The sequence below is a fragment of the Simochromis diagramma genome, unplaced genomic scaffold (assembly GCF_900408965.1).
Source record: "Simochromis diagramma unplaced genomic scaffold, fSimDia1.1 OVJJ01000603.1, whole genome shotgun sequence".
Classification (NCBI taxonomy): domain Eukaryota; kingdom Metazoa; phylum Chordata; class Actinopteri; order Cichliformes; family Cichlidae; genus Simochromis; species Simochromis diagramma.
This window is the reverse complement of record NW_024387414.1, coordinates 7,533,101-7,605,189: the sequence shown is the minus strand read 5'-3', so window position 1 is coordinate 7,605,189 and position 72,089 is coordinate 7,533,101. Positions and strand designations below refer to the sequence as shown.

The 72,089-nt window shown below is 38.8% G+C and overlaps 2 protein-coding genes and 2 long non-coding RNA genes across 7 annotated transcripts; 3 read left to right on the top strand and 1 right to left on the bottom strand.

Moving 5' to 3' along the window:
• Positions 1–21,332: 21,332 nt before the first annotated feature.
• LOC120721270 (protein regulator of cytokinesis 1-like) lies at positions 21,333–26,045 on the top strand. Its single transcript, XM_040011486.1, has 3 exons — positions 21,333–21,342; positions 21,448–21,854; positions 24,219–26,045. Exons 1-3 carry the CDS (start codon positions 21,333–21,335, stop codon positions 25,413–25,415), a joined length of 1,614 nt encoding a protein of 537 aa, XP_039867420.1. The 3' UTR covers positions 25,416–26,045.
• A 2,447-nt stretch (positions 26,046–28,492) lies between these two features.
• Positions 28,493–47,330, top strand: pepd (peptidase D). Of its 2 annotated transcripts, XM_040011591.1 has the most exons (16): positions 28,493–28,601; positions 30,641–30,824; positions 32,661–32,788; positions 33,457–33,520; positions 36,664–36,711; positions 37,053–37,114; positions 37,472–37,516; positions 39,602–39,677; positions 40,868–40,914; positions 41,769–41,837; positions 42,536–42,613; positions 42,937–43,085; positions 43,462–43,646; positions 44,417–44,608; positions 45,377–45,527; positions 47,169–47,330. In XM_040011591.1, the coding sequence occupies exons 1-15, from the start codon at positions 28,585–28,587 to the stop codon at positions 45,503–45,505; spliced, it is 1,473 nt and encodes a 490-aa protein (XP_039867525.1). In that variant the 5' UTR covers positions 28,493–28,584; the 3' UTR covers positions 45,506–45,527; positions 47,169–47,330. The 2 variants fall into 2 exon arrangements, with proteins under 2 accessions (XP_039867525.1, XP_039867524.1); XM_040011590.1 differs by lacking the exon at positions 47,169–47,330 and having other exon boundaries at positions 45,377–45,747.
• Positions 47,331–49,785: 2,455 nt separating this feature from the next.
• LOC120721496 lies at positions 49,786–63,865 on the bottom strand. The gene is made up of 4 exons (XR_005693176.1): positions 63,753–63,865; positions 63,434–63,675; positions 61,373–61,377; positions 49,786–49,797 (listed from the first exon to the last, which is right to left on the bottom strand). It is a non-coding gene; the product is annotated as an uncharacterized LOC120721496 (long non-coding RNA).
• LOC120721494 lies at positions 54,189–71,804 on the top strand. Of its 3 annotated transcripts, none has more exons than XR_005693174.1 (3): positions 54,189–58,283; positions 58,669–59,569; positions 66,771–71,804. It is a non-coding gene; the product is annotated as an uncharacterized LOC120721494 (long non-coding RNA). The 3 variants fall into 3 exon arrangements; XR_005693175.1 differs by lacking the exon at positions 66,771–71,804 and having other exon boundaries at positions 58,669–58,787; positions 59,445–60,340; XR_005693173.1 differs by lacking the exon at positions 66,771–71,804 and having other exon boundaries at positions 58,669–60,340.
• The last annotated feature ends 285 nt before the right edge of the window (positions 71,805–72,089 follow it).

Sequence of the window (72,089 nt, the reverse complement as noted above, 5' to 3'; positions counted from 1 at the left end):
AATTTTTTCCTGCTTCCCCATTCTTTCTGTCTTTGCATACAAGTACAGTAGCTACATGTTTATACACGGTGATATGAATAACATTCTCAACTAAATATTTTTTTAACCCAGCTACAAAAACCTATATGTATATGAGTTCACATTAGCTCTTGTATCTATATGCTGTGGAAATTAAATGTGTCTATTTAACCATTCAGAGAGGACAGAAAGTTTCACATGTGGATAACAATAAAATATATTATGTATGTTTATATTCTCTTCTGTTGGTCAAAGTAAGCCTTTTCCTGACAATGTCTGTTGAGTATCCTGATCTGTTTTGGAGATAAATATAGAAGGTGTACAAGTGGACTTCCAAGAAATTAGCCTCTTTTTTTTTCTTATTTTTTGTTAAATTTTTGTGCTTCTAAAATACTTAAGTGCTTTTCCCAGGCATCATTTAAATCCTTGTTTCTCTGTACCTGATGAAGGTCACACAGACTGAAACGTTATAATTGAATAAAAATAATGGTAGGTGAGGCAGTACGCGGAGCTTATTATATTTTTCTCCACATCAGGTAAATCCCTGAATCCTTTTTCTATGAAAACACTCCGATAAATCCTTAAAATGTCTCTCACTAAATACGCCCAGGAATTCAAATTTTACTAATGAGTTGTTCATTTGATGTCAATATTCAACATAGTGAATACCATTTTTATTAGTTATTGATATTTTTCACTGATTAATATAACTGGTCTATTTGCTGTTTTAGCTTTATATCCGAGATATGTAATTGACAAAATGGTTATGAGGGTATAAACTCACTATATAATACTTCTGATTATATTTCTTCTATTTATTAATATGAATCACTTCCTGGATATTTTAAATGTATAAAGACCTAGTATTTCTATTACTACACTGATTTCTCTTGATAGATGGAGGAAGATAAAGTGCCACTTTACCCTGCTGTTCAACAGGAGAATAAAACCCAGACCTTAATTTGTAAATCTGGGGATCCAGAACTGAGGGAGCACACTGGGCTATAGGAAGGTCTTAATTATAGCAGTGTGCTAATTGTTAAAACTTAACAATACTTTGTTTTGAACACAACTGGCATTCCAAATAAAATGTTTAGACAGAGAAACGATTTCCTTTGTTGAAGATGGTTATGAGTTTTGCAAACAGGAATAAATTATTTTCATTTTGCATGTTACATTTTTCCTCCGATCTGTTTTTGAGCCAGTCTGAGTGCATCTACATCAGCATGGCATGTACATTAGGGAACAGAGAAAATATTATGCAAGGGTTAACATGCCAATTATTTGATTTGTACATACTCTTGCAAATAATTAATGTACCAAGTTCTACAGAATTGTACTACCAGACTTTGACTTATGTTCTGAAGTGCAGTTGGTTTTGTATCCTATAAAGAACTACAAGTCAGCAAAGCTGGAGCTGCAACCAAAGATTAATGGTTTGCCCAAGTACGTTTGGGTTTTTTGTTTTGTTTTGTTTCATTGTTTGTTTTAACTTATTTCTAACTTCTTAAGCATCTGTTCTCCCTGTGAGGCTTCTGACTCATTTGTGCAGCAAACTATCTAGCACATGAAACCAATGACTAATCAACTTACGATCTTGCTTGATCATTTGTGTCATGCACTAACAGTCATAAAATATGTATTTACAAATCTGATTTCAGAACCAAACCAGATGCATTTCTTTAATTTTCTATATATGCTATTAGCTTTCCTTTGCACAACTAAAAATATTTTATCCTGGACTCTACATTGTGAAATACAAAAGATAAATAAAAGTTTAGCTTGCATTAGCATGCTACATTTTGTTATTATTACAATCTGACAGGAGAGGCAATTATTTTTGTGATAAAGTGTTAATGTCAAATGAATTAAACAGTTGTCTCAAAACCACCGAGGACAAGGTGAATATAAAGACCAATATATCCACAATTAACCTCTACCCTCTATTCCCCTCTAAACTGTAAATAACAACAGTTTCCTTCATCTGAACTTGTTCTGCAGAGCTGTGCATATTATCAATCCATTACAATGGCACAGACGCCTTTATCATCATTATTCTGGCCATCTCTCACTATCTTCTACTAATGGGTATTTATAACTGTTGTGGAAGTTTTCCATTTAAATAAAGCCTGCAGACGAGCGGTGAGTGGTAGCTAACATTCTTTAATCCAAACACACAAAGAACAGAAAACCAAGCTTGTGGAGAGCCTACATGACCGCGGGGCAGGTCAGCAGAGTCTCCCTGAGCCTAGCATGGCTCTCAGTTAAATACCTTCTTCAGGAACAAAAGGCAGTACACAGCTGTTTCACACCTTAAGGTTCACACTCCCTTGCTACCTCCCAGAGTCCTCGAAGAGACAAAAGACTCTTCCTGTGGAGTGGTCTGCTTCCCCCAACTTCCTTACTACACTCTCACCATTTGTCTTAATGTATGAGTGTCAGACATGTTAAAATCCAGTGGCACCAAGGCATTATACAATAAAATAATGTGATTAATACATAAGTAAAAGAAATTCCTATACACAACTTAGAACTATCCATTGTGAAATAAGAAACTGTAGTACATTTAGTATTTTGAGTCTGGTGCTAACATCAACTATAGTAGAAAAATAAAAGAAAGTAATGGACAAAACATCATATTAATAAACTGAAGAGACAGATTTACAGACTAGAAATAATTTACTTTATGTAAAAATGTGTAAAGCGTTAGTGGGTACCTGCTTGTTAAGTGTTTTTCAGTTTTTGTCAGCATTCATCATTCATGTCTCACCACACTTTGGATGTTCTCAGTTATTATGTATCAGCTTATTACAGTTCATTGGTAGCATTTCGCAAACTAGCCCTCTCTCATGAAATGATATTTCATCTCCCAGGTGGAAGAGTTTCCTATTTAGCTTTTTAAATTTAATTTCAGTTTTGACAATTTGTTCACCAATCAGTTTAAATTAGCCCGAATTTCTCTGCAGTGTCTCACATATTTTTTCTTTTATCTTGTGCATTGCCACAGCATTTCCACTTTAAAGGTAAATAATTGATGATGGTGCATTTCAAAACATACTTTTAATGCCATAATGTTATATCACATTATAACGTGATATAGCTCTATTTTTTTATTTTTTTATTTTTGCCTGGGTGGCAGCTCTACACTTCTGTAACAAGCAAAGACTGCAACAATAACAATTTCCTTCCTTTATGTCATTATATGATTTAACAGTTTAGAGCAAGATTAGGGGAGCATTTTACTTCACTTTCAACTATCATGCTTTAGTCATTACAGCAAAATACATCTATAAATAAATAAATCTATCAAAATAAATCTTCCTCGTATTAAACATACACCGCTCGTCTCAAGAAATATATCACACACCTCAATAAAAACTATAAAGATGCACGAAATGACAATTACCAAAATAAACCACTCACATCAAAAGAGACAAATCACAAAAAATTACTGTGTAAAGTTTTTGTTTTGTTTTTTAAACACATTTTTCCTATGTGAACCTCATTGATTTGCTGGCTACTTAAACTGGCACTGGCACTCTCCAAGATTTTGATATAAATAAAATGTGGATGTTTTAAAATACTGATGCTACAATACACAACAAGAAAGAGAAAACCATCCCCAGCTCACCTAATTGATAGTAGTGAAGTTTTTGGGGATTTGCAATTTTCCTTTGTGATATTTATACTCGCAGAGGAGCACAAATTTGTTTTTTTGTTAAATATTTTACCATTTTTCAGTGTGCCATAATATGAGCATTAAATAAACCGTGACCACTCTTTTTTTTTTTTACAGTTATTTCTGTGAGCCTAATTAAATGTCTCCAAAAATACAGACAGCTGTGGACAATGTAAGGGACTGCGTATCCTGCAGACCCAGGGTCAATGTTTTCTTTTTCTTTCCTACAGCTTACCTCTAAGTCCTGTTGAGTTTGATTGACTGTACAGCCAAAAGAAGCATTTGTGTCATTCTGTAATGAAAACAGATGGTCTCCATTTTTTCTACCCTTGCACCGTTAAACCTGAAGGACATTTGAGGGTAATAATGACTGATCTGCCAAATGCCTAGGACACTGGCACAACTGACCTCCACTGGAAAGAAGTTGCATAATAACTGAAATTATTTACCAGCTACACTGAGCGGTTTTAGAGCAATCCAGTTTTAGAATTTGATGAGAATAAATCCTGATGAAATATGTGTGTTGCCCCTAATCCTTTTCAATCATAAACAGCTGTCCCGGGTCATAAATGTGAGTGTTGCTTAACCTGCTGAGAGAGCGGCCTTTGATCTGGATTTGGCTTTGCTCACCCTAACCTGATCCCCTTTTCTACCATCTGTCATAGTTTTATTATTGGTATTTTTAAATTACATTCAAAAAGATAAATAGCATCAATAAGTGCTATTCCCTTTTCATCCTTTCTTTGATTCTTAAACTCTGATTTAAACACATTGAGAATGTACATGTGACCTGGTTATGCTCACTTACATCCACTGAAATCTGAGAGCTGTTGGGTTCAGCTGTGGCCACCACTTCTTTAAGTCAGTTGCAGAATGGTGTAATGTATCTCAATGTTTCTTACCTGCTGGGAAGCATGTTTACTGTTTTAGTTATTATTTTGGTTTGGCATTATTTAAATGCATCAAGGTCAAGGCTGGAATTTACCTTCAAGACCCTCTGGTTTCAAATTCCATGCAGGAGTATATGAATATTATCCTGCTGTATTTATTTCCAGCTCAGGCAGTAACAGATGTCTCATAATGCATTTTATAGGTGGTTCCCAATATTATACATTCAGGTCAAATAATTCTGCTATTACACTAAAAGCTTCTCACTGGCATTGTGCAATTTCCAATTTCAATCCCAAATCATTACCTACAATGGTCCTATATATTCTCCTGCATTATTTTAAAAGTCTTCATACTGTAGTAATACTGGTAAGATGCGGTCACTGATACTAAAGTATCAAAACTGAGCTTGCAAGGGAGCTCATATGTGAATATATGTGTGGATTATCACTGTAATTATTATTAAAGAAATGACTTTCAGAATGATAGACGTTAGATGGTATATTACAAAAAAGAATCTGCATGATTAATCTCTTTACACTGTGGTGCATGATAAATTTTGTAATGGAATATAACGTGGTTCAGGTCACAGAAAAGAAAAGTGGCATTGTATGGTTTCCCTTTTGAATTTATAAAGAATGTTGCAAAAGATCCTAAGAAAGACTAAAGTAGAGTATTTCTAAGCAAGTATAATATGAAAAACAGAATATGTGTCATTTAGCAGGAAAAGTTAAACCAGCTTTATGACTAAAATTAGGTTAGGCAGAAGCCTGATGTAGATTGCAATTAAGCACCCAGTTTAAAAACCTTTATTCTTAGTTACCTCCCTAAGTGGTTTCATGACTAATATACTTAATTCACATATATTTAAATATAATTTTAAAGACATCTCCAATAAATTAGAGTGATTGTGCAAAGACAGGTGTGAAGAAACTCTTCACTTAATGCATATAAACAAATTCCATTTATAGATAAATTTCAATCATCTGGCACTAGCAATTCAGCAAAATCTCTCCTGCTTATAGTTGATTGATTCATATATTCATCAGTCACAGTTCATAATAATTGATTTCAGTGAGTGTCCGTCTGTGTTTTTCAATATATTATATATAGTAACACAGTTAAGGTATAATGAGAGGTTCTGTTCCGAAGATTGTTTCATTTTTCCAGGATTCACACAGACATCCTAAATGCTAAGAAGGAAATTTGTCAGCCTTACATCAGTAATGAGGGAGTGTGGCCAAAGAAAATAGGTTAATATAATGGGTTTAAGAGATAACTTTAAAGATAATTTGAACACATTAAACTCCAAATATATTGGATTACAATACAGGTAACAAAATCTTAACTTAGGCAAAATAGGGCTTTGGAGTTGGCCACTTCCACAGGAATGAAACCTGCCTCCCACCACATTCATATTCCAGCACATGATATTCTGTAGTTTCTGCAGCTTATATAGCTGGATCAGATTAAACTAAAAATTCACTGAGCAATATTTTTTTGACCAAATTACACAGTCTAATGTGAGGCTGTTAGGTGTTGCCAGCTCATAAGCATCCAGTGTGCACACCCATGCAGCTCACAGCCAGCTCTCAGCCTTGTTATCTTCGTCCAGTAAACCACAAATGCTGGTTAACAGGACACTGTGGGCAGCAGCTCTCACCCACAACTTGTCACTGACCAATTATTATCTACTTTCAATCACAACAAAAGCAGACCTCGAACAGCAATGAAAATTCTACTTTTCACATTGATAGAATAGAATAGAATAGAATAGCATAAGATGGTCCTTTACATGTACAACAAAATTATGGGTGCTCCACACCAACTGCGCATAAACAGTTGGCATGGAGCAGCAGGCATAAATAGAATACAGAAATAATATATCCAATCAAGAGGAATAAATACAAACTAGAGAAATATATGTAAAAAAACAAAAACAAAACAACAACAACAACAAAGGAAAGACACATATTGGAGAACAAAGTGCTTGGCAGCAGTGCAAAAGGACCTGGTCTGAGGCCTGAGTTTAGAGTCTGTGTGTGAGTGGACTGAGTGATGAAGGTTGGCTCAGATTGATGAGGTGGGTGGGCAGGGGTGGGTTGTGTGTGTGTGTGTGGGGGGGGGGGGGGGGGGGATAGTGAGAGATTAGCTACTGGTGCCTTTCATAGATCTTTAAGATCGTTGTATAGCAGTGGCGGCTCCTGAAAAAAATCTCAGGGGGGGCAATTTTTATGATATCGACTAAAATGACCCATTTAATGAGTACATCAAACAACACAATTTTAATTTGTTGCTAGGTGATTAACTCATACAGTGATACCTCATGCCCACTAGATGGCAACACACAACAGAAAGCTTTCCTCTAGCTACATAAGTTACAGGTAGAAAGCGAAAGAAATTAGCATCCAGTAGCCTTTAAGCAAAAATGAATGTGTCCACTTACTCATTACTTAGGCTACATCAATCCAATGTTGTGTGGTGTAATCAAGCAACAATATAAAGCCGGCTGCATCATATAAATCAATATGCACAGCCTGTCAGCCACGACTTGCGCTGGAACCAACTCCGACAAAAAGTCCTGTTGTATGCTTTTGACTTCTCCTTCGTTGCCTGGGTTAGTTGAATTTCGGGCTTGTCAGGTCCCAACTCTTTAACTTGCAGTTTTTCTGCCATTGTCCTTCTGGCAAAAGGGTAGGTTAGAAGCGATCTAACCGAATTTGGGGGAGGCTGTGCCTCAACCGTTAACAATACCGCTGCCATCGTCTCTCTCTGACCTTATAGCTCACTTAGGCTACTGACTGAGGTAAAATTCTAGAACAGCAAATCTTCGCGCGTTTTCTGCAGGGGCGCAATTTTAAGCGCCCCCAAACCATTTAATTCAGCGACGCTGATAGGTCAAATATTTATTATTTTCCCCTGGCAACCATTTAATGATAGGCTATTTCGCTGCATATCAAGGGCGCTTTGACGAGCGCCCCAGAAGAAGAAAAACACCGTTTGTTGGTTGAACTTTAATGAGTCAGCTGGTGAAAATGTTAAAATACGCCTGGCTGTATATGGGCACACACATAGTAAAACTATCATTGATGAATTTTTTAAAAATATATATTTTTACTCCTCCACATTTGGGGGGGCGGAGCCCGAGCGCCCCCTATGGGCCAGCCGCCACTGTTGTATAGAACTGAAGATTTTCTTATTTGAACCTTTGTTTACATGCAGCTTAAGGAAACTCTCATAATTTTCCTCTGTACAAAAATATGAAGTGATGTTTATCTTGTTTGGTTCTCTGCTGTTCTCTCATCAGCATATTAACAAGATGGAAACAAGCAGATCCGACTCTACTGGACCACATGTAAGGGCACATGCATGTAGATGGTCATAGCAGCCATATAGTGCCTCAAGTGGCCTGTCTGGGTAAGGCGAGAGGAAATCAAATAGAAGTCAGAGAACCGGTGCGCGCGCTCTGGTGAGTATGTGTGGAGCCGAGGAGAGGAGAAGTAGCTGTCTCGCACGTGTTGTCGCGGCCAGTCACATTAAGAAAGCCTCACGGTTTGACTGAGGTCAGTGAAACAGAAGTCGCGACTGTGGCAATTTTAGACGGAGTTTCGCTCCGTGCGTGAAGCTTGGCTTGTGTAGCCGCGAGCTGCAACTGGTGGTGTTGCAGGCCACCGTCGAGGTAGATAGCGTGGGGACAGGGAGTTGGAGCGAGAGCTAACTCCAGCTGCGCTTTTCTTTAAGACCTTCCAGCGTTTCCAGTTGGGTTAGGCTGAGTTTGGCCGTTAAGTGAACGTTCGGAGCGAGGGAGCACATTTAGCCGTCTCGCTGGGAGCTGACGAGTCTATGGGAGGACTTTAGCCACGTCACGTAATGTTGCCCGTTGCTAGGCCGAGGTTGGATGCATTCTACGGACCCGACGTCGAGGACAAAGTGGGTCATCAAGGAATAGGTTACCCTGCCATCTAGACGACGTCCTGGTTGTTCATCCTCCTTGTTCCGCTGTATGTGAAAGTGTTGCCTTTTCGTAGCCCAGTGCTTTTCCCACGCACTGTCGCTGAGAGACAAAGGTACGGTTTCTATTTTCCTTGCTTTTGTGAACCTGAGACTGGATTGCTCACTCCGGCTGCTGTAACTTGGGCACAGAAAATCAGAGGGAAGGCAGGCTAGGCTGTATTAATGTCTGATAGTATAGTACACTCTAGGCAGGCATCGTTTCTCAAGATTGAATTCTGTAGCCCATCTTCTGTGCCCGCAGCAGCCAGACAGGTGACAACATTCCTACAGTAGTATGTACTATGGGGGTCACGGACACAGATCCCAGCACCCCTTGGTCATTCAGGGCAACTTGTATAATCCTGCACCCCTACATAGCGGGGGCTGGTAGCCACCTTACAAGTGGCATCACAAACAGGATCAACTCATTGGCTTGGGGTTGTTACACTGTGATAAAGAATAGAGCTGAGGAAGGCTAAGGTAAACATGTCTGAACTAGAAGATTTGAAAAAGAGCTTTGATGAATACAAGTAGGAAAACTTGTAGTGGGCAGAGCTGGGATCAGGTGGAAGCAGCACAGAGAAACGACCCCATTGTTAGGCCGGTCTACCAAGTGGTTGAGAAGGGCACTGGAATGAGCCATGCTGAACTGTGCATGTCAACACCTGGTACAAGGCGACTTTACCATCAGCTTGACCACCTTAGGCTTTATAAAGGTGTGCTGTATGGGCATGTTAGAGACCCCCGTGATGGGGAAGAGATCAGGCAGCTCATTGTCCCAGCGACCTTGCAACGTAAGGTATATGAAAGCCAACATGAGCATGGGGGACATTTCAGTGCAAAGAGTACCCTCAGAGTGATGAGGAGGAGCTATTACTGGCCCACAATGAGTAAAGATGTTCGGGGCTGGGTCAGGGATCATCACAAGAAACTAAGGCCAGCTGTAGAGGTAGCAGACTCAGCTGCACAGGGTGCCTCCAAGAAAAGGAAGAGAATATATGATTGTAAGTCCCACAGTGCTCTGCTCCAGTCAAGTGACCATGTGCTGTTGCGCAATCACAAGCCCAGGGGTTGGAATAAGATACAGGATAAGTGGGAACCAAACCCTTATTTAGTGGTTAAGCAGAACCACCCTGAAATTCCTGTGTTCACAGTCAAACTGGAGAGAGGTGGCTCAGTAAAGGTCGTTCATAGGGATCAGCTAAAGTTGTGCGCTTTTCAACCGCCGACACGGCCGTTAAGGCATGTCAATAGGTCACCAGCAAAGGTGGAGTCTGATACAGACTGCATGGAGGTTGTTTGTGTTCCGCCACCCCTGTGTGTGTCAAACCCGAACACTCATATTGCCCCGGGGGTCGAAGATGTAGGTACTTGTGTTTCCCAGGGGTCAGAGCCAGATTTAGCGGGGGGAGCGCAAGCAGCTATGACTCCAAAGGAACAGGAAAAAGAGTGATGAGACCTCAGAAATGAGTGATGAGGTACAAGGAGAGGGGGGCAAAGTTTTGCAGTCTAGGTGCCAACTAAGACAAAATAGAGGAATACCCCCTGTAAGGTATAGGGATTAGGTTATGAGATAAGGTACATTGGAATCCCTACTGTGTTTATTTGCAGTTGTATATGTAATTCATATGTGAATGTCACTGAATGTTTTTGGACAAATGACTTGATTTATGTTATTCTGTGTTTTGTTACAGTGATGCACTGCTGTAGACGTCGCTGGTATGGCAGGGTTTAGCTGGGGGGAAATGTAAGGGCACATGCATGCAGATGGTCGTAGCTGCCATATAGTGCCTCAAGTGGCCTGTCTGGGTAAGGCGAGAGGAAATCAAATAGAAGTCAGAGAACCGGTGCGCGCGCTCTGGTGAGTATGTGTGGAGCTGAGGAGAGGAGAAGTAGCTGTCTCGCACGTGTTGTCACGGCCAGCCACATTAAGAAGCCTCACGGTTCGACTGAGCCCAAAAAGGGGTATCCGTGAGGTCAGTGAAACAGAAGTCGCGACTGCGGCAATTTTAGACGGAGTTTCGCTCCGTGCGTGAAGCTTGGCTTGTGTAGCCGCGAGCTGCAACTGGTGGTGCTGCAGGCCACCGTCGAGGTAGAGAGCGTGGGGACAGGGAGTTGGAGCGAGAGCTAACTCCAGCTGCGCTTTTCTTTAAGACCTTCCAGCGTTTCCAGTTGGGTTAGGCTGAGTTTGGCCGTTAAGTGAACGTTCGGAGCGAGGGAGCACATTTAGCCGTCTCGCTGGGAGCTGACGAGTCTATGGGAGGACTTTAGCCACGTCACGTAATGTTGCCCGTTGCTAGGCCGAGGTTGGATGCATTCTACGGACCCGACGTTGAGGACAAAGTGGGTCATCAAGGAATAGGTTACCCTGCCATCTAGACGACGTCCTGGTTGTTCATCCTCCTTGTTCCGCTGTATGTGAAAGTGTTGCCTTTTCGTAGCCCAGTGCTTTTCCCATGCACTGTCGCCGAGAGACAAAGGTACGGTTTCTATTTTCCTTGCTTTTGTGAACCTGAGACTGGATTGCTCACTCCGGCTGCTGTAACTTTCGTCAGCTTAACGGACTGGGACCCTGCAGTCAGCTCCTGTTCACTACAGTTACTCCTTCAAAAAAAGAGACTGTATATGGTTTCATATTCAAAGGACATTTTGTTGGAACTGACTCGTAGAAACTGGGACTATTACCCTGTGAACATTGTAAATTGTGTTATGTTTGTGATACAGTGTTAATCATTCTAGAGAGGAGAATTTCTTTGTTTTATTTTATTATTTTATTTATTTTGTGATTTTTGGATCCCCTTTTGTGGCTAGTGTAAACCAAGGGTTTTACAACAGTCAGAATTGCCTGCTTCATTCGTTGAACCTGATTTCTTTTTATTTCTTTTGTATTTTTGTTTCTTGCCATCCATGATTTTCAGGGCCCATCTTAACCGATGGATGGTAAAGTTCAAAGGGCCATCTGATCAAATTAAAGTTTAACATTGTTTAGAAGTGACCGTTTCATGTTTTTGTTGAACCCAAGTTGCCTTGGAGTAGGGGCACCCTAACTATCTGGTTGGGCACAGAAAATCAGAGGGAAGGTAGGCTAGGCTGTGTTAATGTCTGATAGTATAGCACACTCCAGGCAGGCATCGTTTCTCAAGATTGAATTCTGGAGCCCCTCTTCTGTGCCCACAGCAGCCAGACAGGTGACAACATTCCTACAGTAGTATGTACTAGGGGGGTCACGGACACAGATCCCAGCACCCCTCGGTCATTCAGGGTTACTTGTATACTGCTACACCCCTACATAGCGGGGGCTGGTAGCCCCCTTACACATACATACTTGCCACCAACATTACATCCACAGGGTTGCAAACACTGTGCCTCTGAAAATCTAATTGATGGAGGTTTTGAAGTAAAGATTAAAATACACTTTTTTTTTTTCAAGTATTCAAGTAGTTTTTTCAAGTAGTATTTACATTTAAGAGAATATTAAATGACTATATGGTTGTTTGTGGGCATTTTTGTCTGTGTGTGTAATACAGCTGTCAAACCACAAGGTCATCTTACTAATAGTTAAAAATCATGATAAATAGTCTATTTACACGGTGTTCGTTTGTCTTGAGAAAAATAAGCTTCATTCATTAATTAAAAATGCAAGGTTTACTAAGATCTGTGCTTCTGCATTAAGTTGACAACACACTGACCTTGGAGTAGTACTCAAGTGGCTTCAATAGATCAATTCCATCTGCCAAAACAAGACTGATTGGTTCACACAAGTGGGGCCTAATGTTTCCCATTATAAAAACAGCCTGCATTCGCATGAGAGAAGCAGCCTAAAGATCCATGTACTCTAAAGCGTTTGTTGAGATCCCCACATAATTATTTAAATCTTTTCAAAGGACAAATTGAACCAAGTTTGATTAATCAATAATGATTCATCCCAAGAACTTAAATAGCATATAAAGAAAAAGCTAGAAGATTTGTTATCCGTCTCCTGACCAAGAGACAGTATTACATCTTAATCAAAAAAGTTTTCAAGTACTGAGTCCTACTGGATACCAAATTTAATCAAGCACCAAGTTTTCAAAAGTCTTTGAGATGCTCTCATAGGACTGGTATAGACCACAAGGTGAACCACTGAAAGCAAATAATAACGGAAAGGCATTAATTGGGAAGATCAGAAACCATAAAAGTAAATGTATAACTGAGCTACACTCCTTCATTGTGAGGAAAATGCGTTCTCCCTCATCTTGTTCTCAGATGTCTGATTATGTCAAAACAGCCGTGGTTTCATTTCAGACTGTGGTGGTAGTGTTACAGTAATTAGCTTTTCTGTCTCAGGAGCTACTAATCAGCTCAACTCTATCTCCAACAGACCCCCTACTGAGGGAACTACAATTTCCAGTCCTTTGTTAACTCAGCTTTTTGCATGGTTGTGTGGCAGTAATCACTTTTCCAATTCAGGTAGTGATCTACATAGGACATAGCTCAGTGTTAAAATCAACAGAACTTTTGTTTATTCAGTGAAGAATGGATTTTCTCTCTGAAAAGAAACCCGTTAGTGCTGCATGAACACAATATAATAATTAAACTTAATTATTAGACTTGACCTATAACATGCTATGCCTTGTGTTGTAAATGCACTTTTCTATCTATGCTTGAGTCACTATGCCACTGTTTATTATTATAATAGCCTCAGTTGACAAATTGAATTTAAAAACGCAATTGTTTTAAATTGGTTTTTATACTAATACACAGGATCAGGCATAGAATGCAAATGCAAAGTAGATTACACATTCATTTACATTTTGTAGAAGACTGGAATTTTGAGCAGTCAGAACACTAGAAGTGTTTCATGTGGCCTCCTGTGCAGCAATTAGAGAACACAACGTCTTAAAGCTTCAACAGGAAAAGGGTTTGGGTGGGGGTGTAAGGGAGAAGCAAAGTGGTTTATTTGACAAAGACCTATAAAAAGAGTCGAGAGATAATAAGCAATTTTTTTTAATCTCTAAGAGCTATCATAATTAATGAAAAGGTTATCTTGAGTTTGTCATTGCTGATTTCTCAGGTCAAACAGTACCTTTTATTTTCCCCGTTTAAAGATTTTTCCCACGTCTAAAAACCTGAAATAAAACTGAGATTCATTTAGAATTTAGAATCTAATTAGGGTACAGTTCACTTTTATACACATAATCTGTTTTATTATATATTTTTAAAAAATATTTTAATGAAGACTGGAGCTGCTGTGGCCACTACTATTTAAAGTTTACACTTTTGTGTATTTATTTCTTCTTCAGCAGTCCCCTCATTCACATTCATACTTTTGCTTGCTTTCACACCTGAGCTCACCCGTACATGTAAAACTTAATGCTGTTATTCAACAGCTTGTGAAAAAAAAACATGCTTTCTGCCTTGCCGTTTATATTTCCATCTGGCTGATGGTCATGCACTAACTAAATCCGAGAGATTGGGAGTATGATGAAATTTGTGAATTTGCAAATAAATGAAACTTGCTCGAAGCAGTTCAGTTACAATGAAAAGAAGAGACTAAGATTTAAGTGAGGTAAAATATCCCCATCCACGCTTCATTAACTACTGCTCAATTCAGTAATCCTAATTTAGTTATTCAGTGTGCAATGCCCGGTAATCCCTGGTAAATTATTATTTTTGTTGATGACCATATTAGAGATATCGCCTCTTTTTAATACAGGTATTTTGCATTATTTGAAATTTGGCCATATTTAATATGAGCATGTACCACTGTGCTAAGACTGTTAGCACAATCATTAGTTTAATATAAACAAGCTTTGACAGAAATTAAACATATTTCAAATGTGATTCAAGTCCTTATGGGCCTTGTATTGTATGGTTTCATGTGATGTACATATGTCTGAGACATTCTCATCAGAGGGTAGTACAACAAGAACCTACTCATCAGAGTCCATCTGCCTGCAGAGAGCTTTTTTTGCTTTAATTAAATGCTCTTCTGGTAATCTGAAGAGAGTAAATCATTTAAATGAATAGTGCTTGGCACCACACTCTTAGTATCTGCTTAACTGATGGAAGCATTATTATAAGACTGGCAGTTGTAAGAGAAAATAAAAAAATATTCTGCTCAGTTTTTGGAGTATGAAAATGATCCTGTTAATATAAGGTCTGTAGTTTAATAATATTGAATTGAATTGAACTACATTTATAATAGATGCTGGCGCCAAGACATAAAAATTTGTTAAAAGGTTAACAGAAAAAATGTTCATGGTCATACTTTGTTAGCCTGGACAAGAGAGAAGCATCATTGGCATTTTGCCTCTGCATCCACTGAAGTGGAATTGCCCTCCAACTCTCTGTGGATTAAATCTTGGATGCAAAAAATAAACTTTTTAGGCTTTATTTAATGAGGCAAGAACAGCAAATTTGTAGAAATGATCTGTGAGGGGATATGTTTAATAAGGACAAATACACGCTTTTGCATCTGTGAGCTGCCCTCATCAATCTCAGTCTTGCTCGTTAAGGTTTAAATACCTTGCTCAGGGAAACTAATCACTGAAGGATGGAGGACAACCCTTATTTACTGTCTGAGTAGGTATTTCTGACTTTTTGGTTATAAAATATCACTGTCTATATATTTTTCTTTTCTTTTGGTTTAAATAACCATTCATTTACCTTTTATCTACTATTATATCCTTCATATTACAAAAGTCTGTGATCACAGCCACACTGCTTTCTTTTTAATTAATAATGTAGTATTTTTGAAGATGCCCTGCCACCCATTGCAAATGTCCAAAGCCTGCAAGGAGCAAAGTTTGGAGTTCAAAGTCAAGCAATTCAACTGCATCAGCACAACTTACAGCTGGTGCGACAGATAAAATTTAGGACGCAGGGGAATTGGCGCTTAGTCCCTAGTGACAGTGGTGGCTTGATGCCTGTGTCCTAAAGCCTTCCTTTGTACTAGTGGCAAAAACACTTCCAACATTATGTGTGTGGAACAGGACAGAATTTGACACAAGCCACCGATTATTCTAAGAACCAATGTGACATTTTTTGTAAGTAGATTGTAAAGAATTAAAAAAACTGGATTTTACTCTGACCTTTTGAAAGTACCGAGTGTATGCATATGAATATAATGAGTACTGGATAGAACAGGACATTAACATAATTTTCACTATTTTTTTTCCTCTATACACACCATAATCGATTTGAAATGAAGCAACCAGGTTGTGAAGGAAGAGTAATCTTTTAGCTTTAGACTAAAAAAAACCCCCCAACAATAACAACAAGTAGTACCTCTACTTTCATAGACCAAAAAACTGGGGGTACTACATAAAGGTCTATTGACTGATAAGAAGCTTCATGGCCAGGTGCAGGCTGTTTCCACATAACTTTAAGAACAATTGGGTGATAAAAAAGTCAGGAGCTGAAGTATTAAAAGCTTATACATAGTAGAAAAACCTGTCAATGAAGTAACAAGGCAAGGAGACTCATTAGAGGGACACTGCAGCAGGAAGTGGCAGAAGTCAATTATTAAAGGAAAGGAAAGCTCAGCAACACCAAAAGGCATAGAGGAGCATGGAAAAACCTCAGATGAAGGACTAGGGGATTTCTGACTATTGGTTATTTTTAATTATTGTTGATTATTGATTTATTTTTAGTTTTTTTAGTTTTCTTTTTCATTAAAATGATAGGCACATCACTGACAAAGTGTAAAATCAAGAGATGTCTTCATGAATGTAGAAAAATATGGTTTATCTCAAGATGTAAACCAGTGGTAGCACTGAAAAGGCCATATTAGACTTTGGTAGAAGTCTGCTCAGTCCTGAAAGAAGATTCTTGAAATATTGTATTTTACCAGAATGATGAGTAAGAAGATTGAGACAAAAGGCTCCTGGTCATAAGCATAACATCTCATCTGCTTTGGAAGGCAGTGTTATCATATGAAAATGCATAACTGAAAGTAGTACTAAATTAATGTTGTTTATTCAGGGATCGATGACAAGATATAGGATTAATTTTAGGTGTATAGATCACGAAAGCATCTTAAAACAAAGAAATATAATATATGTATCAAAGTCAGTCACCTGAATTCAACTCAGCTGCACTTCATGCTTGAGTTACTGAACACACAAAAAGATGCCACAAATAAACAATAAGAATGAAAAGTAATCCGTAAATTAATCCAGTACAAATAGTTGTAATTCCTCAGTAGTTAACACCATATTTTTGCAAAAACCATACGAAAGCTGAATTAAAGCCTGTGCTTTCAGTCATACCTGTATTGCTTCATTTCAAATCCATTGTGGATTACAAATATTGGGTCGCTGTCAAATACGGACCCGACTTAAGCTAAAATTAGGCTCAATATGTTGAGAGCAATGGCCTCATTTAGTTTAGAAACCACAGCGGGAGAAAAAGTAGTGGAAAGGTTATGAGTCTTATTAATAATATCATGAAATCTAAATAAGTGTTCATTTTAAGAGTCCAAATAATTTGAAAACTTTTAGAGGAGTTTAGACATTTCCAAATGACATTTCCAAATACTTAAAGCAATGACTACTCAGCTCCATTCTCTCTATCCCACCTATAAATGACCCCGACTAACTCAACAAAGAATAAAGAGGAATGACTTTTATCTGCCCTGATTGTGTGTGCATTTATAAAGCTATTCAAAACTTTCTTTCTCAAGAAAAAGAGACATGAGTCATAATGTCTTGTTAACCTATCGTCAGACATCTAACTTTCATCTCAGTGAAAGCTGTTCATGCTTCATGTGGTGTGTCAACTCTCTTGACAGTCTGTCATCTAGTTCTGGATGCTGTCTTCCATGACACATTGTTTGGCGTTATTCGCATCATGTATCTGCAGTAACTCATGATGATTAATTATTTTTCAAACTCCCCCTGCATTTTATTAAAAGAGAGTTGCATCTCCCCCTACTGTTTCTACTGTAAATGCTTCCATGCAAAATGAAATCAAAAAGAAATATATTGTATATTTCCAGGTTTTTATGTGTCCTCATCTCACTTTGTTGTGAGTACACTAGGATTTTGATATGAACAACATCTCATGTATAGTAGCTAAACTTTTTTCTCCTGTAAACTAAAAGTAAAATGTATATAACGGAATTTGAAGGCTGAGTACATGTAAAAGTCAACATATACACAGAATACATTGGTAAAAAAGCAGATATTCTCTCACACTTTGTTTGAACTGAAGCTACTGTGAGTGTTTGGTGAGTTTCTTAACCCTTGGGCTGTTGGTAAATTAAGTTCTAACTTGTAAACAATGAGGTTTTGTACACTAGTTATGATTTTAAAAAAATGTAAAAAACTTTTCTTCGCTGAGCAAGGGCAAAACATTTATGAGCAAATAATTAAATGATAGTGTCCTGCCACATGTGCACGTTAAGTATAAACACATTTGTTCCCAGTAGGTTACAGATTATGTAGATTCTAATTCTCTTAGTGTGAGCTCATTTATATTCATGACAGTAGATAATTTCACTTCCTCAGCACACTATTGTTACGTTCCCCTGGGGGGGGTCTAGGCGGTGAGGGGGAAGTAACAAAAGTGACCGGGTCAGAAAAAGGAGTCAAGGAGGCGAAACAGTTAAATAAAACAGTTTTATTGAAGTAATTCAACTAAAAGAGACGGACAAGGGGGCGTGGTTATGGCGCTGAACTAGGCACACGTATTTTTGTGAGCTCCTGGCGATATTTTAGTAAGTTCCTGAAAACTGTCCTTTAACTGCGTGAACAGTGATAACTATTGCTTGTAACGAGTTATTATCGTGTATCCGCGACATTATGCCGGCTAAGAAAGCACAAAATAAATCTAAGGCACACTCTTCTCTGAGTGAGGAAGACGACGTCTCTGATGCTAGCAGTCAAGCTAACTCTGCAGGTGATGCTAGCCCTGGGAGTCTCCTGGACGTGAGTACTGGAATGGCCCATAACATGGATGTTATTCAAATACTCGACGGAATCAGAAATGACTTTTCCACAAAACTTGATGTGGTCCTGTCAGCGATCCAAGATGTTAAAAGAGACGTGCAGGACTTTTCGGTGCGCATGGATGGGGCAGAGATGCGCATTAGCAGCGTGGAGGACGCCATTAACTCAGAGAAAGGCAAGATAGATGCGCTAGTTAAACAAGTGGCTCTCCTCACGAACAAACTCGAGGACCTCGAAAATCGCTCTCGTCGTTCCAACCTACGACTAGTTAATGTGCCGGAGAAAATAGAAGGACATGACGCGGTGGCTTTCCTAGAGAAGTGGCTCCCCGAAGCGCTGGGACCAGCAACATTCCCGAGACAACCTCTCATCGAAAGAGCTCACCGGTTGCCTGGCCGGACGCAACCCAACCGACCACCCTCACCGAGAGTCCTCATCGTGAAGTTTTTAAACTTCCAAGACAAGGTTCGGGTGATGCGGGCGGCTATGGCCAAAGGGAAAGTTATCTGCGGGGGTCAAGAGGTCATGTTCTTCCCGGATCTTTCTACAGATCTCCACCGACGGAGGAGGGGCTTCGACCGGGTGAAACAGCAGCTCAGGGCGATGAACGTACGTTACGGATTAATTTACCCGGCGAAGCTACGAGTGTCATCTGGTGGACATACGCATGTCTTTGAGACCCCAGCAGATGCGGAAAAGTTCATCCGAGGTTTGCAGAATACAGAGGACTAGCAGAATATCTGATGGGGACTGCCGAATCCTTCACTATCTGCCCATAACAACTGTAGTTTGAAATTGTTGGATTTAATGGTCAATATCGCTCATCCTTACTGTTGAATTTTTTGGGGAGAGTATTTTTCTTTTTTGTATTTACTTTGGTTTACCGTTCCTTCGTTCTCCTCAGTTGTATTGGGCATTTTATTTATCCCTTATAGATAACTAGCCACGCCCACTTGTTGATTGGGCTTTCATTTGTGTCTTGGAGTGCTGGTTGTTCGACATACAGTCGGCTCTCCGGGATGAGAGTTATGCTACAAGAAAGTTTGTAATGATCATTGTATACATACTTGTTCATGTAGGATATACATTTTCGTCAGGAGACGCAATTGTCCAGGTGGTTTGGTTTTGTTTGACCATGTCAGCTCGGTTTGGTCTAGCTGCTCCCTTGTTTACATTGGATCAGCGTGTGCACTTAACTGCACCCCAAGGTCAGGGGGAGGGCGGGGTAGGGCGAGGGGCTGTCCGGTTCAGGTTGACAGCTAAGGGGGTTCATTTATGGCAGATTTTGTGTTATTTCTTTGTGTTTTTGTATTTTTCACAACGTGTTGCTTTTTACTGGTTTACTCCCACCACAACAGTTAGAGATACTGAAAGGTTTACCAACAACCAAATGAAGATACTATGTTGCACAATCTGTTGTATTAATAAGAATAGATGACTTCATATAAGACTTTTAAATTTACTTCTTGGAATGTGGGAGGAATGGTAAAAGTGGTTAAACTAAAACAGGTTATTACCAGGCTTAAACAACTTGAGTCATCAATAGCGTTTATCCAAGAGACCCATTTACTCAGAGAGGATCTGGTGAAAGTACGTAGGAGATGGCCAGGCAAAGTGCTAGCATCCTGTTGCCTTTCGCACGCGAGAGGGGTTATGGTGTTAATTCATAATTCAGTGCCTTTCCAAGTAAATAACACTATTTATGATAAAGCTGGCAGATTTTTGGTGGTTCAAGGAACTCTCTTGAAAGAGAATTTCAATTTAGTTAATGTTTATGGCCCTAATGATGATAACCCTTCATTTTTTGAGAATTTATTTCTATTGATTGCTACCCTTCCTGGTAGGATAATATTGGCAGGTGACTTAAATTGTACTCTGGACCCGAAGCTTGACCGCTCATCAGGGATAGACACTTCACACTCTCAAACAAGAAAAAAAATACAACAATATTTGAAAGATCTGAACCTCTGTGATCCATGGAGAATTCAAAACCCCAATAAAAGGGAATTCTCATGCTATTCAGCAGTATTTAAATCCCACTCCCGAATAGATTATTTTTTAATTTCCTCATCTTTGCTACCCAATATAACTAAGTGTATATATGACAGCATTGTGTTGTCAGATCATGCCCCAACCTCACTATTTTATGAGGTAGAACAAGTGAATAGCCGCTCAAACAAGTGGCGCTTGCACCCTAAATGGATACATGATTCTGACTTTATGAAATTTGTAGGAGAACACATTGATCTCTACTTCTCAATTAATACAATTCAAACAACTGCAGCCGTTAGGTGGGAAGCTTTTAAGGCATATATTAGAGGATAAATGATAAGTTTCACCAGTTCTAAATTTAACAAATTCAAACAGACAATGAACGAATTAGACAATAAATAGAATTAGAGAGAGAAGTTAACATAGATGATTCACAACAGAAAAAACAGCAGTTATTGACCCTTAAAGCTAAATACGAGGAGCTGTCTATGCTTAAAGCTGAAGATGGTTTAATAAGATTGAAACAGACGTTTTATGATCAGGGTGAAAAGCCGGGTAGACTACTAGCTTGGCAGATAAAGAAACTTGAATCTGACAGAGCCATTAATATAATTAGGAACGATCAAGGGGAATTATCTACAGATCCCACAGAAATTAATAACACCTTTGTCTCGTATTATAAAACCCTATATAAATCTGACAGCCCACTGGACCTGGTAAGCCAAAATGCTTTCTTGGATAGATTGATCTTTCCCTGTATTTCTGAGGATGTGAAAAATGAATTGGAGAGAGAAATAAATTTCAATGACGTTTCTGATGCAATTACGAACATGAGAGGTGGTAAGGCTTCGGGTCCTGATGGGCTTCCGATAGATATTTACAAGCTATTTAAAGCAAAATTAATTCCCCCATTACTAGATGTTTATTTGGAATCCTATGAAACAGGTCGCCTCCCTGCTACATTTCGTAGTGCCCTGATCACTCTCATTCTAAAACCGAGCAAAGCGCCAGCCGAAAGCGGTTCTTACAGACCCATATCGCTGTTAAATTCTGACTCCAAAATCATAGCTAAGGCTTTGGCTATGAGGCTGGAGAGGGCTCTTCCAGCCATTATACACGGAGATCAAAATGGTTTCGTTCAAAATCGCCAGGGGTTCCACAATGTGAGGAGAGTTCTCAATATAATCCACGAATGTGAAGAGTTACCTGATACTGCAATACTATCACTCGACGCGGAGAAGGCGTTCGATCGAGTTGAATGGCCCTATCTAATTGAGGTGCTTAAGCGTTTTGGATTTGGTGATCACTTCCGCCGATGGATTGAAATTTTACTTGCTGATTCGGTTGCAATGGTATCTACCAATAATCTCATCTCTAGTCCTTTTGAGCTATCTCGAGGCACCAGGCAAGGGTCTCCGATTTCACCTCTGCTTTTTGTACTAGCCATGGAACCTTTAGCGATAGCAATTAGATGACATCCCTCGATCCATGGTATTAAAATCGGGGAGATGCTACACAAAATTGCAATGTACGCTGACGATACTGTTGTATTTCTATCACACCTTGCAGAATCAATACCATCTCTCCTGAAGCTATTCGGTCAATTTAGCAGTTTCTCTGGGTTCAAAGTGAACGAAGAAAAATCATCCATTATGTTTTTAAATATGAACGAGAGGTTGAAACCAGTTGTATCCCACCCATTTGTGAATGCCGCAGAGGGATTTAAATATTTAGGCATTCGAGTAACCCCAACGATAAGCAATCTTAGTTCAGCCAATTATGAGCCCCTGGTGGTAGGGTTGTCGGATGAGATCACTAGATTGATATCATTGCCCCTTTCTTTACTGGGAAGAATAAACATAGTAAAGATGACTATATTACCTAAATTCCTATATATATATATATATCTTTCAGTCAATTCCGCTGGCCCCTCCTCCTTTTTTTTTTTCCAAGACCAGAAAGCTTCTTTCTAATTTCATCTGGAACAATAGGAAGCCAAGACTCAGACTCTCCCTCTTGTATTTACCATATGATAGGGGAGGACTACAGTTTCCAAATTTAAAATGGTACTATTGGGCTGCTCAGCTGAGGACCACTATGTTTTGGTTTTCAAACGATATTTCCCTTCCCTGGTTAGCAACTGAAAGAATGTCCTCAAAGGGTCTGTCGTTAAATAGCCATTTATACTCAGCACCCTTTAAAACTTTAAAGAAAATTACTACTAATCCCTTTGTAAAAAACACTGTTGTTGTTTGGCATGAAGTACAAAAAATGTTGAATGAATCTTCTGGGTTGTCCTGTTTCTCCCCAATTTGGGGTAATGAACTCTTTGCCCTGGCTAAGAATGACATGGGCTTTAAAGCTTGGCTGAACAAGGGCATTGCGAAACTACAGGACGTATATGAGAAATATTCTCTAATGTCATTCAGTGAATTAAGGGCAAAGTTTGATTTACCGCAGAAACACTTTAAGTATCTGCAACTTAGAAGTTTTATTCTGGCACACTTAAACAATTCAGTGCACCAACCCCCACTCTCCATCCTAGAAACTCATGTTACAAAAAACCGTTTTGGTAAAAGACTGGTGTCCCAGTTTTATAGCCTGTTAGTTGAACACCATAAGGATAACTCTGATAGTAAAAGACGGGAGTGGATTAGTGACTTACAAGAAGATATTTCATATACTGAATGGGGTAAAATATGTTCAAAAAACACACACTCAGACCATTAACACTCGTTTGAGAATGATACAATTTAATTGGATAATGCGAACATACATATCCCCTGTACAATTAAATAAATTTGATCCTAATATAATTGATCTATGCTATAAGTGTAATAGGCATCAGGGTACACTATATCACTGCCTGTGGAAATGTGAAGAGATCCAAAAATCTTGGAGCTCTGTGTTAAAATATATCTCTCAGATCACAACTTCTCCTGTACCGCTTTGCCCTAAGTTGTGCATTTTAGGCTTGTATCCAGATGACTGTACTCTGTCTTGTGAGGAAAGAAAAATGGTCGATCTTTGTTTGCTACAGGCCAAACGCTGTATCGCCTTATGCTGGAAGAATGTTGGTTGCCCCTCTTTTAACCACTGGTTAAATAACTTAACATCGAGATTAGCTCTTGAGAAACTGACCTATATTGTTAGAAGGAAGGCTTCTGAATTTTACAACATCTGGAAGATATTTTTCGATCTACTGAGGAGTGGGGATGTGGGGGGGGGGGGGCGGTGAGTGAATAAGACAACTAGATAATGAATAATGTCTGACTTGCTGTTGGGAATATACTATGTAACCTATATTATGATTTATTTATCATTGTTTTGTTTTTTTTAAATTGTATTTATTTGTATGGTTTAATTTATTTAACTATGCATTTATTTGGATACTACTACTACTACTACTACTACTACTACTACTACTGCCATACGTTCATTTTATGTTGGTGTTGATACTGTTGAAAAAACAAATAAACATACGTTTTTAAAAAAAAGAAAAAAAAAAGAGACGGACAAGCCGCTATCACCATAAAAGTAACACAAACAAAACTCAGGCGTTGGTCAATAAAGCATAAAGTCAAAAGGAAAACGCTGCTCACTAGCTGAAAACACCACAAAAACACTCAGCTCACTAGCTGTAAACCACACAAATGGCACTCTGGCCCAGAGCTCACCCTGCACGGGGCTTAAATACCCTTAATTGCTGATGGGAGTCAGCTGCGCCGGAGGGAAAGGTGGCATCTCAGGCAGGAGTCGCTCCCGACTCCGTCCCCCCACCGGAAACACCGGACAACCTCCACCAGCACACCGCCAACCAGAACGAAGAGAGGGCGAAGCGACACGCCGAGCCCACGGAGCCCAAAAAGCAGATCATTCTACACATGGAGCTGGACAGTGTCCCCGAAACCAGCTTTGAGGAGGACGTGGTCTATGAGGATGAGGACTCTTTTTGCCTCTCTAGAGACGACATTACATCACTCAAACTGTTTCTTTGCCAGCTTGAGGAACACAAGGCAGAGAACGAGGCCACGTGCGAGAGCCACAGAGAGAAGATCCAGCAGCCGCGGGACAGACCGCAGGCCCCACAGGAGGAAAGGGAGGCCCCCAGCCAACACATGGCCACGTCCAAGAAGAGGAACCCGGACGTGCCACAAACAGAAGTCCAGCGTCCCGAGGAGCTCAAACCGCAGAACACCCGCAATGTCATGGATGCCATCCGCTCTGAGATCGCTGTCTTCTGGGAGAAGTGCTTCCTCAGCACAGACCAGCGGCAGGCTTTCACACCATATTTTAGTGAGGACTTTACTGAAGATCTGTTAAGGCTGCACGATGCTGAGATCCAGCGCTTGAAGCAGCATTATGAGGATCACAAAGAGCTTTTTGAAGGGGTTCAGCAGTGGGAGCAAAGCTGGAGACTCTTCCTGGACCTGGAGAAAAAAGTAACAGATCCATCGAGGCTCACCAACAGAGGAGGAAATCTTCTCAAAGAGGAGAAACAGAGATCTGACCTGCTTAAAAGCCTGCCAAAGATTGAAAAGAGATTAAAAGCCCAGATCGACACGTGGGAACAGGAGCAGGGTCGAGACTTTCAAGTAAACGGCCAGAAGTTTCTGCAGTACGTGGAGGAGCAGTGGGAGCTGCACCGAATAGAGAAGGAGAAGCTGGAGAGGCACATTAAGAAATGCAAAACAGAAATGGAGAAACTCTGCTTGGAGCTTCAGCTGCCAGTGTTCGAGGAAGAGGCTGGCATCAGCATGCTCCAGCAAGAGAAGAACATCCGCACACAGGTGGAGGCCCTGATAAAGGAGAAGGCTTGGCGGATGCAGCAGCTGAAGGCTCTGCTGGAGCAGGACCAGGACCTGTGCAACGTCCTGTGCTCCGTGCCGTACGGCATCTCAGGCAGGAGGTAGTGGGACACGCCCACACAGGCACCCTCAGGAGAGAGAGAGAGGCCCTGCTAGGGCCGTAACACCCCCTCCCATAAATGCAAACCCATGGTTTGTCAAATTTACGATAACACAAAGTGAGCCCATAGCTGTTACATGAATTGCAGGCTTTCCACCTACCAAACCCCATAGCACCGGTTAGGCATTGCCTGCGGAAACTGCCAATCCCATCTCAGTGGGTTCACAACATTCCCAGAGAGTGGCCCCAAACCCTCGAAACAGTGTCCCATGGGATAGCCAGGGCTTCGAACTATCACGTGTGGAGAACCCAGCAGGCAGCTAGCGGGCTTCGCTGAAACACAGACATACTTGTTAGCAAGGGGTGCAGATCTGAAGGGTGGTTTTGAACATGAACCGGAGAAAGGATCAACCAGCGGCAGCTCAGGGTTAGTTGGCCTCGTACACTGATTACGGGGTGCTACCGAGCAATTGTGCTCCAGGTTTAGCCTTTCCGTAGGCCTGGCAAGCTTGTCAGTTTGAGAGCCACGACTGACTTTTCTCAAAACAGGCCCCTTTTGTGTTGAGTGGGCTTTCTGTTTGAGTGCCAGTTTGACACAATTGGCAACCACATGGCCAGGCTTGTGACAGAAAAAACACAGTTTGGGCCTAGGTCTTAACACCATAACTGCGTTTTCCTTCTTAGCTGGCCCACTCTTACCTGTCCAGGATGCGCTATAGTGCAGAGGGATATCCTGTCCTACCGCACTTGCTGTATGAGTCAGCTTAAACTCATCTGCCAGGGTGGCAGCTTGCTGTAGAGTTGTAACCCTCTGTTCACTTAAATAAAGGGCAACAGACCTGGGAACAGTTTTTAAAATCCTCCACCAGCATAAGCTCACGTATGGACCCCACATCATTAACCTGGCTTGCCGCACACCACCTATCAAAGAGCCTCGCCTTCTCCCTGGCGAAGTCAAGATAGGACTGTCCCTGCGCCAACTCCAACCCCCGAAAATGCTGCCTATAGGCCTCAGGTACCAGTTCATAGGCTTGGAGGACGGCACTTTTGATCTTTCCATAAACCAGGCCGTCCTGCCTAGACAGACCAGAACAAGCTTCTTGAGCCTTACCTGTCAACCGACACAGCAACATCACCCCCCACACATCTTGAGGCCACTGCAGTGCAGTTGCCAGGCGTTCGAACACACTGAAAAAGCTGTGAACACTGGATTCACAGAAGTCTGGAACCAGGTGAATGTTATTGCTCACAAACGAGCCTCTAGACACCTGTACACTAGCAGCTGTGTCAACCATTTTGGGGATGGTGAAGGCTTAGAAAAACACAACCTAATTAAGACAGTTAACAAACCACTACACCACTTACTTTAGCTGACCAACTTACCTCTCGCCATACACACGTTAACAAAACCAACTTACCCAGTTCCAAAACCTTGCCCTGCCCATCTTCCGGAGCGTGCTGGGCTCGAGGCAACTTTAAAGGCAGAACCTCAGCGACCGGAGCCCTGGATTGCCTACCCCCAACAGAGAATTAATCCCCACCCAGGATTACTCCAAAAATAACAAAGGCAAAATAACAAAAGAGTGCCCGAAGGAGGAACTTAAAAAGCTCAGCTGGGCACTCACCTACCTTAACTGGGAAGTTATTAATCTCTAAAAAGGTGCCAAAGCGAGATAATCAAGTTAAATAAAACAGTTTTATTGAAGTAATTCAACTAAAAGAGACGGACAAGCCGCTATCACCATAAAAGTAACACAAACAAAACTCAGGCGTTGGTCAATAAAGCATAAAGTCAAAAGGAAAACGCCGCTCACTAGCTGAAAACCACAAAACACAGCTCACCAGCTGGAAACACCACAAAAACACTCAGCTCACCAGCTGTAAACCACACAAATGGCACTCTGGCCCAGAGCTCACCCTGCATGGGGCTTAAATACCCTTAATTGCTGATGGGAGTCAGCTGCGCCGGAGGGAAAGGTGGCATCTCAGGCAGGAGGTAGTGGGACACGCCCACACAGGCACCCTCAGGAGAGAGAGAGAGGCCCTGCTAGGGCCGTAACACTATGCACAGAAAAAAATTGAAGAAACGAAAGCAGAATCTTAGTATTACTGTCAGTGTGTGGTCAGGTGTCTTAATTACACCATGCCTCTTCCATCTAATGTATGGCAGCACTTATAGCTTAAACAAATAGAGCACACTACAAAAAATATTATTAATAATAATGATAATAATATTAAATAATTGTAACTATATCCAATTATCCAGCATGGTTTTATTTTTTTGTTTGTTAACGGTCATGCACAAAAAAAATGTACATTACTGATTAGTAATTTTCATCTGCAGGTAAATTAATGTTGTTTATTCAGGGATTGATGACAAGATATAGGATCAATTTTAGGTGTATAGATCACGAAAGCATCTTAAAACAAAGAAATATAATATATGTATCAAAGTCAGTCACCTGAATTCAACTCAGCTGCACTTCATCCTTGAGTTACTGAACACACAAAAAGATGCCACAAATAAACAACACAATATTTGATGAGGTTAGGCTATGAAACACAAATAAAGAGCCGTATATGATGCCTACATAGCCCCCAAACCTTCCACAGCCTAAATAATACACAGACAAACAGTAAATATTATATGGTTTATTTAAAATAAATAAATCAGGAACCCTTATTAGGATATTGTCAAAAATTAAATATGCCAAAAACAGTCTTAAAAGACGTATTGAACATGATTCCTATATTATTCTCTGTACTTGTGTGCAGACATTTTTTTTATTATAATTATTTTTTCTGTGACTATAGAGGAGTTGCATATTATTGCATATTTATTCCTCTAACACATCATTTTTCATTTTGAGGACAAGATTTTTTTTTAAATTTCACAATCAGTACGTTATCAAACAAACAGTAGCATTTTGAGAAGTGACCCATTTATAAAGACTCTTCTTAGGACTTTCTTTTATGTCTCTAAGGTAATGTGTTTTTGTACTACGGGGCGTTGTAAACGTTTAAGCCAAGACTGAAATTCTACTTCACTGACTGCTGGTGCTCGTATTTCCTGAATACGTGAATGCAACAACATGCCACGTCAGCTGATGTCGCCACGTAAAACTCACGTGACTGCTCTCCCCACGTGACATTCGTCAGACACTTGGCAATATCATGGCTGCAGCAGCGCAGTAAGTTGTGATTGACTGATGAATATGTATTTATTATACGCCTAATAATGAATTGAGTGGTGTTAGCGTAACCTGCTTTGCTGCATGCATGTTTCACTTACGTATTCGCGATATATGTTGCCAGCTAAAAAACACCCTTTATTAACTGTCAAACTGCGCGTTTTTTAGTGAAATATGGGACTTCTTAACTATTGATACTTGCAGCTACGTTTTCGCTATTGTCTGTAATATTGTGACGCACTTTTGCTTTACTGCATGGATTTGTGTGTGTGTGTGTGTGTGTGTGTGTGTGTGTGTGTGTGTGTGTACCTAAACTGTTGGGTGCGCGTGTGTGTGTGTGTTTTAAAATCAGTATCAATATTAGAAAATAATCCAAAAAGTTACTAAATATTTCAGGGTAAAACTACATAGAAAGGGAACATTATCTGAGCTCAAGGAGCCACATGATTAAACGGAAGACACAGAGACAGCCTAAAAGCCACAGGAGAACTGGGACAAGTGTACCTTGAAAAGTTGTACACAAGTCTGCAACTTCAACCGTGCATTGCTTTAGAATGTTAGATATAAAGTAACTATATATAGTAAATTAAACGTTGTCCTCAAGGGCTGTATAAGAAACGCTGTGAATTCCAGCAAAATGGAAAACCAACTTTTGAATTACTTTAGTTTTTTTTAATGAATAAAAAAAACTAGCTAGCTACAAGGCTATAGGCTATAAATTGGTTAAAACTATTTTAATTCTTAAATTTCAGTCTTCTTGTTCCGAGTTTGTACACCCTGTAGTATTATGCTGATCTCAACAAAGGTCAATTTTCTTGCAATTGTGAAACAACCCAGACTGACTTATTAACCATTATAAAACAATAAAATAATCTGCTGTGGTAATCATGAAAAAGTCTGCAGTCAGCACATATAAAGTTATCTCTGCTAGAGCGTCCCAGGCAATTTTCAGAGTGTGGAACAAACAGATGAGACACCTCACAGTATTATGTAATCTAGCACAACAATAGAAATTTTGCCCGCAAATTTAGGGTTTTCTAATCGTAAGTTATTGATACAGTTGTACTATACAAGGTATTATTCCTATTTCTGAGCTTTTGTTGGGTGGAATAGTTGGCTTCCAGTTTCATAGATTTTATCTGCCTTGCTCAATAATAGAAGTGGCTCTATTTTTTTGCAGATACACACTTTAGCCAGTAAACTCAGTCAACCGTGAATGATACTGAAAGCCATCAGCCATTAAATTCTAGGAAGTTATAGATTAAGCTTTGGTACAGATATGTTGGGTTTTTAATCTTATCAGCCAAGCTACAGCCAGAGACCAAGATTTATACCCAAGACCTATCACTTACAAGGCTGTTTATCTGTCTGTAGCTTATGTCTTAACTCTTCCCAAAGGGAGCTCGGGCAAACGTTCACCTCTCTCTTTAAAAGTTTGATAGTACTGAGCAAATCCTGAGGATTACTCCCAGGTAGAACTAAAAACACGACAGGTCATCTACTCCTGCTATTTATTCTGGAATAAATCTTTTTTTTATAGTGACTGTGATGTATTATTAGATAAAATCTTCATCACTCAACCACAATATTAAAGTTCCAACACCACAATCTGTAGGGCGCAAAGTCCATGTTTTGATGGTTCAGACCACTTTTGCTGACACAAGGAGGCCGGCACGGTATTAGGCAGGGTTTTGATGTTCTGTCTGAGCGCTGCTGGTTTGCCCTAACATTAATTGAGAATTGATCATTTATACTGCAATTATAGACAGATTTGGGACATATGACTCCACTGTGTACTACCACAGTGGTACAACATTAACTGTGTGAATCATGACAATTAATCTTTGCTATATACATATAAGGATATGAGAGAATAACTGAATGATGCAAACAGTGTGGTAAGTTTAGTAATTGTGTTTGCAGTCTTGTGCTCGCTGATACAGGGCAGTTCTAATTTTGACTCCAACTATGCATCATTTTCTCCAGCCACTACTCCACCCTGAGCCACGTTGAGATATTTTGTCTTCCTGTCCTTTCAGACCTGTCTACTGGCTGGGCAATGACACCCTTAGGGTGTCTGCTGCCCTTTTTGCCGAGAACCGACGGCGACTGTGCCAGGGGCTGAAAGCCAAAGATGGTGTGGTGCCAAAGTCAGTAGTGGTGCTGCAGGGAGGAGAACAGACGCAGAGGTACTGCACGGACACAGACGTCCTCTTCAGACAGGTTGGTACATGTATTGGTAGTGTATTTATTCATTCGTTAAAGGAGCCCAGCCTATCAGTGAGTTTGCTCTTTATTGTAGAGCTGCAGAGATTCCTTGGTTAACTTGATTACAAAAAATCCTTGAGGGAAATTCTTTGCTTCAATGCTTTGTTTAATCAGTGTAAGCATGAACGTTTCTCTCACACCAAAACAGAACTGCAACAGAAACATATTTAGGAGTTTGCGTGTGAAGAAAAAGTATTACACCATTAAGCCCAAACGACCCCCAGTTTTCTCCACAAAAAGTAGGGGAGATGATGCTGTCGTAGTTTAATGTAGAGTCTACTCAGGTGTTAAGAGTTAAAGTGTGTTTTTAAGGTCTAAAACAGCAGGATTGCCATAAAAACGTTCTTCATCAGATCTTCATCAGATCTTCATCAAGCCACAAGCACAAATCTGAAGACTTTTTAGCTCCTTCCATCCACCAGCAGGTTTCGGCTTCTCTCTACTCCCAATGAGGTTTAGAATTAATTTCAAGAGCCTTCTGTTTGACTGCAAAGCCCATCATGGTATTTGCTCAGTATGGCTCTTATGCCTTGTTTAGCCACAACTGCACATGTTTAGCACCTATTAACATGTATTTTACTTATTACTTATCTATTCCATTATTTATTGTGATTTATTTTTCTTTTCACAGCACGTTGGCCAATGTGAGTTGTTTTTAAAGCTGCTTGTTTTTTAAAAGTTTGAGTTGAAATTTACACAGCAACAAATATACAACCAAGCTTTACAATAATTTTACATTAAAAGCATAAATATGCATCTTAGTCTGACACTATTTTTTAGTCAGGCAGCTTGCTTAAGGCTGACTACAGCCATCCCACTTTCTATTGAAGTGACACCTTAGAAAGTAAGGGGTGAGTCTAAAAGGGGGACATGGGGTGTACTACGCCATATTTATTTCAATAAATTATATTAATTAAAATGTAATAAAACTCTGAGCCACTGACCTGGTGCTGTTAGGCTGGTCACTGAATTATTATTATTATTATTAACATAAGTTAATAACCAGGGGTGCACATAAGTGGTCTGCAGGTGCGCATAGGCTGTCAAAATAAAAGACAGGCACCAGATAAGAAGTTGCAATGCGCGTTTGCGTACATAAGATTTTCTGGAGGAGGTTAGACATTTGTTTAGGACTCTTAAATATGTTGAAGAAGCTCCTTTAAGCAATTACTTTGGTGTTCCTCCACCTCCAAAGAAATGTCAGAAGGAGTCCGAACCGCAAAAGAAGCGCGTATTCTCGGAAAAGTGGTTGCAGGAGGTGAGCTGCCTTCAAACAAATGGCAAACGGCATATTCTGCACCACATCTCTGTGCATCATCATTATTTTTTTGCTTTTGAATCTTTATTATTTCTTATTAATAAAAACAGAAGTATTCTTATCAGATTACTCAATTAATCTAAACTTAATTTCTAAAATAATCAGTAGCTGTAGTTCATTTTGTCTGAACAATCAGTGTATTCAATTTGAGTGCACAAACACCTGACCTGGACAAAGTCAGGTTTCAACATTTCTTGTTTGCATATTCTCCACACCCTGCCACAAATATCTTGGACAACCTGTACACTGCATAGAAAAAACTTACCTGCATTTTTTTTCTTGAATATAATTCTTCTACAACACAAACTCAGGACTGTTATTTGTTTGAACAGAAATCAGTCAGAATATTGAAGGTTTACTTTTGATGTCACTTGACCTAACTGGCTGGACAAAGGAAAGCTCTTATATTTCCCATGAAATAATCTGAACAAAGCTAGTTCATTAATCCTGTTACTGATTCTTGGATTGTACAGGAGTCTTTCTTCCACTGGGCTTTTGGAGTGACTGAGGCTGACTGCTACGGAGCCATTGATGTGGACTCTGGGAAATCCATTCTTTTTGTTCCTAAACTGCCCGAGAGCTATGCTACTTGGATGGGAGAGTGAGTCACACTAATCCTCAAAGAGCAGTGTACAAGGCCAACATCAGCATCCGCTAGTCCATAGCAGTGAGCTATACCTTCAAGGAAGGGCTGACAGTTATGTTATCAGCTTTTAAACCTTGTGTATTTAATTGTGTATTATATTTATTGTCAAATGCAATATAATCTATAATCATTTTATAAATACATAGACCTCCTCAGTCTTAGTGATTTGGACTATAGCAGTGCTGCCCTATAATATCAAGATCACTCACTCACTACAGAATAAATTGTTCAGTTAAACTAGATTTATTTATTTATCCATAGTATTGTTTGGTTGTGTATAAGACGATCATTGAAAACTCTGGACACCATAACCGATACTGACCATCTCACGTGGTCATGCTCACTTCCCTAATCTAGAAACCTAAAAGCATCTTTTGTCATATGACTCTTTAAGAAAAAAAATTCACTCAAAAGTAACGTGATCAGCAATTAATGTTCTAGGTTCTGCTCAGTTTCTTTCCTCTCTGAACTCTGTCCTCAATACCGCACTTCTGCTAGTGTGTTGCAACATAGCCCATCAGTAATGTTTTAAGAGACAAGCCTTTGAAAATTCGTCTGATTTTATGTGTATGGTTTGTCTAGTGCACTTGTTCATCAGTTTTATGTTTTTCGTTTATTGACAGGATCTTTCCCAAAGAGCACTTCAAGGAGAAGTATGCTGTTGATGAGGTGCACCACACCTGTGACGTAAGTCTGTCAGTGTTGGTCTTTACAGCCCAGCCTCTCTGGTGTGATCTGTTTTTCTGTATGGTAGCTGATCTTTAATGTTAATTGATAAAGCCATGACCAGGATCAAAGGACATTAGTGCCGTTTTCCTCACATACGTTGCAGCTCTGAGCTTTTATAGTCATTACCCAGCAAAGGTGCAGTTGGCTCACTCATGAAACTAGAAACGGTTACAAGTGAGAAAAGTCAAAGAATCTTGAATTCAAATTTATTGAAGAATTCTGTGAGACCAAAGGCAGCGATACACGTGTAACTTCCCAGGGGAAGAAAAAACTGAAACCTTATGCTGAGGCAATAGCACTAAACCCTTTAAGAACATTTGATCAGATTTTACTGGTGATTTTATACATACCCTGACAACTATTAGAATTAAAGTTAAATTACATAATGCTTCAAAATTACTGGCCACATAAGTGCCTAGAGCCATTTCAAGATGAATAGCGAGCCTTGCTTTTAGAAGGACTTTGATTAAACAGTCTAACCTTTCAGCTCCCTGGTACAAAGTCAGTGTGACGTATAATTATACTGATGTGTGAAAAGCGCAGGTAATAGACAGGTGTATTCACAAGTAGCAGGTGGCCTTTATGCATCCTGCCTCCTGCATGCTACCCAGGCACCATCTGAGCCTAAATTAAACCGTATTTTCAGTAGTGAGAATACTGCTGATGTAAGCCATCTCTTGCTCTGTGCTACAAGTAAGAAAGGGTAACTTGTGAAATTGTGCTATGTGTTTTAAAACAGATATTATTATTTTTTTAAAGAAGAATCGTCACTATGCTAGTTGCACATCTTGGCTAAACCCCTATTGACAACCTTCTACAAGATATGTGCCAAATACATTTTTAGTGCAGGTCTTATTTGATTTATAGTTAGTTATTGAAATTATAATGGAATATTTATGGAAAGGTTTGAAATGATTTCTGAGACATGTTTGTATTTGCATATAATAGGACGATAGAACTAAGGTTATTTGTGTGAGACGGTGTAAAATCTCAGAGGATAGTCCTTAACCTTGTTGAGAAAATGTGGACAGTGCTTTTGGCTCCCCCAAAGCACATGGAGCATTACACTGATAATCCATTTGGTACAACAGTTCATTAGAATGCATAACTGAGAAAGAGCCAAACCACCCATACTCTTAGGGGGGCTTCATTTTGAATTTTATTATTTAAATTTGTAACCTGCACTTCTGTTTGCTTCATTTAACAGCCCAGTGTGAGGAATGCACTTAAGTTAAGGCTCTTTGTAATTGCATGTTTTGAGAGAGTAGAAAAATGGTTATGTTTATCAGTGTTGACAGCAGATTCCCAGGGGAGCTGTACTGGTGGATTGACAGCACCAGAGCTATTCTGGAGGTGTTCATGTTAACAAATCATAAAATATATTCAGACTACAATATAAGAGTGTTCACTAGCCAGAAAATGCTAAGAGGTTGGCATTTAAACGATCACATAATTATACAGTAATTTCCATGTTTACATTTTGTCCAAGTGATGATTCATACTTCAGATGATATTTCAGGTATTTTAGCATCTCTGCACCTGCTTGAGGTGTTAGATATCCTAATTAGTCACAGGTTAAGATGCAAGTCATCTGCCAATTTTTCCATGAATCAACACCAGCTTAACACAGTAGGTAAAATTAGAAAAAAATAATAAACTGCATGACTACCTACAGATACCCAAGGCTGACATCTAGAAAGACAAAAAAGCAGTTGGTGGTGTTCAGCATTCAGATGGCAATGCTGCCTACAGAAGAACCAAAAAGAGAACAATATTTCTTTCTTATCCAAATCAGGTCATGAATATTTTAGGCAGCACTCAGACATGGGAGGTATTGATGCACACACACACACTCTTTTCATTGCACCACCCCTACTTTAAATGCACACAAATCACCTTTAAATTGTTGAATTTGTGTTTTAATAGTATCTGGCATTTTTATGATTCTGTTGTGTTCTGTTTCAATATTTTTTTAACTTTTAAATAATAGATGCATTTCTAATCATGAGCAGATCCTCTATGCATCATCACTATATACAGGGTAAATGTTTTCATGTTTTAAATTTACAGTTGAGAATGAGAATGATTTCCTCACATTGCCATTAAAACTGTTCAGACACTATTCATATGAGTGTCCTTTCAAACTATGTCTTATTCCAGTTTCTAAAAGTTGAGCTGCTAGAATCTAGATTGTAGGTTTTGAAGATAAAGCGTGTTTTAAGACAATGAAGTGAATAATTTAGGAATATTAGTTTTATTAATAATATTATTATTATTTGCCAGATACTTTTCTGACAGGCAGATATGTTGTATTGTAGAGGGTGATAGCATGTAGTCTTACAGAGTTGTAATATATGTCCTTGTGGCGAAGGAGCTGATTCAGTCTGTTAGATAAGGAGCTCCGCTGCCTGCCCAGTAAGTGGTGCAGAGGATGGTCAGGATTATCTGTGATGGATAGCAGATTGTGTGACCAGTTTTCCAGCCAGTCATAGAGCCAGACTTCCTAATTAGTTTATTGAGTTTATTGGTGTCTCCGGCTCTGATGCTGCTCCTCTAGCACTGTAGAGCATTTTGGTGCACACATCATTTGAGCTGCCTTAGGAACTCTGATCCATAGAGTTCACTTGGGGAGAAGAAGGGGAGTGAGGGTGAGTGGAGACCAGAGTTTGTGTGGAGGAGACAGCAAAGGGCTGTGAACCAAACCTGTTGAAGACATCGTTTAGCTCATTTGCTCTCTCCAGGCTGCTCACTGGTTGTCTGCCTGTCACTTTAAACCCAGTGATTGTCTTTATTTTACTCCCGTAGGAGTCTTTGCGTTTCCTCAGCTTCACCCTTAGGTCGTGCTACATGCTTCTCAGTTCTTCCCTGTCCCCAGACCTGAAGGCTTTTTTTCCTTTTTATTAAGCAGCTCTTTCAGGTCAGTGATCCAAGGCTTTATTGTTCTTACAGCAGCATAGCGTCCTGCTGGAGAAGCCACAGAGGCAGGATGGTTCCTGCCAAAGTCACCTTTATTCTGCCACCTGAAAGCAAAGGAAAACTTGTGCTTGTTATTTCTGCCGTGCTATGATATGTCTAATTAGTTTTTGTCTGCATTTCTGTAGATAGCCAATGTCCTGTCCAACCTAAAACCAGCAGTTCTCCTCACACTGGTATGTCTCACTCATTCTTGCCCAATTACAGCTAATGCTAAGCTTCTGTTAAGTAGTATTGAATATTGCTGGTATGGGAGTATTTTGCTGAATCATCCTCACCCTAATCACCCCTCTGTACCCTGCTTTATGTTGGCTCCCACCTCAGTTGTATGAAAAATAAAAAATTTGTTTAATTAAGCTCTTATATAGTTGCACCAAATCTGTTTTTGAAAAAGGTTACCTTTTAAAAATGGATGAACTCCTAGATACCAGAAAATATTTACTAAGCTGTATAAACATTTGAATTCACACGGTGATGACGTGATCACTTGTTTGCCTGTTTTATATTTTTTCTGCAGCGAGGACAGAATACAGATAGTGGGAGCACTTGCCGTGAGGCCTCCTTTGATGGAATTAGTCGGTATGTTTAATTGGCTTCAATTTGCATTAACATAATTATACTTTGTTTGTGGATGGGGTTTTTTCTGTTTTTCACTAAGAATGCAGAAAACTCTTACATATACTTATTGTTGCTGATTAACCTAATTTCAAATATAATTCAATTAAACAAATTTTCTTGTTATTCATTGATTAATAATAGCATTGTCCTTGGCACTGGTCTTTGTTCTTTTAGCTGCATATATTTGCTATTTTTATCATCCTACTCTAACCCCAGATACTTGTGAAAAAGGCTCAAGTACTTGTTTCAAAAGAAATGTAACCATTTGCTTCATATTCATTTAATTTCTTTTCTTTTTGCTTTTCTTTCTTGGATTAGCTTCCAAGTGAAAAACACTCTTTTACACCCTGTCATTGTGGACTGGTAAGTAATTAAAATTTGTCACTGAAAAAGTCCACTTGAGAAAAAGCACTTTTTGCCTAAGAGTTTGTTCAGTCAGATTCTCGCAAATCTTGGCAATTACAGCTGCCCAGTCAGGTAATTGTGTGTCTGCTATCAGAAACGGGGGCTTTTCTTGTGGTTGTTTCTTTTTCTTTCTTTTTTTCCCCTCTCAATTGAGAAGTGAGACTGTGTGGATGTAATGGACTTCGTGCTTGCCTGGTTGTCCTTGGCATTAGAGCTTGCACCCTCCAGATGAATTGACATTTTCTAAAATGAGGAGGAATGCTTTTCAGGCACACCTCATGGGAAGCAGGGCTTGATTGAACCCTCTGCACACTCGTCTCACTACAGCTCTTTTTTTCCCCCTTTTAATTACTGTTACTGTTTGTTACAAGTGCATTGGATTATTTATGTGGATTATTTGTATAGAAATCTTTATTTCATTTCATTACTAAGCCATCTTAGGTACACACAAAACATGAGAACAGCATGGTATAAATTAGCAAGCAAAGTTTTAATTCAAGTGAAAGACTCACATTGTAGACATAAATATTATAGGTAGCTCTGCAACAGTAGCTTATAAAGCATCAACTGTAATAACAAAAAATGACAGATCTCATTTATATACAACTTACCTTAAAATTACCTAAAACAAGCTTCTCGACACGTGATTCTTACACTTGTTGCTATGTTAGCAATGTATATTAGAAATGACTATTTCAGCCACTAGAGTACAGATGTTGCACTAAATAGCTTCTGAGTTGTATAAATTGTCTTGTTTAAATAATTGTCTGTCAGAAATCAAACAATGGTTAAATGACAATTTCCTTCAGTTAAATGCAGATAAAACAGAAACTTTGATTATTGCACCTGATCACATGCTCTCAGAAATTAGGCAGCATATCAGTTTTTTAGACCCTTCATTTCAGTCGAGTCTCAGAAACTTAGGTGTTATATTTGACAGTTCAATGTCTCTTGAGAAACACTCTAAACAACTTGTCCGGAACTGTTTTTATCATCTAAGAAACATTTCTAAACTCAGGCTACTGGTGTCAAAGGCAGAACTTGAGATGATTATTCATGCTTTTATCTCTTCTCGTTTGGATTATTGTAACGGTCTTTTTACGTGTCTTAACAAATCAGCTCTGGATCGCCTTCAGTCTGTACAGAATGCAGCGGCAAGACTTTTAACTGGTACAAACAAGAGGTCACACATTACTCCAGTTTTGGCTTCTCTTCATTGGTTGCCTGTAAATTTTAGGGTTCATTTTAAAATTTTAGTTGTAACTTTTAGAGCTCTGCATGGTGAAGCTCCCCAGTATATCTCTGACCTGCTGAAACCTCATGCTTCATCCCGAGCACTTAGGTCTTCAGGTCAGAGGCTACTGGTGGTCCCACGTACTAGATTTAAAACACGTGGGGATCGGGCTTTTCAGGCACTGGCACCTAGGCTGTGGAACTCTCTGCCGTTGTCTTTACGCTGTCTAGACTCTACTGACTCCTTTAAAAAGCAGCTGAAGACATTTTTATACAAACGGGCTTTTAATTAATTTTAACTTGTATGTCTGATCTTATTGTAAAGCACTTTGTGATTTTTATCTGTGAAATGTGCTATATAAATAAATTTTACTTACTTACTTACTTACTAAATATGGGTACTTTTTCAAACTTTCTGTCCTTGCTCATCTTAATAATGACATTAATGAATGGAATCAGTCCAGTTTTGAGTTTGCATACTACAAGAATCGTCCACGAAATAGCTGCCCGTGAAAATCCCCCTGGGCAAATTGACAGCATTGCTACTGCCTCTCTTACTGGTGGTACCAAACTAGTTAAAATTGATTGTCTCTACAAGTTTTGAGATTGCAGCTAATTTCTATTTACCTCAAATAAAAATAAGGATGTTTGCTTATTTGGAAAATAAAGTACAGGTTAAAGAAAAATACACCAGTTTTCTTTTAGTCTGAGGCCTATATTCTGTGTACTATATGGCTGTAGATCCACTGTAATGTGTAATGTGATTTTCTTAGTCTGAGAGACAGCTGGTTACTCCTTCTCTGTTTGCAGCCGTGTCGTTAAGACTGATATGGAGCTGGAGGTCTTGCGCTACACCAACAGAGTTTCCAGTGAAGCCCACAAAATGGTAAGTTAGCTCTCAGTTAAACAGGCGATTTTTAAAAACTGAAAGTAGTATATTTATGGAACGAAAGGAAAAGGAAGGAAAAAAAATCAGAGCATGGAATTAAACACGCAAAGTATCAAAAAGCTTATTACATTTTAAAACTCCCCCAAAGGTGTAAAGATCTCAGGATCCTCTAAGACATTAAACTGTTTAAACACTATCGATTTTAACTTCCTCCAGTAGCTTGGAGGCGAGCAGTTAACTGTGGTAGCATTTGACCAATAAGCTGTAACATTAAAGCAATACTTTACATCTGCACAGGATTTGACTCTATCAACATAAATAACCTCTTCAGGGGCTGAGCAGCAGTTAACCTCACAATTTTATCTGTCCTTTAAAGTCACTCACAATAAGTGTTGCGTGTGTGTTATAAAGTTATGTGTTATAAAGAAGAAGAGCAGCATCAGAAATTAGCACATTTGGTTATACATTGAGCTAAAAGTAAACTAATTAATTATGATGCACTTCCAGTTGATTCTTTATCCATATAATCTTTAAATATAACAACTTTAAACACACTAACATGCTCTAGCAGCTCCAAATGCTTAACTAGAATAAGCAATATGAGCACCTAATTACTTAGCATATCCCTTCGTAGTGCACATTACAAAGTGATTTTCAGCCTCCATTACTCATGCTGTGTTTACACACTGGTTGTTTACACCAGCAGAAATGTTTAACCACTTTATCAAAAATAGTTAAACTGATGCTCAGTTAAAATGTTTATTTCACCACAAAGCTTGGCTAGAATCCAGTAATGTCCCTGCAGTTAGCTACTGCAATGAAAAGATCCATCTGTTTCTTTATTTCCCTGCCATGTGTATCACACACAGTCAGCTTTTTCTGTGTTTAAATTCACGGGGGTATTGTGGGAAGATAAAACCATGGCACGAGATCATGGACATTTGTTTCATAGTTTGATAGAACTGGAACCAACACACCTCCAGCAGAGATTCAAAATATTTCTGCCACAGTGCAGTCAGGTACAAAAATACATTAATAAGTTAAAAAAGTAAAAAAGCTTAACTTGCACTCTGTGGACATTGAAGATCATTTTAAAGGAGGATGGAATTTGAATTGAATTTAAAAAGGATTTAGAAAATAGATTTCAAGCTTGCTAATCTCATATATTGTTTTTCTTTTTTGCATAGATCATGAAGCATGTGAAACCCGGAAAGAAAGAATATGAAATGGAGAGGTCGAGTTTTTTTTTTTTTTATTATTATTATGAAGACGTAAAAACTTGTGTTTGGTGACAAGACATGGAAGCACACTGCATTCCTTAGACTTTACTTACACTTGCTTACTTACATGATAATGAATTTTTTGAGCAAGTGGACTTAGTCCACACTAATTTGGGTAGATGTTATGCTGATGCATTTACTATGTTTGACGATATGTAATTGGTTTGTTATATATTATAATTGGATTAGTTAAACCTTTGATGTGTAAAATTAGCAGCAGGTGATGATGAATGAATAAATCAGTTTAGATTACACCCTGGTGACACAGATGGAACAAACAGAAATGTCACACCTCTTTGCTTGCTTAGAATTATTAGCTCCAGTGTAGTAGGAAATCTGAAGGCCTTGTTAATAATGATGTGTAACGTAATGACTGGTTACTCGGTAACTGGAAAGTGTGCATATTGCTTCACTGCATGCTTCTGGTATACAAACATAGTATAGGATTACAATTCAGATTCAGTGCTTGGTTGTAGTTTTGAGGTACTCAAAATATGGGTGCTTAACACAAGAAATATGTAATGGTATAAATATTTCAGTTTACTTTCTTCATGTCTGAGTATTCACTACCCTTGGTGTCTTAGTAGCTTTCCATCATGCTCATTTGTGCTGGCCATTTAAGAGGAATCGTTTAACATCCTACACAGGTCTGCAATGCTGTCGAGATTCATAAAGGTGTTTGATGTGTTTGGCCATGTGATGATTAAAGAATGAGTGCTGAATGAATTCTTAAAAAGCATAGAGTCAGGAAAAGGGCAGAGGAAGCCTGTCAGGTAATTAGATTTTTTTTTTCCTTCTATCTTTGCAGTCTTTTCCAGCACTACTGCTATACTAAAGGAGGAATGCGCCACACCTCTTACACCTGTATTTGTGGAACGTGAGCATTGACAATTCATTACCTGTTTTATTTCTGGTATTAGAAATCAAATTGAGTCTGTTCTTCCTGGTGCCAAAAATGAATGAAAGAAAACCATTGCTGTAGTGCTTTTTTCCTTTAGAGTTTAATACCGGCAATCGTAGCATACTGATCATACAATCGAGCAGTTGACCCTGACACCATAGCCCTAGGCATTAGAGCACCAAATACTCTGTTCCTCTATTAAGTTGAGCGCTCCTAGGGGGAAAGAAAATACTTCAATTTTAGACAAAATTGCAATACATTGGAGGAAACTATGCTACTGCAGTACCTTCAAGGGTATATGACACAGTTGAGCAGGCTCCATGCATCTCTTCTGTATCCCTGGTGATTTGTTGGCCAGAATAAACTATGCTCATTAAAAAAAACTGTATTAACATCCCCCCTTTAGCTGTGAGCGAGCAGCATCATTATGGATGAAAGATTTTGAAATGTTGTTAATCATGTTCTGGCCTTTTGGGTTAAAGGCCATGCATCATGAACATTGTAAAGATTAGTGGCCTGTAGATGAAAGCGTTTTTCCTGTTAAAACTAGGGGTTTAAAACAAGAGACTGGAATCCATTTGATGCTTTAAAGTATTCTCTGCTTTGAAGACTAATGTTATTTATGTTTTGTGACTGGATGTCTTTTCAATGTATGCATTGTTTATTCCCACCAGTGGCAATAATTCCTCTGTTCTCCATTATGGTCATGCTGGCGCTCCTAATGACAAGACAATCACAGATGGAGATATGTGGTGAGTACCGATGGGTTGTGGGTTTTTTTTTTTTGTTTTTTTTTGTTTTTAATGAGTGGGGGGGACTACAACCACCTCATTCTTCTGGATCTTAAATCAGAATGTGTACAGATTCTCCTAAATGGGCCATTTCCCAGCATACAGTTTTTGTCAAATACCATCGCAAATGCCATCAAGGTTACTGTTCTTGTGACCTTTAGTGACTTTGCCATCTCTGTGCATCTCTTTTTATCGAAAAGCATGTGGGACACAAACATAAAACATGTTGGAAATAAATTCTTTAATAATTCTCTAATCATTTTTATTTGTTTTGTCTCCTGCAGTCTCTTTGATATGGGTGGAGAGTACTATTGCTACTCCTCGGACATCACCTGCTCCTTCCCAGCTAATGGCAAGTTCACTCCAGACCAAAGGGCCATCTACGAAGCCGTCCTGAAAGCCTCACGTGCGGTGATGGCTGCCCTCAGACCAGGTTATATTATTTTACCGAACTAAAATTAAAGTGAGCAAATGTCAAGAAAACTGAATCTGCTGTTCCTATTGAAACATAGCAGCATAAAGGTTAAAAGGTAATTAAAATGTTACAGATATAGAAATCTGTTTTTCTTAAGCACAAATCATAACTGATCACCATGAGGATACTTGTCTGTAAAGTCTTTAAACTGGTTACACGTGTAGTGTTTTAGGTAGTTACAAAAGTATTCTTTAGTATTCATTACAATTGGAGCTTTGAAAATAATATCCTTGTGAATTACAGTCCCTAAAAAATTAATAATCTTTTAAAATAACACGCATAGTTAAATTTTTAACTGCTTTGTTGTTCATTGACAAAAATGCTTGTTTTGAAGGTGTGAAGTGGACCGACATGCACCGCGTGGCTGACAGGGTTCACCTGGAAGAACTTGTAAAGATTGGCATCCTACATGGCAGCGTGGAGGACATGATGAAGGTCCACCTGGGCTCTGTATTCATGCCCCATGGCCTTGGACATTTGCTGGGTATTGATGTGCACGATGTAGGAGGTTACCCTGAGGTGAGAACAGAACTCTTGTGTTCTGCAATTTCACACAACACAACAACTAGTCAGCAGTTATTTCTGTGACAGTCATAGTCTGAAGACAGTAGAGGACGAAAATATTTCTGTTACTGGAATATTGATGTGTCCTCAGTAATAAAGAGACCATTGGTGCAGAAGTGAGAGAGGAACTAAATTAGGCCAGGCTGCAAGGAACAAGTTCAGGATGAGGACAGGAGCGAGGGGAAGATGAAATGTCATCTGAACTTTGAGCACAGATAGTTTCACGCTGTGGTGGAGGAATTTGTAGTGATATTCAGTTTTGACATGTAAATAGAGAAGTTGGTTAACCCTCAGCATTTCCAGTAGAACTACTGAATGTTCCCCTGCTGACAGCAACAGTATGAGAATTAAACTTTGAGGGGGTGGGAATCACTGAATGCAGTGCTCAGTGTGTGGATACATGACAATACTGTTGACTGACTTTGGTAAGTGTGACAGGAAAATATAAAAATGATGAATTAATAAACTTCCATGTTATATGGCTCTTATCTGTCTCTTCTTCTTGTTTGAGTAAAAAGCATTTTGATGATTTTTACATAAAGTCTTGCATGAAAAACCCTGAAATATTTTGACTTTGATGAGCAAACTGACAAAAAATATAATAGCATTTATTTATGGTATCAGATACAGTAGTTGGATAAACCTCAATTTAGTCAGTTTTGCACATATTTTAAAAGTACATTTATTTAAATAATTAAATAATACTACTGTCAACTGCTGTATAGGGTATCGAGCGAATTGACGAGCCTGGATTGAAGAGTCTTAGGATGGGCCGCCTGGTGCAGGAACGGATGGTTCTTACCGTGGAGCCTGGCATATACTTCATCAACCACCTGCTGAACCAGGCCCTGGCTAACCCTGCCCAGAGCTGCTTCATCAACAACCAAGTGCTGGCTCGCTTCCGTGGCTTCGGAGGGGTTAGTATGCTTGCACAGTTCTTTTTGTTGTTTATGTTAGACCAGGGTGGTAACAGAACAAAGGGCCAACTGATACTGAAATTAATTCAGCTTCTTCTTGGTTTACAGTCTGACAGGATTGGTATTCTTTCATGATTTGCTAAAGGCCAAATGTACAACTTTGAAGAAAAAAGCTATAAAGATTGAATAATGTCACTTTAAGCATGAAAATGTCAGCCAGTTTAAAATTTAAGGTGCTGCTATCTCTAAAATTGTGTCTGTGGAGTGTGCTTTTTCTTGTCCCACCATCTTTGACTTTTTATATGTAAATTAAACACTGCAAGATATATTGAATGTTATGGTATTTTAGGTATTGTGTCATATTTTTGATCAGTTCAAAGTCACAATAGAACCTAGATTGTCATACAAGTATTTATAAAGTCTATTAACTGAAAAGTAATATCACAAATATGTTTAGGCTAATTAATGTTAGAGTAACAGATTTTCTGTCACGGCCATTTAATGACAAATCCTGAGAAATCAGCAAAATAAATGTGAGGATGTATTCCGCCAAAGAAAGTAGTATAGTAGCTCAGATCAACCTAAAATACATTTCAAATTGATAGTTTGAGTCTTAAACTAGGGTATTCCTACAAAATAAATCAGCAAATGAAAATGTATATTTAAAAAACTTTCAGTAACTGGTCCAGCTCATTTCAAATCTTTGAATGCCTCCTGCTTTTGACTATTTTCATGTGTCACTAACCACTTTGTTCCTTCTTTCTGTAGGTTCGGATTGAAGATGACATCGCGGTCACAGCAGACGGCATAGAGCTGATGACTTGTGTACCTCGTACAGTTGAGGAGATTGAAGCTTTTATGGCTGACTCCACAAAACCTTTCAGTCCAGTTGTTTGAAGAAACTAAATTAACTTTCATTGAAGTTTTCTATATGATTACTGAGGAATATCAACATTAATCAGTAAACCTCAACTTATTTCTTGACTCTCATATCTTAATCATGAAACAGATACGCAATCGAGATCAGCAGCATCACATAAAGCTTTTGTAAAGTTTAAAGTTCTGATGTACATTAGCCACTGTCAGTTTTACTTGACAAACTTTACAATAGGGCTGCCACGATTTGTCGACTAGTCACGATTACGTCGACTATCAAAATCGTCGACGACTGATTTAATAGTCGACGCGTCGTTTGAAGCTGGAATAAGTAGTAGGATTTAAGAGTGTAATAACGGACTGAAACAGAAGATGGCAGCATTGCATGTACAAGGATGTCAGCTGCCGTTAAACCCCGAAGAAGAAGAAGAAGCAGCAGCTGTGTCCCAGAATTCATAGCGCGGCCCAGCGCAGTTTCCAACAATGGCGGCAGCTAGTTAGTTTTAATGTTACTCTTATTATTCTTTCTGGGTCACAAAATAAACGTTTAACATATTTTCAGGCGAGAATGTAGCTGTGTAAACCTCAAATATCTGCTCAGTTTATCAGGACACCACATATTTTCAAAAGCGCTCCGACGTTTTCGGAGATGTCTGTTACCCACTAGCTCGTTAGCGCAGTGAGAACACCGGACTCCCCGCAAATCGTTTTCAAACCCACCGCCGTCTTTCGCTACTCAGGTTAAATATATATGAGTCACTTAGATAACTTAAAATGTTATTGTTTGGCTTTTTTTTTTAGTATTTTATTTGTTCCTGAGTAAATCGGTTTGGCTGAGGTTAAAGTTATAGTTTTTACACAGCTGAATAAACGTCAAGCAGACAACTGATTATCAGAAGTGTGAGATGCTCGAGAATTTACTCCGGTGTCCTGTTATATTTTAGATAGCAAGGAGTTTATTAAAGTTCACCGAAACAATCTGCAAATTTCATTAAAATTTAATAAACTATCATCTTGACTTTATTTTTAGTTAGCAGAGACCTGAAACACTTAAAGCTGTAAGCTAATGATAGTTATATAAGAGCAGATGCTGCTGGTGCAATAAGCTGTAGTTTTACGTCCAATGGATGCACGATCTGATTAGTCGACTAATCGCAAAAATAATCGGTGACTAGTCGACTATCAAAATAATCGTTTGTGGCAGCCCTACTTTACAATAATACAGTATTACACTTTGTGCCTCCAAGGAAAATACATTTCTGATTTTAAAAAAATATTCTTATATGTTCCTCTTTGTAAACATTGCATTGAAATTGCCGTAAATAAATCTTTTAATTTCCAGCTGTGTAAAAGACTTGTTCATTTATTGGTCAGTTAAAAAAACATTTGTAAATATACAAATTGTTACACTTGACAAAGAAATAGTGCAAAAAAGACAATAATTAGTGTAAGTATGAATGGTGAGTACTTCAGTTACTCACCATTCATAAAGTATTACTGCAAGTAGGACTGCACTGATTTATTTGCAAATAAGACGGCATTTCGAAATAACACAGCAATAAACATTGTTTGTTTCATTAGTGCTGTATTGATGTAGCTGTGATGCAGTTCCTTGTAAAAATACATTTGTGCTCATAAATGGTGTGTGGTCTGTAAAACAGGTATTGTGAAATACATGTGTATATAAGGGTGCAACGATACACAAAATTCACGGTTCGATTCGATAGTTTGGTGTCACTGTTCGATATTTTCTCGATACAAAAAAAATGTTCATGCCTTTTTAATTTGTCATTTGTTAAAATTATAAATATATATTTTAACTCAAAAGTACAGTTTTTAAATTGAATGTTGCTGAAACAAGAAAATAATAATTAAAAAAAAAAATCTATCTGATCGAGAAATCACTCATCTTTGGAAAAGAGAGTTTATTACAGAGAAATGGCTCTTTCCAAAATAAAAGCTATACTATAGCTTCTTCTGGGGTATACTCTCAGCAGCATATTAAACATATCAGGTCCCCATAAGGAGAATCATGTGCTAACAGCTGTCTAAATGACTCGGGTAAAGTTTGTAGCATGCGTGCTTGTTGTTTTTGTCTGCTTCCACTTGTCTTTGCACTAGGATGATGTCGGCGTAAATGTGCAGTCATATTCGTTGTGTTCCCACTAGTGCTGTCAGTGTTAATCTCGTTAAAATGACATTAACGCCATAACGCGGCAAATCTCCCTTAACGAGTTACCGCGGATCGCCCTGTGCCTGGGGCTGGACGGGGTCAACACGTTAACGAGCTATTGCCGCTAACGCACTAGTTCCCACCAATGTAATTGAGCATTGCGTGGCACATCCGACATACTGTTTTACTTTTGTCCATGACGTGCTTACCATCAGGGTCATACGTCACATGAAAACCAAAATAGTTCCAAACACCAGATCTAAATGAGGGTGGGGGAGGCTCAATTTCGGGTAGTGTTGAGGCAATTGCTATGTTGCAAGTAGCTTAACTTCTGTCTCGCTAGCTTGCCCCCCCACACACACACACACACACACACACACACGAGCACTCTGCGCTCAGTGGATCTGCGCTCGACAGTGCAGCCTAGGCGGAGTAGTCGAACGCAGATCCACTGAGCTCTCAACACAGACAGCATCATCAGAAGAAAAGTTGATAAAATAAATTAAAAATTTTGTATTGTTCATACATATGCGTACCGAACTGAAAGCACTGTATCGAACGGTTCAATACCGATACGATGAGTATTGTTGCACCCCTTATATGTGTATGTGTGTGTGTGTGTGTGTATATATATATATATATATATATATATATATATATATATATATATAAGGGGTGCAACAAAATTCACGGTTCGGTTCGATACTTTGGTGTCACGGTTCGATATTTTTTCGATACAAAAAAAATGTTCATGCCTTTTTAATTTGTCATTTATTAAAATTATAAATATATATTTTAACTCAAAAGTACAGTTTTTAAATTTAACCCTAACCCTTGTGCGTGTTTTTTATTTTGACAGCGAATGCGCACCTGCGGACCACTTATGTGCAGCCCTGGTTATTTAGCTCGTCATATTGCAGCCACAGAAATTATTTTGTCCATGAAACCATAAAGCTGCACTTTCTTTTTGCCTTATAGTCTGATTTGTCATAACTTCTCCGTTTTGTGGTAAGCTTTTCTTTGGCTGTCACTTCTTCACCCTGACCTGTCTTATTTGGCTCAGCAGAACTAAAATATATATCGTGCTGCTTTTACACACGCACTCACATAAGCTCAGCGATTCTCTGCACGATCAACCTCTCACATGTTTAAGCTTGCTGCGGGAGATTTCACTTGTCATGTTTGCATAGTAAGCTAACAATTAATAAGACGATGTCAGAGGAATTGGTGCACAAATTATCATCACTCACAGATCAGTGCTGTCGCTCTCTATACACAGTTCGCACCATTGCAAAGTGAAAGCAAAAAACAAGCGCAAATTCAAACGCAATTGCAATATGTCACATATTGACAGTGGCTCACCGATGCCAATGACATAATTACCCAGCTACATTTCTGAAAGAATGCAAAAGCATTGACATATATTTTTCCTTCCTACAATAGCCCGACGGGCAGGGCAGAGATAGATTTTGGTAGCCCGACTGAAAAAAATCGCTAGCCCCGGGACGTCGGGCTAGCGATATTGCAAGCCCTGTATCTGATTGAGGAATCACTCATCTTTGTAAAAGAGAGTTTATTACAGAGAAATGTCTCTTTCCAAAATAAAAGCTATACTATCCGCTTCTTCTGGGCTATATTCTCAGCAGCATATTAAACATATAAGGAGAATCATGTGCTAACAGCTGTCTAAATGACTCAGCTAAAGTTAGTAGCATGCTTGCTTGTTTTTTTTCTGCTTCCACTTGTCTTTGCACTAGGATGATGTCGGCGTAAATGTGCAGTCATATTCGTTGTGTTCCCACTAGTGCTTTCAGGTTAATCTCGTTGAAATGACCTTAACGCCACAACACGGCAAATCTCCGTTAACGAGCTACCGCCGATCGCCCCGTGCATGGGGCTAGACGGCCAACACATTAACGAGCTAACTGCGCTAACACACTAGTTCCCACCCATGTAATTAAGCATTGCGTGGCACATCCAACATACTGTTTTACTTTAGTCCATGACTCGCTTACCTTCAGGGTCATACGTCACATGAAAACCAAAATAATTCCAAACGCCAGATCTGAATGAGAGTGGGGGAGGTCCATGTTAAAAGGAGAGCTTAACTTCTGTCTCGCTAGCTTGCCCTGTGCTCTTCCTTCTGACAATGCTGTCTGTGTTGAGCGCTCAGTGAATCTGTGTTCGACTACTCCGCCTAGGCTGCACTGTCGAGCCTAGGCGGAGTAGTCGAACGCAGATTCACTGAGCGCTCAACACAGACAGCATCGTCAGAAGGAAAGTTGATAAAATAAATTACAAATGTTGTATTGTTCGATACATATGCTTACCGAACCGAAAGCACTGTATCGAACGGTTCAATATCGATACGAATATCGTTGCACCCCTAATATATATATACATATATATATATATATATATCTACTTGAATTACTACAATAAATGTTGTTTTAATTGCATGATTTCTCACAAGCATAATACAACAGTGACACTGAACATGATGAAATCTGATCAATTAAAAGGGGTATACATCACTGTAGTATTTGGATACAGTGTTTAAGAGGATTATTGCACCCCAGTCAATTAAATGACAAACTACACTAAATGATCTCTAATGATCATTTTTAAGCTTTATTTATGTTTAGTGAATCCCTAAATTGTTAATTTCATAAAATTGTGAATGCCAGGAAGAGACCCCGGCGGATGGTGCTGACAAGGAGGGGGTCAAACTGCGGGCTGGCACTAGCTGGGGCTCACTACTGGAGCTACCTGCGGAAGCAACACCAATGGAAACACTCTCCAGGGTGAGGAAGAGAGCATACCAACTTCTCCCGCTCCTAGAATGGCTATGCATGCTATCCTGTAATCTTCCTAGAGTTAGGGAAGGTAACTGTCTCTTGGAAGGGCCGCCCGTTCAGCAGCAGAAGCTCTATACAGGGGGCTTCTTCCCTTTGAGGGCATGAACCCTGCCAGCCCTCTGGCACCCCTCTGGGCCTTAGCAGTGGTGCTGTAGGGGCTTTGTGGCTCTCCATTTGAACCTCTGTAAGAGGCTGATTTGAGGCATCTGTCTTTAAAGACAGGATTGCTACTAGCTTTAACCAAGCAAAGGCTGCATATGCTATGTCCTCTTTGTATTTTGCATGCTTATTTGGACAGGACGAAGGATTTTTGGAAAAGTGACCAGCTTTTTATTTCGTGGGCAGGCCTATCACTAAGCAGCAGCTCTCACACTGGTTTGTGGAGGCAATTGCTCTTGCGTTTGGAGTTTGGGGCAGTAGACACCAGAGGGCCTGCGGGCTCACTTCAGCAGTGATCTGGGCCCTTTTTAGAGGGATGTCAAGCCAGGACATCTGTATTGCAGTGAGCTGGTCTTCACCTCTCGCCTTAATGGGCTAGGACATCTCCACTCCAAGTGTAGCCCAAGAAGTGCTGGGCACTGGGTCCTCACTTGGATACTGGCTATTGTTGTGACTGCATGAGATAAGCTTGTCTGGCAATACGGGAATTTCCATTTCCCATAGTGAGACATCAAAACAAATGCTAGGAATGAGAACTTTAGGTTACTTGTGTAACCATGGTTCTCAAAGTAGCCTGAGTGAGATGTCTTACCAGACAGCCCTTCTTGTTGAGGCGAAGTGAGAAGAGGTGCTTATCTTGAATAACGGCTACGTAATAGCACAAGATATTTAAGCATGGGTGGTTTTGCCTGACATGATTGTTGCAATCACTAGCCAATCTGGATTGGCAGAACAAGAGGAATGAGGAATATGCAAGGAGGCTCATCCCATAGTGAGATGTCTCACTCATGCTAATCTGAGAACCGGGATTATGCAAGTAACCTAAAGTTTGCATGTGGCTGACGACACCACTGTACTTTATGATTAATGCTATTAAATGCTGCAGTGCAGTGTTTGACAAATAGTATACAAGTCAACATTTCTAAAAATTAAAATACATTTCCACTGAAAATGTTAAAGACTTATTCAAATGAGACCTTTTGTTGTAAAGTGTCCCTAAAGCAGCTTCCATCTGTAGTTTTGCTAGTGGATAAAAAGCTGCTAAACATATACCTATTACTTTAATATACTTCATTTCCAGAAAACATTCATCCACTTCCCCTTTGTTGTTTCGACTGTAAAACAACCAAAGTTATACTTATCTGACAAAATATGCACCACATACACCAATTACATCAAAAACACTTAAATGCAAGGCAAATGTCCTGCAGGACGATTTAAGCATTTGTTTAATCTAAGATCATTGGTTTAAATGTTCGGTAGAATTGATGCATTTCTGTGGAACGTTTACACAATTTTTTACAAGCAATTCAATCCTGAGCGTGTTGTGTGGCATGAATAAGCAATGTGTCACAGTGTGCATATTTTCCCTTTCGGTTACATTACTAATGTCAGATAAAAAAAATACATACAGCTAACATTTAATTTCAGGCTTGATCCAATGTTGTCAAAACATTGACTCATGACTTGTCAAACCTTGATTTTTCAAAATTAAATTGCACTTTTTTAGTTGCTGATCAGTGAAGACAATTTGTCACAAAGTTAATGGAACTGATAATGTGGGTCACAGCATCACAACATAAATTATTTTGATAATAATGTGTGAACTTTTCACCCTCATTGTAGTGTCAGAGGGAATATGGTGACAATGTGAATGTCCTTTTCTCATCAAGAACTGGAATAGCTGGACAGGGATAGCTCAGTAGGTAGAGTGGTCGCCCCATGATCGGAAGGTCGGGGGTTAGAATCCACTGAATGGCTACTCTGAGGTACCCCTGAGCAAGGTACTGTCCCTACACACTGCTCCCCGGGCGCCTGCTCAGTGTCTGCACACTGCTTCACTCAAATGCAGAGAAAAACAAGTAATTTCTCCACGGGGATCAATAAAGTATGCATTATTATTATGAATATTCAGAGACAGAAGTCAAGGGAAAATGTGCTGCAAAACCATTTGTAGCTGTGTCTCAGTTACTCTCAGCGACCACAGTCTGAAAGAGAAGCAGCTTTCATGTTATATATTGTTATATACTGTGTGAAGTTTGCATATTTCCCTAATGCTTGGGTGGAGTTTTTGAAATGTGCAGAGTAAAGCTCTGTATTAATTCTGGTTAATGAATAGATAAAATGTGACTTGTAGTCTAAAGAGGTTGAAGTGGCCAGTAAGACAACAAGAAGGCTATAAATGTGTGTATGTTACATACACACTGCCCTGCCCAGGTTTAAACCATGATCTCTCTTACTGTGAGGCAACAGTACCAACCACTGAGCTACTGTGTTGCCATCTGTTTGACTACACCTTATTACGCCTACACTCCAGCATTAGTTTTTTGGGTTGTCCTAACTGTGACACAAATGTTCCCTTGGATGATGTAAATAAACACACATTTGATGAATACTTTTAGCTGTAATTCAAGAATACGTATATTACTACTGAGAAATTTCACAAAAATATCTAATAAGATAAAATTATACAATGACAATATTTTATATCTAAAAGTCAAAGGTAAAGTTTGAGCTTTACCTTTGAGCTTTCTTGGCATTTATCATGTTATGGAATAGAAACAGATTTAAACTATAACTTGACTGGTTGGTGAAGTCGTACAAAAGAAGGCTTAACTTTTTTTCCCCAAAACTATTTCATAACTGCCTCACTCTTAAAAACAAGAGTATGATCGTAGTGGCTTTTGCTCATAATTATGTGCTTTCCTTTACTTCAGGGAGAAATAGTTGATGTGGAATGATAAGTAAGTCTGTGTCAGTGTTGGTCTTTACTGTCAGTTTGATATGAGTTTCCTGTGCAGTAAATGAGGATACGGCATGAACCGTGACATTTTACTACAACATTAGTGCATTCAGTTATTCGATAATGTTCTATTTATGTCATCATAACTAATATTAGATAAGCTCTCGAATCTTCTACAGTTGAGGGCACAAATTATTCCATCCATATTCTTGACTGCTTATCAAGTTCAGGGTCCCAGATGGGCTGGAATCTATCCAAGCTGTCACCGGGCGAAAGGCAAGGTACACCCGTGGATAAGTAACACCAACTGCAATACTAATGAAATCTCAGACCATAGTCATATCTGTACTCAGCCTTCATTCTGAAGTCAGCTACACCCCTCTTTGTGTAAAGCTTTGTGACTGTATCTTGCTTGTTTGGAACGCTACTGATAAAATCTCTCCACAGACAGATATATAAACACCTGTTTTAGTACTCAAAATTGTGTTTCCAAGTGCCTCTTGGCCTACTTTTTTTTTTTTTAAACAGTGAGACATATAGTCACACAATTTAACACACAAATATTTTATTTATTTGTGGGCCATCTGATCTCAGGAATTCGCATGATAAGGTGGGGCCAGGTTTCACAATGAACTCACCCGAAACTCTGGCTGATTGGGACCCACACCCAGTTTCACACCTTGGCTCAGGCGATTAGAGGATCATCAGGGGGTCCTTTTGTCCCTCTGTGGGGGGATACTCCCACTAAGTTTATATCTGGGACTCTCCACCATTTGACCTTAGAACTGAAGAAGCTTCTCGGATGAGAGGTGAAACGTCTTCAAGTAACTTAAAGAAGTCCAGACGCTTTTCTTTGCAAGCTCCTTTGACCGTAAATGAGCTTAATTACACATGCTGCATTTGACTTTACAATGTTATATGTATCCAGGGTGTGGTAACATTTAAAGAAGTTCATGTGTTTTGAGGTGCCCAGGTGAATTATTCTGACTCTGGCACCATCTCATGGTAATGTTATGAATGGCATTGTGCTACAAATTAATGCTGAATGACTGAAGCAAAACACAAATAACAACAACAACAACAACATGAGGAAAACGAAATGTAATTTAGCTTCTTTAACAAATACTTTAATAAAAGTTTTGAAAACGGGACACTGTTTTTTTTTTAATAACATACCATTTATAAAGGGTTTACAGCTTTATTAAGGTTAATAAATCCATTACTAGTGCTTTGGAGAAGGAGCATAATTTTGGAGTTGGGTCCTAATTAACATAATAGGCCATCCTCATAGTCCTCATAGACCATCATTCACTGGTGAGGCATGCGCAAATAAGGAATTTTGTGTTTTTATTTGGTATACACAGCTGATTTCTGATTTTCTGATGAGCAATTAGGCATGACGAGCTTTAATTTTTAATAACTCGTAGGCTTGCAGCAATGTTAGCTCTCCATAATGCCAAGTCAAGATAATAACTGGATTTTTGTCCTGCAGCCTGTTTCCAGAGGGTAGAAAGGCAAAGCTCATCTTAATGTTTTAAAAAGATCGCTCCACCTAAAGTTGTTCTCTTTGATAGCTTATAATGAATCAGATATGAAACAGTAAATTTATTATTTAGCAATAAATGCAAAATCACTATAAACTGTCTTTTATTTAGCCAAGTAGTCAGTGATTGTATTTTAAAACATTACATTTGTTTTTTTTTACTGTAAGTTCTGAAGCATGTGAAACCTTGACAAGTATGCATGAAAATATGCAATAAGTGCTGTGTTTTACCAACAGAACCTACTGGGAAGGCACTGGCGCGCCATGAAGTGTGAGCTCATCATTATGCACAGCTTTGCGATCGTGTCAAGAGCCATAAAAGTGTTTGATGTGTTCAACCGTGTTTTGCTACAGGATTGACTGCTGATTTACATTTTTAAAAGAAGCAGGAATATATCCTTAAGGAGATTTGTGTGTTCTCTGATCTCTGCTTTGCTAAATTTGTTTAATTTCCCCAATACGCACAGCATTGTTATGGGTGGAGTGTTTTCAGATGTTGCTTTTAATAATGACTTAGCCTTTTGGAATAAAGGTCATGTGTAATGAATTCTTTCATTTTTTTCTGGTCAGGGAGAGATTCAAAATGAGGAGCTGGTAAACACAGAGGAAAATTATCTAGGTTTTCCATCCGTCCGTCTATCCATCCACTTATCCAAATAAAGGTTGGGGGGGCTAGTTTTTCTAGATAAAACTTTAAAAAGAAATGACACTAAAAAAAGCTGCAGTTCATTTGTTTTTGAACTGAAGTGCTTTATTTTATTCAAAATAGTTTGGCAAGCACTGAATTGCACCTCTTTCGAGAAGTCGTGAAGCCATCCTGCTGATTCTCCAAGTGTGCAGTTGTTTTCGATATCAGACAACTTGGTCACACAAATTTTACACAGATAACAGCCATTAAAAACATGCTGCTATTCTTTAGTGCATCCAAATGGAAATTATATATAGATGTAAACTCCCCAGAGTAACTTCATCTTTTGCTTTAAAAATGCTACAGTAACTACATGCAACTGATGCAAGTCTTCCATTTGTGAAATTACTTCAATTTCACAACCTGTTAATAAAATAAATAAATAAATAAAATAATAATACTTAACTGTATTTTATAACTGGAATGTGCACTAAATTACTTCCACATAAGCCACTTTGACCAGTTGCTTATCAGTAAGTTCCCTCTACTACAGCATATATGTATGACTTTTCACACCTATAGAACATTACATATTACACCATCTCATTATGTATTAAAAAAAGCTATGCCAAAATGCAGAAGCATTGTGTGAAAAATTAATTACACTTCGTGATTCAGTTGCACTTCAGCATTTCAATCACACTGCGGTTTGGGCTTTGAATGAGCAACTGCAACACGCAGATTCTTTTCTTTTTTCAGCCATTCAGTTAGATTTGAGATGCTGTGAATGGAATCGTTGTCCTATTGCATGACTAAGTTTGGGCCAGACTTTATCTATTACACAGACAGCCTCACATTTGATTAGAATACTTTGGTATAAAGAGAATGTCATGGTTTACTCAATAACTACAAGGTGTCCAGGTTCTGCAGCTGCAAAACAAAACAGAATCATCATCTTCTGCCACTGTGCAACCACTCAAAACCTTTGACATGAGGTGTTTGTGCTAATATGGTCTGTTCCTTTTCATCAAATGTTGTTCTGTGCATTATGACCGGACATCTCCACATTGTTCCAAAGTCAGATGTAGCTTTGCAAACCTAAGTGGTGTTACCATGTTCCTTTTAGGTCAAGTGTCCCTTCAAAAGCTCTACACAAGTGTACAATGAAAATGGGATTCATTTGATTTAGCTTGTAATGCTTACTGTCCTATGGGTTTGGGAGATAGGTAGGTAGATAGGTACACAGTTAAGCCAGTAAACTCAGTCAACTGTGAATGCTCCTGAAATCTATCAGCCATTAAATTCTGTGAGATTATGGATTAACCCTTGTTACAGATATGTCAGCACCAAAGTTGCCTATCTGTTTGTAGCTTATGTCTTAACTGTTCCCAAAGGTATCCCAAGCTAAGGTTCAATGCCCTCTACTGAACAAATGCAAAGGATTAATTCCAGGTAGAACTAAAAGCATAACAAGTCATCTGTCCCTACTGAGCAGATATATTACACCAAATTAAATTTCTGACAATGACTGTGGAATCGATAGTATCAGATAGCATCTGCACCAATCAGCCATTGCATTAAAAGCTTAACCTCACAATCTATGGACCCAAAGGATCCCAAAGGATTAATGTCTTGGTGCAGCCACCACAAAACACCTTCAGAGGTTGCATGTACATGTCTTGATGGCTCAGACTTCTTTTGCTGACACAAGGTGGACATAAATACTATAATGCAGGGTTTTTAATGAGCTGGCTGATTGCTGCATTTTAGGTTTAACATTAACGCTTTCATGCATAGTGGTCACAACAGTGGACAGCTATTCAAAGGCTGTTTTCTTGTATTTGTGTCAGTGTTGATGGTATACTTGCACATAATCCATTACATTGGACACTGATGTGTCACTCCATACCCTGCAACCCACTGGTGGCAGTGTATGTTACTATAGATGTAGGATGTGTTTTATTGTAGTTATTGTTATTTAACCCTTTCGTGCATGAATTTTACCAACCTTGATCAGATTTTTTTTCTTAAGTATTTTTACTTTGATCTTTTTATGCCTAAAGATGAATAAAAATACTTAAGAAAAAATCCTGATTGAGGTTGTCATAATTCATGCATAAAAGGGTTAATAATGGAATTATGGAAAGGTTTGGTTTCTTTGGGAAACCAAATTCTATTGTGAGAAAATCAGAAGACAACACGGAATCATATCTCGGGTGTTGCATTAGGAGGACCATCTTGCATAAAAGTCTGGCAAAGCCAAATATGCAGAACTGCATGCTGTGGTGACCGCTCGCATTTAAGGGAGCAGCTAAAAGTAGTTTAATCTTAGTGTGATACAAATATCAGGATATCAGAGAATAAGTAAATGATGCAAGCAGCATGGTCAGTGTGGTGATTGTGTTTGCAGGCTTGTGCTCTTTGATACAGGACAGTTATAATTTGGACTTCAATTATGAATCCTTTTCTCTACTCCACCCTGTGCCACGTTGAGATATTTTGTCTTTCTGTCCTTTCAGATCTGTCTACTGGCTGGGCAATGACACCCTGAGGGTGTTCTCTGCCCTTTTTACCGAGAACTGATGGCGACTGTGCCAAGGGCTGAAAGCCAAAGATGGTGTGATGCCAAAGTCAGTAGTGGTGCTGCAGGGAGGAGAAAAGGCACAGAGGTACTGCAGATGTCCTCTTTAGACAGGTAGGTACTTTGTAATTTTGGTTTTATTCATTCTTTCTCGGGCCTTAAGCCAGCAGTGAGTTTGCTCTTGGTTGTGTCTGATCACCCAGAGAGCATTTGATTTGAGTGGATAAACACCTCACTCGGTGAAAGTCAAGTTGCAAGTTTCTCCAGTTCTCATAATCAACCATACTCTGTCACAAGTATGCAGACCAACCTGCACATTGTATAGGAATCACTTATCTGTATGATCTTAGGTTTTCCACCACGTGAATTTGAACAGAAATCAGTTGCCATATTGAAGGTTATTTTTGATGTCACAAGTGGCCTGACAATGGGAAGCTCTTATATTTCTTTTGAACAAAGATAGCTCATTAATCCTGTAACTGATTCTTGAATTGTACAGGAGTCTTTCATCCACCGGGCTTTTGGAGTGACTGAGGCTCACTGCTTAGGAGCCATTGATGTGGACTCCATTCTTTTTGTTCCTAAACTGCCCGAGAGCTATGCTGCTTGGATTGGAAAGTGAGTCACACTGATCCTCAAAGAGCTGTGTACAAGGCCAACACCATCACCAGCTAGTCCATAGCAGTGAGCTGAACCTTCAATATTATTATTGCCAAATTTAATAGGTAATATTTGGTATCATTATTTAAATTTCCTCAGGGCTGTTTGACTACATCACTGCTGCAGAATTGCAAGTTCACATAGTACATTTGTATTTATTTACTTAAATAACTACAAAATTATGTGAAATTGCAAATTTGATCGCTCCACTTTAAAAATTGTGAATGTGACACGTTATTGATTAAATAAATGTTGCTCCACATCGATTGTTAACGTGTTTAACATTATAATGTGATACTGACCATCTGACCATTTGCTTTTCCCTTATCTATAAACGTAAAAGAATCTTTTGTCATTTTATTATAAAAAAAATAATAATAACTGTCACTCAAAAGTAATTTGGTAAGCACTTTATGTTCTGCACTATTTTTCTGCATTATTTTTTTCCTCCGAATTCTGTCCTCAAAACTGGACTTCAAAGTTATAACATAACCCATCAGTTTTGTTTTAAGAGAGCCTCTTAAAATCTCTCTGACTTTATGTGTATAGTTTGCTAAGTGCACTTGTTTTTGTCGGTTTTATGTTTTTCATTTTTTGACACGATCTTTCCTAAAGAGCACTTGAAGGAGAAGTATGCTGTTGATGAGGTGCACTACACCTGTAAGTCTGTCAGTGTTGGTTCTACAGTCCAGCCTCTCTGGTGTGGTCAAAGCATCTTACAACCTTAATTTGGGGCAAAGGTAAGAAACCCTTTGAACAACTTTTATCATATTTGACTTCTGCTTTTATACATCAGTTTTTATATCCATGTAACTATTTAAATTAAAGGTAATTTAGATAATGAATCAAAATTGGTGCCTAGAGCTGTTCAAGATGAATAGTGAGACTTGCTTTTAGAAGGACATTGATTAAACAGTCTAACCTTTCAGCTCCCCGGTACAAAGTCAGTATGATGTATAATTATACTGATGTGTGAAAAGTACAGTTAATAGTCGGGTGTATTCACAAATAGCAGGTGGCCTTGATGTGTTCTGCCTCCTGCATGCTCTACCCAGGCAGCATCTGAGCCTAAATTAAATGCACTATTTTCAGTTATGACAGCTCTGCTGATATGTGCCATTTCTTGCTCTGTGCCACATGTGAGAAGTTATGCCTGGCTCATTTAAACTATAATAAAGAAGGGAGTTCCACAAAGCAACAATATTCACCAAATCAAAATGTATTAATCATAATCATAAAAACTGTGAAAGAGAATAGGAGTTAGCCTAAGGGCATGTGTGGCTTAAACTAGGGATAACTACAACACAATTCAGTTCAGTTCAGTTCAGTTCTTTTTTATTTTTTTATTTTTTATTATTTTTTATTTCTTTTTTATTTCAAACATATACATTCACCCACCAACGTTTCATAAAATCATTCCATACAGTTGTTTGAAAAGGAGTAGGCAGAAGTATATACTTATTTTGCCCTACCCCCTCAGGTTTACATCCTCATCATCTAAATTTGAACAACAAAAACGTATACAATGCCTTCAACTTAGAACATAACATCTCAAAAAAGTATTTTCACATGTTCAACTAAAACTATATTTAGATTTGCTAATTTGCAGAAGAAAATAAACATGAGTTTGACTGCTGTCTTGGGTTAATTGCATTTTCTTCATTCTTATACTTATTTAAAATTTCTTTTTTGAGTTTTATTTTAAACTGGTTTATATCACTACTGACCTTTATTTCTTCTTTTAACTCGTTCCAGAATTTAACTCCCGCTATTGAAATAGACATCCTTTTCAATGTTGTTCTTACTCTTTGTAATTTTAAATTCCACTTCCCTCAAAAATTATACCTCCCTTCTCTTTCTAAGAACCATTTACTTATTTCGATTGGGAGCATCCCTTTCCTTACCTTATATATTATTTGCACTGTTTTAAACTTCACCAGATCCTGGAATTTTATAGCTTGCGTCCTAATAAAGAGTGCATTTGTGTGAGCCCTATACCCCTCCTGATTTATTAGTCTAATGGCCCATTTCTGCATTATGATTATAGTCTGAATATTACTTTTATATGTATTTCCCCAAACCTCTACACAATAATGAATGTATAGCAAAGACAATGTAATTACAATGTCCTAGAAATTGTTTTACTTTCCCCAAGACAGCAATGCCCCGTGCTAACTTTCCCCTCACATACAGTAAGTGATGTGTGATTTCCAACAGGCCTTTTGATCAATGATCACACCAAGAAATTTTATGGCATTAACCCTTTCTAGATATATATTATCGACACATATTTCAATGTTAATGTTTTTCTTATAGTTTCCGAATAACATAAATTTTGTTTTATTTAAATTTAAGGACAATTTGTTTCTATCAAACCACTTCTTTAATATCTTTAACTCCTGTGTGATCACCTCCAAAACCTGTTGAAATTCCGCACCTGAACAAAGTATATTGGTATCATCTGCAAAAATTACAAACTTTAGTATCTTCGATACTTTACAAATATCATTTATGTACATAATAAACATTTTCGGACCCAATACTGATCCTTGAGGTACTCCACGTTCAATATCCATCAATTTAGATTTAAACTCATTTATTTGTACATATTGCTGTCGATTCATCACATAGCTGTTTATCCAATCCAGTACCACACCCCTGAACCCATATTTTTCCAGTTTGATTTTTAGAATTTCTTGGTCAACAGTATCAAATGCTTTTTTTTAGATCTAGAAAGACTCCAAGTGCATACTTCTTGTTATCCATACATTCTGTTATTTCTTCCATTAAATCCATCAATGCCAAAACTGTTGATCTATTATTTCTAAACCCATACTGGCAATTTGCCAACAAATCATGTTTATCCACAAAGCTATCAAATCTTTTTAGAAATAGTTTTTCCAGTATCTTAGAAAACTGGGAGAGTACCGACACTGGTCTATAATTTGTAAAACAATGCTTTTCACCTGATTTATAAATAGGAATAATTTTTGCAACTTTCATTTTTTGTGGAAAAACCCCTTTCTGGAAAGACAAATTAAAAATATATTGTAGTGGTTTTACAATACCATCAATTACTCTCTTTACCGTTACCATATCAATATCATGACAGGCAGTACTCGTTTTGTTCTTAAGTCCACTGACAATATCATATATCTCCTTCTCTTCCACTGCTCTTAAAAACATTGAACTTGCATTCCTTTCAATGTTTCCTCCAGTCTCCCTTTCTATTATATCAACCTTTATTTCCGCAGCCAGTTTTGGCCCTATATTTACAAAAAATTCATTGAATCCATTTACTATTTCGTTCATTTTACTAATAGTATTTGTCCCTTCCGTAAAATACCCAGGGTAGTCATTAGTCCTTGGTCCATTTTTTATTATACTATTTAATACCTTCCATATCCCTTTCATGCTATCTTTATTATCTTCTAACTTTTTGATGAAGTATTCTTTTTTACAAGTTCTCATTATGTTAGTTAATTTATTTTTATACTTTTTATATTTCTTTTCAGATTCTGTAGTTCTCTTTTTAATGAATTCTCTATATAAGGTGTTCTTTTTTTTTACAGGCATTTTGCAGTCCCTTTGTCATCCATGGTCTTCCTGCATACTTATCTTTCCTGTTGACTTCAATAAGTAGGCTGTTTTCCTCTAATAAAGCCATGAATATGCTTAAGAATGCCTCATAGGCTTTATTTACATCCTTGTGTTTATATACAATAGTCCAATCTTGTTTTATTAACTCATTTTTGAGACACTGCATTGTCTTTTCAATCAAACCAAAGCAAATGAAAGCAAACCAAAAACAAAACAAAACAAAGCAAAACACATCTGGGTGCTTGAAAGGGATCAGTCAGAGAGAGGGAGCGTGTGAGAGAGACATCTTGGAAGGCCACGGGCTTGTATGGGCTCCCAAGCAGCTGAAATAATTTCCTCTATTAGAATGGAAGAGCTGTTAATTAAGACCTAAAAAATAAGGAGGTAACAGGCAGGCCCAAAAACCAAGACTGACACAAGGCCTGGGGCTGTCATAAAGGGCAACTTCAAAAAGTGTAATAATCTGATTCTCCTAACATTTTTCAGAAGTTTATGTGTTTAAAAATGCTGATGTTGTTTCTGAAGAAGAATCCTCACTATGCTACTTCTTCTACAGTATGAATGTATGCCTTGTTATGGCAGGTCCCGTTTCATTTATATCTTGTGAGAAAGTCATGTTATTGAAATTATAAATGAACATGCATTTAAAAGTTTAAGATCACCTGTAATATGATAATAGGGACCTGTGCTGATATTTCTGTGGGATGATGTGAAATCTCAGAGGACAGTTCACAACCCAGTTTTTGGCTCCCCCAAAGCACATGGAGCATCACAGCAACAATCCGTTTGGTGCAACAGTTCATTAGAATGCACAATGGTGAAAGATCTCAACCACCAATACTCTTAGTGGACTTTTATATTGAATTTTATTATTTAAATTTGTAACGTGGAATTTAATTTGCTTCATTTTGACAGCCCAGTGGGAAAAATGCAATCAAGTTCAGGCTCTTTGTAACTGCATGTTTTGAGAGACTGGGAAAACGATTATGTCTATCAGTGTTGACAGCAGATTCCCAGGGGAGCTGTACTGGTGGATTGACAGCACCAGAGCTATTCTGGAGGTGTTCATGTTAACAAATCATAAAATATATGCAGAGTACAATATAAGAGCATTGACGACCGAAAATTTGCCTATAAATTGGCAATAAATGATCACATAATTTTACAATTATTTCCATATTTAAACTTTGTCCTATTGATGATTTGTTCTTCAGATTATATTTCAGGTGATTTTACATCTTCGTACCTTTTTTTTTTTTTTGTGTGTGTCCCGTTTGGATCTTTAGCCATCAGAATTGTTGTCTTAAGGCCAACAATTCGTACCTGCCTGGGTGTTAGATACCTTTATTAATCACAAGTTAAGACACAACTCATCTGCCAGTTTTTCCATGAAGTAATACCAGCTAAACACAGCAAGTAAAATTGGAAAAAGTAAACTGCATGACCCACAGCTGAGATCTAGAAAAGACAGAGTTGGTGGTGTTCAGCATTCATGTGACAGTGCTACTTATAGACAAACCAAGAGGAGGACAATATTTCTTTCTTATCCAAAGCAGGTCGTGAATATTTTAGGCAGTGCTCAGACTTGGGAGGTATTCATGCACACATACTTCAGGGCAATACCCTGCTTAAAATTCTGGCAATTTACCTTTAAATACTTGAATTTGTGATGTAAAAGTATTTGGTTTTCATCTTTATTATTTATTTTTGGGAGAGTGTTTTTAGTTTCCATATCTTTGGCTCTCTTAAATAATAGATGCAGTTCTACATCCATCAGGTTACATTTGCCTTCTTGGCTGCAAATAAGCTGTTGAAAGAATTCCGTGGACTTCAAAGTTCTTTCATCTTGCTTTAGTTGACTGATGTGTGTTTTACTCCTTAGATTTACAACTACTGCTAACATTAACGGTTTTTCATTCATAAACTATAACCCCAATGCCAGAAAAGTTGGAAAGCTGATCAGAATGTAAAGAAAAACATGCAACGAGTGAGACATTTTACTATTTCATTAAAAATACAAGTTCATCTTGAATTTGATTGCAGCAACATGTCTAAAAAAAGGTTGGGGTGGGGGGAAACAAAAGGCTGTAAAAGGCTGATACTTAAAAGAAACAGATGGAGTAAGATTTTGCTAACTAATTAGATTAATTGGCACCAGAAGAGTAACATAACGGAAGATAAAAAAGAGCATCTTGGGGATGGACTTGTTAGAGTTTCGCAGAGGTAAAGATGGGCAGAGGTTCATGGGTTTCCAAAATACTTCATCTCCAAATTGTGGAACAGTTTCAGAATTAAGTTCCTCAATGTAAAATTATGAAGACCATTGCACAGTACATCAACAGTACATTGCACAGGTCGGGTCTTAGACTCCACCTCTCTGGGAACTCCCAGGCCCTCCAAAGTGTGGAGGCCTATCTCCCCTCACCACACTCCCTGCCGGTGACCGATGCCCTCAGGGGTCGGTACATTGGTGGTTCTTGGTGTCCGGGGCTGGGCGCTCAGGTACGTACCAGCTCACTCCCGGTGGCTACTTGGCGGGGCCTGGCGCCTGTTGCTCGGTCAGGCCTCTTCCGGGGCGCGAGGGGCCCTCAGGCCTCCGGCCTCTGGGCCTGCGGCTCGGTTCACTCTGGCACAGCTGGCTGCCGGCAGAGCCGGCGGGCACGCCGGTGCAGTCCCCTCTAGCTTCTGCTCGGTGGCTACTGGGTGACCCCCCGTCTGGGGATCCTCAGCCCTTCCCATGAGGGTGGCACGGATGCCCCTCCGGTGGTCCTCCTTGGGCTCTCGCACTCTGGGGCCTCTGGATGTCTGGGGCCTGGATCTCCTCCATGCCTGCTTCATGCCCTGGGGGACAGGGCTATGGCTCTTGCAGACCATTACATGTGGAAACCATTTGAATACAAGCGCACTGATCCACACAGGTGTGCACACGGGTGTTCACTGTTCGTAGACTTAAATCACACCTTTCTTGGCTGCTACTTCAAAGCACATTGTGCGCTGTCTGTCCTGCGTGCTGCACAACAACATTGAATATTTAGTATTTACTGCTGTTTACACTTAGCTAGATTAATGCGATGGTGTTGTGTTTAGTATGTTGCTTTGGGTTTTTTTGCTTGTTTTCTATTCTTTCTCTCTCAACAGGTGATCCAGGAGATTTTTTCCCCCCTTTCTCACTGTCCCTCTCCCCTTCTGTTTTTCTTTTCCTTCCTCTTTCTTTCTCTCTTTCCTATCCCTCACTCATGTCTGTCCCGTCTGTAACAACTGAAAATAAAATAAAATAAATAATAAAAACAAAGTTCGATCAAATGGACCAATACGGCAATGCCATGATGATCCATTTGGCAAAATAAATCCATTGGGTATCGTTGTTGGTCTTCAGACAACAATTCTGACGGCTAAAGAACCAAATGGGACAGGCAAAAAAAACAAAAAAAAACCAGTACATTGCACAGTACTATTGCACAGTACATCAACAGTACATAATATCAGCAACAGATTCAGCGAATGTGGAGAAATAACTGTGTGCAAGGGACAAGGCTGAAAATCAGAATCGAATGCCTTTGATCTTCAGTTCTTCAGGTGACAGACATGATTCTGTCATGGAAAACATCAAATCTCTTTCATTACATTTATTATAAAAAATAATAATAATAAGCTGCTTAAAACGGCCTTTGATATGATTTCTCACACTATCTTTCTGAAAAAACTTGCATTCATTGGCATTAATCATACCCCCCTTGCCTGGTTCACCTCATATCATGCAGATCGCTCTCAGTTCATTAAACTCAAATCTTACTCTTCAGGTTCATTTTCTGTTTCTGCTGGTGTGCCCCAGGGTTCAGTATTGGGGCATCTTTTATTCATTATTTACATGCTTCCACTTGGTCACATATTTTGGAAATACAATATTAACTTTCACTGTCACACAGATGACACTCACCTGTATATTTATTCCAAACCCAATTTCACCCTTCCACCCATCTCCCTTTCTGACTGTCTCATGGAGGTTAAATCATGGTTCTCCTCCGATTTTCTAAAACTCATTAGTAATAAAACTACTACTCATGAGCACAGCTTCCACACTAACCAAATCCCACAAGTTTTCCATTAATATTGACAACTCCTCCATCCTTCATTCCCCTCAGGTTAAGAGTCTGGGTGTCATCCTCGACAGTTTCGACATTTCAGTCTCATATTAATCACATCACCGATCCGCCTACTACCACTTAGATAATATCAATCGTCCCCAGCCTCCCAGCCCCCTGCTGCTGCTATGCTTTTCCATAGCCTTGTCACTTCTCGGATTGATTATTGTAATTCTCTTCTCTTTGGTCTCCCTAACAGGTCCTTTCATGAACTGAAACTCCACCAGAATTCTGCAGCCCAGATCATAATTTGCACACCTCCAGAGAGCGCATCACCCCTGTTCTTCAACTGCTTCACTGGCTGCCTTTCAAAATATCACTTCTCACTTTCAAAAGTATCCGTGACCTGGCCCCTCCCTACTTGTGTTATTTAGTCCACATTACTATTCCTTTTCATCCCTTTAGGTCTTTGTCCGCCACTTACCTTATTGTTCCCTCTGCCCAACTCACCACTATGGGGCACAGAGCTTTCAGCCGTTCTGCCCTCTCAACTTTGGAATTCACTTCCTCCAGATTTCTGTAATATTGGCTCTCTTCCCTTATTTAAGTCAAAACTCAAAATCCATCTGCCTTCTTTAATACAACTGAAGTTAAGCTGCTAGAATGGATGGATGGATTTTAGATTTTGAGGATAAAGAGGGTTGGAATACAATAAATAGTACAAGAAATAATTTTAGTTTTATTAATAATAGTAACAGTACTAAAATATCACTTTATTATCTGTGTGCATTGAATTAGGAATCTATTAGGTGACATTTAGGCTGCTGGCAGAGGAGTAATAAAGTCTTTTGAGTTATATCATTCAGTGTGCTGCTGAGTGCTAGAGAGGCCACATAGGCACAATGGTTCCTTCCAAAATGACCTTTATTCTGCAGCCTGAAAGTAGCAGAAAATTTGTTCTTGTTAATTCTGCTGCACTGAACAGCAGATAGCTGATGTTGTGTCCTGAAACCAGCAGTTTTCCTCACACTGGTATGTACCAATCACTGAAAATAAGTGTGCAACTATTTGGTAATTTTTGCACTAATCACCCTCCTGCACGCTACTTTAAATTGGCTCCCAACTCATTTATATATATTTAAAAAAAAACCTTTGTTAATACATAGTTTAAGCACTAATATCACATTTGTTTTTTTTATTAGTTTTCAAAAAAACAAATTAACCATACACACCACAAAACATTTAATGCTGTATAAACTTTTGAGTGCATAACATGGCAATATAATACCTTATTTGTCTGTGTATTTTTTTTTCTGCGGTGAGGACAGAATACAGATAGTGGGTGCATTTGCCTCACCATCTGCCTCCTTTGATGGAGTTAGTATGTTTAATTTCACCAACTAGCAAGATAGCTATCAACATAATTATACTTTCGTAATGGATGTTTTTATTTTTATTTTTTAACTAATGTTGCAGAAAACTTGATATACTGATTCCTGCTGACTAATTAAATTTGAAATGTAATTCAGTTAACCAAGCTGTCTCGTGTTTGTTGATTATTACTTTAATTATTATTTTTATTATTTATACACTTTTTTAGCACCTTTCAAAAACAATGTTACAAAGTGCTTTGCAAGACAAGACATAATGAACAGCAGTAAAACATTTTTCAAATACTCATCTCTAATGGAATGTAACCATTTCCGTCATATTGCATTTTTATGTATAATATTGTCCTTTTTTCATTTTCATTTTTTTTTTTTTAAATTAGCTTCCAAGTGAACAACAGTCTTTTAAACCCACTCATGAATGCAATGGTAGATAATTAAAATGTATTACTGAAGAAGTCCACTTAAGATAAGGATAAAAAAGCTTTTGCCCAAGATTGTATTTAGTCATACTCTCACGAACCTCTGCAGTTATAGCTGCACAGTTGGGTAATGGCGTGTTTGCTATCAAAAACAGTGACTTCTCTTATAGACGTCTCTTTTTTTTCCCCTTCCTCTCAATTTATGAGTGGGTCTGTGTAGATGTAATGGACTTCGTGCTTGCCTGGTTGTCCTTGGCATTAAGGTTTGCACCCTCCAGATGAATTGACATTTTCTAAAATGAGGAGGAATGCTTTTCAGGCACACCTCCTGGGAAGCAGGGCTTGATTGGACCCTCTGCCCCCTCTTCTTACTCCAGCTTGCATGGCTATCTTTTCATGGGCTTTCTTTCCCTTTTTTGTTAATTACTGCCTGTGTTTGGGGTGAGTGCCCTGTGTTATTTATGTTGTTTATTTGTGGAAAAAAACTTTAATTCACTTCATTAATAAGCTACAACATGTGCACACAAAAAAATATAATAGAATGAATCAAAAAGCAAAGGAAAAATTTGATTTAGGTCTAAAACTTACATTAGTTGTGGACTGAAACATTTTCATCAGTTCTGCAGCAGTCGATTACAAAGTTTCCACTGGAATGACAAGATCTCATTTAAAAGCTGTGTGTCACATGGTCCTTGCACCATTCCTCTTTTAGCAGTGTATATTAGGTTTATTTCAGTATTTAGAGTGTTGGCATTTTTTTTTTTTTCAAACTATGCCTGTTGAGTGTGTGGAATCGGTGTCATTTTGAGCTTGAATACCACAATCAGCAGCTGCAAAATAGCTGCTGATTGTGTTATAATGTAATCCACAATGTGGTATATATGTAATCCTGCTGGGTAATTAACCGTGTCAAAGTATAAATGCTTGTTCTGTGCCATTTAATAACTCTGTTATATATCACTTAAAGTACACACAAAGATCAGCCACTTGGGACAGCTCTCTATTGAGGATACTTGAAGCAGAATAAACCACCAACATATTCTTATTTGTTATACATTACTTACATGTTACATTTTTTTTGTGCATGTGAAAAGCTGTGCATAACTTCCCATTTGATGTGTCTGCTTACTAGAGAAGCTGTAAAAACTAATTGTGTCTGCAAGGTTCAAGATTGCATCTGAACCTGTCACTGACAAAAACAAGCACTTTTGCTTTGACACAAACTGTTGACTCCATAAATTATATCGCAACAATTTTTGTCCTCAAAAGACAGGAATATGGGCCCCCTCTTAGAAAAAACAAAGTTTTCTTTAAGTGTAAGAGTTGTTTTCTATTTATTGCATGGCTGTAGATTCACTGTAATGTGCATTGAGTTTACTGGTCAGAGAGACAGCTGGTTACTCCTCCTTCTGTTTGTAGCCATCTCATATGAAGCTGGAGGTCCTGTGCTACACCAACAGGATTTCCAGCGAAGCCCACAAAATGGTTAGATCCTCCTGAGTTAAACAAACCATCCTTGAACATACCAAAAATTCAAAAAGAAAAATGTTCAAGCTCACCCAAAGGATTCAAGGTGTTAGGATCCTTGTGATAATATTTGACCAATAAACTGTAACACTAAAGCAATTCCTTACGTCTTTCTTTAATGTTCATTGGAAATCATTTTTAGGAAAAACAGAAACAGAAGTAATTTTCAAGCTTGATAACTGCATATAGTTACTTTTTTTTTTTTTATTAAAAAAGGGGGCAGAAAAATATGAAACAGAGAGGTAAATGGGAATATTATTATTATTTTTTAAATTTTACATTAGAAAGATGTAAGGGCTGTGTTTAGTGACAAGACATGGAAGCACAAGCAAATGGATTTATTCCACATTAACTTATATAGATGTTATGCAGACACTTTCACTGTATTGTTGTGTGTGTGTGTACGCACACAACAATACAGTGAATGTATATATGGAATTAGCTACCTATGGCTTTTAGTCAAGCCAAGATATTAGAGCAAAACACAGAAAAGCAATTTAAAATGATATTTCAGTTTATTTGGCTCATGCTTATTTTTATTTTTTTATTAAAGCTATTATTTTAGTTCGGCTGACTTTCAATACTCTGCCGTCAGAGTAGCTTTCCATGAGACTGATTTTTGTTTACCATGTGAGAGGAACTATTACCTGTAATAATTTTCTTGAGGTAACAGGTAATGCTATTTCCAGAAGAAGGGAAGCATATACAAGTAGAGTAATTTTTACAAAAGTGGAGTTGGTCCTATGCAGACAGCACAGTCTGAAAAAGATAGGTGACTTCAGGGTGGTGGAAATGGTGCATGTAGCAAGGCAGCAGTGGATGGGGAGCAAGTGAAGGCAGAGGCGAGGATTAAATTGTAGATACTTAAAGATGAAGAATGATGCACAGAGTTCAGGGAGGAGCTGAGACAGGCTCTGGGTGGTAGGAAAGTGTCAACAGATGACATGGAAAGTATAGCTGAAGTGATGAGGGAAACATCCAAGAAGGTCTTTGGTGTATCATCTGGACAGAGGAAAGAGGGCAAGGAACTTGGTGGTGGGATGCAAAAGTACAGTAAAGCATTCATTGGAAGAGATTAGCAAAGAAAAAGTGGGATAGTCAGGGAGATGATGAAAGTAGACAGGAGCACTGGGAAGCTAAGCATACCAAAGGGGGAGGTGGAAAAGGAAGAGGCTATTAGTGAGTTGTATTTGAGCTGGACACTAAGTAAGGAGAAAAAGACTTGTATTGATTGGTTAGACAAAGAGATTGTGCTGGATGGTGCAGCCAGTCAGGGTGGTTAAGGACTGAGATGGAAATGTACTAATGAGTGAAAAGATGGAAGGAACACTTTAATAGCTGATTAATGAAGGAAACAGAGAGTAGGATGGATAAGAGAAAGCTGGTGAATCAGAAAGTGGACAGGGATTAGTAAGGCAGAAGTGAGGGCAACAATGAAGAGGATCAAGAGTGGAAAGACGGTTGGTCCTGTGGACATACTGTGCAGTGGAACAATGGTGATGAGAGGAGCTGTAGTAACTATGGATGAAGTGATGAGCCATACCATGAAGATATGAGGTATCAAGAGAATATCACAATGTCATTGTGCCTTTGTAGATACAGAGAAAGCACATGATCGGGTACCAGGAGAGGGACTGTAGTATTGTATTAGGAAGTCAGGAGTGGCAGAAAAGTATGTGAGGGTGGTGCAGGACATATGAGCACAGTGGTGAGGTGTGGAGTATTGCGACTGAGGTATTTCCTGTGCTTGACAATGTGGTGGTTAAAAAGTGAATGACTTCAACGAATTCTTAAAAAGCATGGAGTCAGGAAAAGGACAGCAAAAGTTCTTCTGCTAAAAATTATTTTTTCTTCTTTGCAGTCTCTTCCAACTCTACTGCTACACTAAAGGATAAATGTGTCACAATTCATATGTGTGCTCTTCTTCCAGGAGAGGACAAGTGAACTTGAAACAAGGGAGCTCATATGACTCCTGTTTTAAAGTCACTACACTGGCTACCAATCAGATTTAGGTTCCATTTTAAAATTCTAGTTTTAACCTTTAGAGTACTACAGGGAGAGGCCCCTCCCTGTATTGATGATTTGATTCGTACACATACCTCTTTTTATAACCTCAGGTCATCGAATCAAAACCTTTTAGTGGTCCCCCACACTCGTTTTAGAATTCGAAAGGACCGATCTTTCCAAGCTGTTGCACTCAGACTGTGGAATGCACTATTTCTACGGTGTCTGGAGTCGGTG

Excerpts from the sequence above, each read along its gene's own strand:
- pepd (XM_040011591.1), top strand. Across the intron at positions 36,712-37,052 it reads CAGCAGTTCTCCTCACACTG|CGAGGACAGAATACAGATAG; the intron begins GTATGTCTCACT and ends TTTTTTCTGCAG. Across the intron at positions 37,517-39,601 it reads CACCCTGTCATTGTGGACTG|CCGTGTCGTTAAGACTGATA; the intron begins GTAAGTAATTAA and ends CTCTGTTTGCAG.
- LOC120721270 (XM_040011486.1), top strand. Across the intron at positions 21,855-24,218 it reads TTGCTGATTCGGTTGCAATG|TCAGCTGCGCCGGAGGGAAA; the intron begins GTATCTACCAAT and ends TGCTGATGGGAG.